Source organism: Lissotriton vulgaris, chromosome 7 (genome assembly GCF_964263255.1).
Source record: "Lissotriton vulgaris chromosome 7, aLisVul1.2, whole genome shotgun sequence".
Classification (NCBI taxonomy): Eukaryota; Metazoa; Chordata; class Amphibia; order Caudata; family Salamandridae; genus Lissotriton; species Lissotriton vulgaris.
In genome coordinates this window covers 863,434,361-863,506,449 of record NC_141695.1, presented here as the reverse complement: position 1 = coordinate 863,506,449, position 72,089 = coordinate 863,434,361, and the positions used below count along the sequence as shown (strand labels likewise).

The 72,089-nt window shown below is 47.0% G+C and overlaps 1 protein-coding gene and 1 pseudogene across 1 annotated transcript; both read right to left on the bottom strand.

Annotated features, from left to right (window-relative positions):
- Nucleotides 1-35,323: 35,323 nt before the first annotated feature.
- LOC147702580 (U2 spliceosomal RNA) lies at nucleotides 35,324-35,471 on the bottom strand (annotated as a pseudogene).
- A 7,245-nt stretch (nucleotides 35,472-42,716) lies between these two features.
- Nucleotides 42,717-57,985, bottom strand: HAND1 (heart and neural crest derivatives expressed 1). Its single transcript, XM_086931253.1, has 2 exons — nucleotides 57,114-57,985; nucleotides 42,717-44,583 (listed from the first exon to the last, which is right to left on the bottom strand). The coding sequence occupies exons 1-2, from the start codon at nucleotides 57,597-57,599 to the stop codon at nucleotides 44,485-44,487; spliced, it is 585 nt and encodes a 194-aa protein (XP_086787379.1). The 5' UTR covers nucleotides 57,600-57,985; the 3' UTR covers nucleotides 42,717-44,484.
- Between the last annotated feature and the right edge of the window lie 14,104 nt (nucleotides 57,986-72,089).

Sequence of the window (72,089 nt, the reverse complement as noted above, 5' to 3'; positions counted from 1 at the left end):
AGCGCAGCGGTTTCCCGGATGTGGTGGCGCTAGTTATGTTCCCTTTGGTAAAGACACGGTAAACTGCCATTACAGGTTAAAAAGCTAGGTCTTTAGACTCTTCTTAAATGTCAGGAGATCTGTGCTATTTCTCAGGTAAAACAGAAGTTCATTTTAGGCTTTTGCTGCTCACACTACAAAGCCTCTTCCACCCCAAGAGGTTTTTTTTTATAGGTGGTACTCTCACTTGCTTGGCTTCCATGGAACGCAGGGTTTTTAGGCCAGTACCATTGTATATGCTGTTTCAAATACTTTGGGCCTATGCCTTGAAGAGCCTTGAAGACTCTACAAAGGGTTTAATGCGCACCCGATTCCTAACCAGCAGCAAGTGAAGTTTTTTATTCTCCTGGGAGATGGACACAAATTTTGGTGTGCCCGAAAGCAACCTCGATGCCATGTTTTTGTTCATGAAGCGTTCCTGTAGGCTCAGATAGAGGCCATTACAGTAATCGAGCCTAGACAGTATGAGCGCCGTGACCACTGTATGCTGGCTGTCAGCCGGTAGAAAGGGGAGAATTTTCTTGATAATTCTAAGCACATGGAAGGTGGTAGATGACACTGCATTATTCTGATCACCAAAATTAAGCTTGTCATCAACCCTAATGCCTAAGTTTTTTACCTTCCTTGAAGGTTAGGAAGCTTTCTCATTGTTGTTGGCCACAGGTAAGGGGTCCAGAAATTGGCATCATTCCTGAAGAGGATGACTTCTGTCTTGTCTGAATTTAATTTTAGGCAGTTTTGTGTCATCCATCTCCCCACCGCTTCCATACAGTTGTGGAACTGATTACCTAGGTCAGTTCCCTGACCAGGCCTCAGTGCCACGACAATCTGTGTCATCGGTGTAGGAGGTCAGTTAAAACCAAAGGAGCTGGTCAGTGAGGCAAGGGATGAGACATACACATTAAAGAGTAGGGGGCTAAGTTAAGACTCCTGTGGCACTCCGCAAGGTAGGGTAAAAGGTTTAGAGTGAAATTTATCCAGTGAAACTATTTATGAACGCTCAGGAAAAAAAGGATTTTAGGAGTTTCCAAGCTTTACCTTGAACCCCGTGTGCCAGCAAACGGTCCCTCAGTAATTCATGATGGACCATATCAAAGGCTGCCGACAGTTCAAGCAGAACCAGGGTGGCCTTACCTCCCTTATCCGTGGCTTCCCTAATCTCTTCCGTAGATTTAATAAGTGCTGACTCTGTACTGTGACCTTCTCTAAAACAATATTGCATAGGGTCCAACACTTGGTTTTCACATAGGAAGCCACTGAGTAGTAGATTTATTGACTTCTCAATCATTTTCGCTGGTAGCGGAAGGCAGGATATTGGTCCAAAGTTATTTGGATCATTGAGATCAAGGCTCTGCTTCTTTAGCAAGGGTAGTACAGAAACACATTTCCACACTTTTGGGAAGTTCCCTGTTTCAAAAATTGCGTTAAAGAGGGAGGTGAGTGTAAGGGCTACAGGTGTCGGGTGCGTTTAATTACCGAGACCGGGCAGGGATCAAAGGGGGAGCCTGACCTCGTGGCCAAGAGGAGTTTCTTAGTATCCGTTAAGGATATGCTGGCAAATTTGTCAAAGACAAGGGGAGGGTCCTTAGTTGGCCTCTTTCTTTTCAGCAAAACCTCTGGCTCCGCGGAGGAGAGGTTAACTGCTGAAAAAAACCCAACCTTTTTCAAGAAAAACCTTACAATATACTTGCATGGTTCTTGATTTGCCTCAATTTTTGCTGGACGGGAGGAGGCCAGATTTGATACAGTTTTAAAGATTTCTTTTGCCAAATTCTTTGCTAGACTGATTTGATTTCTGAAAAAGGATTTCTTAGCATTAAATATCAGTAGCTTGTAAGAAGCAAGACTTTCATTATATATCTTTTCATCTGATTCCTCATATTTTCTTCTCCAATTCCGCTCCAAGGTTTTGAAGGTGAGTTTATTTCCTCTACTCTTCCGTATACCAGGGAGCTGTTGGGTGAGCTCTTTTGGGAATTCAGAGTTTAATTGGGGCTAGTTTGTTACATGCTGTCCCTACCCAGTCGGTGTAAAAGGTGGTCGCCTCATCTATTCCTGCACGTAGAGGACTAGCAGTTCCTATGAGCGCCACCTCTATGTCATTGCCCTCAATCCTATTCCATGCCCTGCTCTCAATCTGACTCTTAATACTTCCTCTGCCGACGGGACGGGTCAGTTCGAATATTACAGCTGCATGATCGGTCCATGATCGGTCCATGGTGAAGTGGACCTGGGGTCAGAGTGTGCTTCTGCGCCTCGCTGCTGGTCGCACGCACTCCTAGCGCTACTTGCTGCATTTTAACTAGCCCGTTTTTTCTATTTTATTTTATTATACTTTTGAGTCTCCCCGTTTTTACCCACCCTGTTCCTGCCCCTTACCTGCACCATAATTTCTGGAAGCCCCACCATTGCTTAGCGGGTCTGGTTCCGGGGAGGCTGTGGGCGGGGAGCGCCATCTTGGAGCAGGAAGGGATCTGTGGGCGCCATCTTTGAGCGCGTCCCTGCGCTCGTGCACTGCCTGAGCAGCCTACTTAAGGCGCGGTCAGTATGGGGGCAGCCTGGTGAAGTGGACCTGGGGTCAGAGTGTGCTTCTGCGCCTCGCTGCTGATCGCACGCACTCCTAGCGCTACTTGCTGCATTTTAACTAGCCCGTTTTTTCTATTTTATTATACTTTTGAGTCTCCCTGTTTTTACCCACCCTGTTCCTGCCCCTTACCTGCACCATAATTCCTGGAAGCCCCACCGCTGCTTAGCGGGTCCGGTTCCGGGGAGGCTGTGGGCGGGGAGCGCCATCTTGGAGCAGGAAGGGAACTGTGGGCGCCATCTTTGAGCGTCCCTGCGCTCGTGCACTGTCTGAGCAGCCTACTTAAAGGACATCTCATGGCGCGCAGCGGTGACGCGCAGCGGGAGCGTCCTCCCTGCGCCTGAGTCGTGCCAGAGTCCTGCCCGTCTGCGCTCGTCAGCATCTCGGAGGCGGTCGAGGTAGGCCCTCCGGTCTTCTCTTTTCCTTGCTCTATTTCTCGGGGTGTGGGTGCACTTTCCTGTCTTTATGCTCTCCTATTCTCCCACTGAGCTATTAGCTCTGCGAGGGCTTACTACTACCTGCCATCATGTCTTCCCTGGTGGTCGATCTCTCAGGAAGGGCTGTTCGGGCTGCGGTTGGTGCATGCCTAGTCGGGAGGGTATCTTGCTTGATTCCCCACCCCCATTCTTTGAGTGCCTTCTCCTTAACACCAGATCTCTCAGTAGACATTCCACTGACATCTGGAATCTGCTGTCAGACTCTAAAACATCGTGCCTGTTTCTTACTTAGACCTGGTTGGGTGAGTGCTCTGGTCCTGATCTGGCGACTGCTATCCCCTCGGACTATACCATCTTCAGAAGGGATAGAGTGAAAGGCAGGGGCGGGGGTGTGGCACTAATTGTGGATAAGTGCCTTTCTTGTACAACCTTTCCTGTCGATAATATTACGGGCTCTGAAGCCTTAGGTTTTATCCTTAGGTTAACTCCACGTCAAACTTGCGCCAGGATTCTTATTTATAGAGCACCGGGGCACGTAGGCTCCTTTTTCGATGAACTGCAGGCGGCGCTTTCGGTGCTCTGCCTGAGATCGGAGCACTGTATTCTATTGGGAGATCTTAATCTCCACATGTACAACCTAATGGACTCCGATACTATTAAGTTGCAGGACATTGCCTCCAATTTAGGGCTGTCTCCCTACATCACCACTCCCACCCATATCAAAGGCCATACCATTGACCAGATATTTTCGACTAGCCCAATTGATGTGTCCCCGCCGCTTCCAGTCTTGTGGTCAGACCACTTTTTAATTAAATTCTGTATTCCGTTTTCGGCCACGCCGGGGACAAGAGTGCCGAAAGAAGCCAGAAGGATGTCCCGGCCTTTCCATCAGGTTACGGCAGAAATGCTCTCTGATGCTCTCCGCCATCATCCCTGCCAGCTATCTGGTAACCTGGAACAAAATCTTGATTTGGTTCAGAAGTGGCTTACAACCATATTTGAGGAGTTAGCACCCGGTGAGCCAGCTAAGTCTGCGGGTAGGAACGCGTCGGCCCCTTGGTTTACTCCTCTTCTTGGTAAGATGCGCCAAGATTGCAAGAGGGCTGAAAGAGATTGGCGGCGCATGTATGACCCGGATGACAAAGTAAAATACAGGGATGCTATCCGTTTTTACCACAAACATATTGTGGATGGGAAAAAAGTTTACCTTGAGCGCAGAATCGAGGAAGCTGAAAATACAAGCAAAGAAATTTTCAGAATAGTAAAAGAGTTTATCTCTCCTTCTTCGAACACGCCTATCCATTCTCATACCGAAGCTTGGATTAGCCAGCTTAGTGACTTTTTTATTAATAAAATTAAATCCATTCAGGACTCTTTCCCAGATGCTGGCCTTATTCCAGCTGCCAGCCATCTGACCACTTTACCACCATCATTGGAAAAGAATGGCCCTCTTCTTTCTGTTTTTCCTCCTATCCCTCTTGCTACCTCCCTCGACCTCTTGTCTCGACTTCAGTCGGGCTCACCACTTGACCCTTGTCCAGCGAAATGCCTGGGGAGAGTAGCGCCTGCAGTTAACACCTTGCTTAATCCGCTGCTTAACTCCTCCCTGACTACGGGAGAGGTACCTCTGGCATGGAAGCATGCCTTGATACTGCCGCTGCTCAAGAAACCATCGTTAGATCCCCTTGTTCACGCCAACTACAGACCCATCTCCCTCCTCCCTTCTCTGGCTAAGGTGATTGAGAAGCATGTGCATCTCTCTATTTCCAGCTTCATCGAGAGTAATAATATCTTGCATGACTCTCAATCGGGTTTTCGTGCGAATTTCTTCACCGATACTGCTCTTCTAGAGGTCACTGATGCCATAAGAGAGATTCTGGACTCAGGGGGAAAAGCCATCTTGGTCATGTTGGATTTGTCGGCGGCTTTCGACACCGTTCCCCACGACGGTCTCCTCTTAAGACTCTGGGAGATCGGCTTTCGTGGGACGGTGTGGAATTGGTTTAAGTAATTTCTGACCGACCGCCGACAAATGGTCTGGGCACCTCCATTTTCCTCCGAAATGCCGCCGCTGGAGGTTGGGGTTTCCTCAAGGGTCTATCCTGAGCCTCACCCTCTTTAACATCTATATGGCCCCTCTGGCGGCAGTGGCGGAATCTTTTGGTGCCTGGATCATATCCTATGCTGATGACACCCAGCTCCTTTTTACGTGTAACAAGGGTGAGAGTTTCGACGGCGGCCTGATCAAGGAATGCCTCGGCGCTGTCTTTGACTGGTTTCAGAGGCAGAGTCTGAAATGCAACTCCGATAAATCGGAGCTGCTTTTTTTCGGAGGTCCGCCTGATCCCAGTTGGAAGACATGGTGGCCCCGGGATATGTTTCCGCCTGACGCTGTCTCGTCAAAAGCCAAAAATCTCAGTGTCCTGTGCGATGTTGAGCTTTCCTTCAGACCCCAGATTATTGGGTTGACTGTGAAATGTTTCGGCATCTTGAAAATGCTGCGGAAGTTTCTTCCACTACTGTCTCTGCAACATAAAAAAATCATTGTTCAGGCTCTGATAGGCTCGCGTCTTGATTACGCGAATGCCATTTACCTTGGCCTTCCTAAATATCTGCTGGCACGTCTGCAGATCGTGCAGAATTCCGCTGCCAGAGCCATTTTTGGCCTACAACGTAGGGCAAGGGCCTCGGAGTTGCTCAAGAGACTGCATTGGCTCCCAGTCTCTAAGAGAATTACCTTCAAGGTTTTGACCCTTGCCTTTAAGGCCCTTCACTCGATTGGCCCAAAGTATATCGGGAAGCGCCTGGCTTTCTATGCCCCCAGGAGGACTCTAAGATCAGCTTTGCTGGCCAAGGCCAACGTTCCTACTGTCAGACGTGCTCGCATTGGAGGTCGCTCCTTTCGACACTTGGCACCTCGCTGCTGGAATGAGCTCCCTGTTTCCTTAAGGAAAGCCAACAGTCTGTTCTCTTTTAGAAAGGAACTTAAGACATGGCTTTTCTCCCAGTAATACTTCTTTGGCTTGTGGTGGGGCGGTGTGTTGTGTACTCTTCTTCAGTTCTCTTTGCCAAAGCGCCGGGACACTCCATGGAGTAGCCGTGCGCTATAGAAAAGACATTATAACATAACATAACATAACATGTAAGGGGCAACACGCCCGTATAGGAGAGCTGTGGATGGTTTGAAAAGATAACATCCAAGGTGCCCTATTATGTGCCCTATTATGTGAGTGGGTCCTCTCACCTGTTGAATGTGGTCCCCACTCTTTATGTATGAGAGTCAATGTATCAGGTTCTATGAGTGCTTCCACATGATAGTTGAATTCGCCCAGGATTGTGAAGGAGTTTGTGCACATTACTTGTTCCAGCTAATTCCCATTAGAGGCTAGGAAGTTGCTTCTGGGCCCAGGGGGTCTGTATAGTAAAATACCCTTAAAATATGGTGATCAGAAAGAGAGAGGCTAAAGGAGAGTGCCTCACAGGCTGAGTTTGAGACTGCGCAAAAGCCTGCCTTTAGTGAGTTGTGATAGATTATAGCTATGCCCCCTCCTTTCCTAACTGGTCTGTTTAAGGTGTGACAGAAACCCAGGAGGTGGGGCCTTAATGTTAGGACCTGAGGCTTTGTCAGTCCACGTTTCTGTAATAAAGGCCATTTTGATATCTCTTCCCTCAATTAAGTCCGCGCACTCTATGCTGTGCTTCACTAGTGATCTGGCGTTAAACATCATGCATTTAATCGCTGTATTATTCGGCACCGTATCTTTCTGCTTTTGTGGGGTTATGAAGCTAACAGTTCGGTACATGTTAATGCCGCTATTTTTAGGGCTGGCGTTAGCCAAGACTCTTTGATTTCACTAAAATTATATGACTAATATTCCTGTAGGGAAGTACAGCCATTTTGGAAAGAAGGGGACCCCTATCTATAAAAAATGATACACTTGCTATACATAGGGAAACTAAACTGTTTGGTAAAGGTCCATAGTCAAGTGACAACATAAATATAATAAACTACAAATAATATAATAACCAACATATACTAACAGATGAACTCACCACTCACAAGATAATAGATGTTCTTTTGTATAAATGTATTTTATCCTAAGAATTAATGTTTTCATTTTTTTGATTTTTTCGGAATATATTCATTTTAAACAGATATATATTTTACATCAAATTCTTAATAGTGTATAAATATTAAAATCCATTGAAAGACAAACATAACAAAACACGTGATAATGCAATATGGCAAGATAGGTCACAACGCGCATTTCGGCTGGCTAGCCTTCTTCAGGTGGCCATATATTGCACTAAAAACAGTTGCAGGAAAAACTAAATGTCCTTTATGGGCTTGAGTGTAGGATAGATATCTTAGGGGATATTATTCCATCCACACGATAATAAATGACTGATTAAGGGTATATAATCCTTTGGAGGTATTTCTTCTTCATTCATAAAACTGATACTGAATAACAGGCTTTATATAGGTTCCGTTTTATGGCATATTCGCTGGATTGGATATTCAAAGGAAAGTCATAGAAAGCAGGGTCAGCTATGCACCAAAGGTAACCAGAGCGTATAGATCCTTCTGTGGATAAATGCCTGATAGGCTCATGAAGCTTGCTTCCGAGAGTCAGAAGTCTGAGGCAGTAATTGATTCTTGTAGTCATAGTTTCAAACGAAAAACGCAGGATATGGCTCTCGTAATCGTGGCGGTCGGCGTGGAAGTACAGCCAGCCCTCTTCAAACATTCGTCATTTATTGTCATTGACCTTTTTCTTTGGCCGCCTTAGTATTCAGATAGACAGTAGGTCAGTCCACTTCAGCAGTGGCTAACTTAACTCGGAGTAGTTTTCTGTCCTTTCTTTAGGAGCACATCCACACATGCGCCGTAGTTGCTTTGAGTGCTAGGTAATGTGTGCTTTGTGACCAAAAATATTATTCCTTTTAGCCGCAGTTCACTTGTCAGTTCGCTTTTTTCAATCTTAACCATTTGTTCTCACCATTGTTCCCTTTTCTACAAGCTGTTCTCTCCACATCCCCTTTTAATATTGAACATGTCACTTGCAAAGATTTTGTGATTGTTAGTGTCCAGTGATATCTGATGTTTTATCGTTGTTGGGTTTACAGACATGAAGACTCTTAATACAGACCAGAACGGCTTTACATCTTAATGCCTTTCTATGCTAATTCCTTTTATAAGGTGCTTCTATAGTGCTTTTTGGTGTCTTAATTACAAATCTGAATGAAAAACTATACCTCGTTAGAAGTGGAGGTGAGTGATACAGAAGAGACATGAATAGGGTGGAAGCCATCATTGTTTGAAAAGCCAAGTGTTCAAGAGCTTCTGGAAATGTGATAGGTTGGGATCAGCTCTAAAGAACACCAAATGTTTGCTTCAGCAGCGCAGAAGGGTCCGTACTCATGACTCGTGTGGTGGTTCAGGTACAGTGATTTTTTTAGGTCTTGCATAGGCAGTGCTTGCGCTCTCTCTTCGAGACATGGTCTAGTCAGGATTTGGGCATTAAGCTCCGCCGCTCATGTTTTTAATCTGCTGCTTTAACAGTCTTTTGCCAATTTTATTTTTTTCATTGGTTACTTTGGTAAGTAGTCCCTCCCATTTTACTTTTGGAACCACCCATAAGGACTGTCCCTGTTACATGTAAACATTTACTCAGCATGTTTTACATAGTTTGTTAGCACTCTTTTGTTAATGACTTGTTTCCTTTCCAATCGACTTCGACCCTGTTTTGAGTGGCTATGTGTATGTGTGCCATTGATCTTGTTTTTATGTAGGCAATGGTTTTCATGAGAAGGCATGCGGAAGCAGCATTTGCAATTCTATTTTTGTTTTCAATATGAAGCTCTTTCGAAAACCTTGCCTGCATTTCAGCTGGGGGCTTCTTATCTACAAGCTGCCTTTTCTTTGTGGCTCCTGTGCGACTTCTATAAGCCTCCCTTTTTGGAAAGGGGCGACCAATCGGTCCCCCCGAACGTATGGCCGAGTACCTCGAGCCCCCCGGGAAGCCATTTGTGGGCGGGAGGCGAGCCTCGGCTGGTATGCCCGAAGCGGCGTAGCCGGGGCGCGCTGTTTCCCGCCCTCGAGTGGGCTGGCCTAGACACTGACGCGGCTGGCCATGCCCTAAGGGCAGGCAGGGGCGGGTTTACGCCCGCCCTGAAGACGGATAAAAGGAGCAACAAGCCAAGAACGCATCCTCTTGTTCCTGTGCTCTGAAGCTGCACCCCCTCGCTGCACGTGAGCTCGAGACGGAACGAAGAGCCAATTTTGAACGTGGTAATCTTTCTTGTTTGTCTTACAGATATTCGGTCGGAGAATGCCTAAGAAAGTCGGAAAGCGAATGACTACCGACCAGATGCTGCGTGTTCTTATGAAGGAGGTGACCGACCTGAAGAAGCGAATGGCGGAGAAAGATGGAGAAGAGGGGCCGAAACGTCCGTTGGTTGGAGCAGCTCCGGGAGGAAAAGGCAAGAGGCCCAGAAGGGGAGCAGCTGGAGGGGACATCCCGGTTCCCTGTACCCCACTCGAAGAGCCAACTCCGGTGCCGGCAGAGGGGAATCCGATTCCCGTGGTGGTCACCCCCGTGTCCGGGGAGGATATGCCGCCCGAGCTGGCAGCACAATTAAAAAAAAACTTTCTTTGTGGCTCTTGTGCGACTTCTATAAGCCTCCCTTTTGGCACACGTCACAGGCAATGTACTACATATAAAATACAAATGGCATTATGTGCACACCGTTAAACTAACACGTACGCCGCACTTCAAATTTCAGCACGGTGCCCGCTTTTTTAAAGACTGTGTGAATGAGTTATAATAATTTTTTGTCCATTGTTGTGGTATACGTTTGTCTCCCAAATATTCTTTAGGTGTTTTCACATATATTCTTAAATATTTTGTACTGTGGTTGTGTTTGTTCTAAAAAACATTCTATCAAAAAGAAATAAATATTGATGAATTAACTCCAACACATGGTTAACAACTCATTGTTTGTTAGCTTGGTGGATATAGTATGGTTTGTAGTAGAACTCAGTATTGGCATCCTTGTTGTTGATTACGTAAACAGACTCTGCCTTACTGAAGGTGAGTCAAAGCCCTTGTTCGGTTTTTAAATGCAGCAGCTTTTGATAAGCCTATTTTTGCACAGGCCAAGTAAATGGATAGGTATCTAGAGCCACTGAGTGCTATTAAAGCTTCATTAACCACCTCCATGGTCTTTCTCAAGGCAAATTAATCTAATACTATAATCCCATTTAACATTGAATTGGCCTAATTGATCACCTGTCGCCTCAATACAATGTTTGAAATACAAAAAAAAACAAAGTTCCCAGTGAGATATTTCATGGCAATGAACAATTTTTTTGTTTACATTTTTTTTAATGCATCACAACAAAATTATTCATTTTTGTGTTTTCTATGGAAATGCGCACTGTGGCAGTGGCGATAACATACAAACTCAGCATCATAAAATGCAAAGCACAGAACAAGGGGGTAGGAGGGGGAGAGGGATATATGAGAACGATAGAGGAGGTTGTAGTGGGAATGGGGAGGGACGGCCTTGTGAGAGGGGGGTGGCATCAATGCTTGTATTGAGTGTCTTAACGAGTCGTCCTCCGTGGTATTCGACCCCTGGGGGATAGATCTTGTGCTTCCTTCATGGGAATGAACAATGCCATAATTAATAAATACATTAAGTGGCAGCAGTAGTAACAAAAAAAAATGAATGTATAAATAGACATGTAACCCACAAATGTTACAATATTGGATACATTCAACATAATGTATCACCATACACAAAAATTAGTAAAGGGGCTACAAATTCCAGCTAATTCTATTTAATACACAATACAAATTGATCAAAAAGCAGAAAGCAATACATATGTTTGCTGCAATTGATAATGTAAATGTGCCTATGCCAGTCACATATGGAAATAGGAATAAAACAGCATAGATGACCAATGTACATGATCATTGTATTTACTGCCCTTAAGTCATTATGGTACATCGTCTTGCCCATTCTTCGTTCAGCCAGGTGTATAAATGATCTATTAGATGTTCATCACTTGATTCAATGCCTATTTGACGCCCCATTGACTCATGTATAGATTATTAGTTTGGTTTTGGTGGTTATTCCTGTATATGATTATTTCACTTACTCCCCTTATATCACTATGCTCCATCATATAGCCCACTCCTCGTTCACTCAGGTTTTTATAAATGAGCTGTTATGTGTGCACTATATGATTCAATGCCTATTATACTCCCCATGTTTGACTCATTTTTTGATTTGTTACCTTTCCCTATAATTGTAAAGCGCCCTGATATCCTTAGGGATCAAGTTCGCGCTATATAAAACTTTATAAAAAAAAAAAAAAAATAGCGAACATATTTCAAGCACATCTATTATTTGCATTGATAGTTATGGCACGTAGAGAAATATGCACGAAATGGGTAGCACAGACAGCGCCATCACTAAGGGAATGGACTTTATACGTTAAAAATACCTGCAGGCTAGATTGTATCAAAGGCTCACTTAGACGGATTAAAATGTGGAAACCAATTTGGGACATATTTAATGGTGCATCATCGACTGAATCTGAGATACAGGACAAGCGGCATAGTAAAGTCCAATGATAAAGGCATATTAAACTTTGCTGGAGTTTGGGCAGATCGCATATACCCCCAGATATATAGTTCAATAAGGCCTTGGCTTCCTGGGCAGAGGTGAAGAGCCGGTCATCCCAGTTAGTATGCACCCAGTCCCAGTAATTTGTCGAATGCCATGTATGAGGCCAAAAAAAAAAGGCTTCATCATATCTGGTTTGCTTGGTTTTGCGACAAATCTTGTGGTTTGGCCTAAATCACTTGAAAAGGGAACATTTTGTTTGTTGACATAGACAAAGGCACACCTTTCCACCAACACAAAGTATCGAAGCAGATCAAAAAAACGACCAGAAGAAGCGCTTCTCCGGATCCGCGTTACAGCACGGAAAAGAAGAAACTGATGTCCGCGCACGAGAGGGGACATATATGGCTCCACTGACGTCAAAATTTCCAGCTTCAGACTGACGCCTGGGGAGAATTCAAAAGTTAACTAATCTGCGGCTAGACTGTGTCTCTATCAGATATTACGCTACTAAAGATAAGTAACTTTTTTTTTAGGGCCTGATTTAAATTTTGGCGGATGCGAGACATCTGCCAAAATGCAGCAGACATCCTGCTACCAGACATGCGTTCAACTTCTCTATTTAGTCAAGGTGAACTTTGGGTCTGGCAGCAGAGCCTCTGCTAGCTCCATTGGCAGAAACCTTTCTTACACAAGATGTTGATCAAGATGTTGATCAAGATAATAAAACTGTCCACCCAGTTTAGGGCGGATGTTCTAATCTGCCATTTTCCTCTTCACAATTGCGAAGAAAAGCCTGTTGGTCCTAACCTGAAAAAAAAACAGACCCCAAATGTTTGGAGGAAAATTAGGGACATTTCTTTTATATTTTTATACCACTTTGGAAGTTTGTTTCTGATAAAAAACTTTTGCTGAATGTTTGCGTTAAACACATCACTCCCTCAGCAAGGCTTTAGTGCCTTCTATGCAGCCTCCACATACTGGCAGCTCTACTGAAGGTGCACTGGTCTCAGCTTGCTTCATAGACATCTCCTAATATGTTGTACGGACTTTGGCCATGGCAAACTGTCCACCATATGTTATAGGAAGCCCATAGTATCTTCTAGAGTCTGAAAATTGGTGCTCACCGCCTACCTACCAGGGTGAAGCCTTTTCTTGTGTGTCCTGGGACACTGTTGTGTACCACTATTGTCAAAAGCCAACATCATGATTCCATTCTTATTAGATAGCCAAGTTACTTCCTTATGGCACCTGGAAATTTAGCAAAGCCGAGCAATTAAGACCTACTAGAGAAGTGGTGGAAATTAAAAACTCATACACAGCTAGACACAGTAAAAAACAAACAACTCAAATGCCCAACCAGTGTGAAAACTTCATAGAAAAATACCACTTCATTATTGAATTGGTAGTTCATATTCATCAGACACAGAATAAAACAAGCATTTGCAATGCAATAGTTCTCGCCTTTGGGACCCTATAAGGATTTAGTAATGCAGCATATTGTGCTGCCCTGGAGCTGTCAGGGTGCCGGATCGCTAATAAGCAATTGGTGGACTGTGATTTTGGGAAAATCGCTTAAAGTACAGGGAGCAATCTCAGAGGGGTGGTGGGTGAGGGGTGAAGAGGTAAGGAGAGACTGCACAGGGCAAGCAGGCTGCCACGAGCAGGAAACAAGACGCAATGGTGAAAATTAAAGCATTGTCCTTTGATTTTGGGTAAATCACTTAAAATACAAGCTGCAATCTTGGAGAGATGGTGGGTGTGGGGTGAAGATGTAAGGAGAGACGGCACAGGCAGATAACAAGACGTGATGGGGAAAATGAAACAGCAGTGAATCGGCATCAAATGCTATGATAGTCATGAAGTTAGAGCTTCTGACTTGGGGGTTCGAGTCTCGGCATCGGCTCAACATCCTGTGATTTTTGGCAAAGCACTTAAAATATAAGCATCTATCTCAGAGAGGTGGTGGGGCAGGGTGAAGGAAGAGACGGCACAGGGCGAGCAGGCTGCCACAAGCAGGAAACAAGGCGCAATAGTGAAAATGAAAGAGGACACATTGTTAAAGGTGAATGGCCTTCAAAGTAAAACAATAATTAAACCCACATGCTAATGCAGACCAAAACCAGGAGGTTTCGGTCTGCATTTGCATCTGCACTACTCAAATTACTTCATATTTATTCTATACTAATTTTCAACACTAATCCTTTATGAGTTCCGGAGTGGCGTGCTACTCGCCAGAAAAGCACTTCAACACCCATCAGGGGTAACAAGTGCTATATGAATGCAAATATTTCTCCCCCTTTTATCCCTCTGCTATCCTTCTCACTCCAAGTAACTGACTAATATCCACCACTGAAATTACTTCATATTTCACCATATTAATTCACCACTAATCCTTTATAGGCTTCCTGAATAGCGTGCATCAAGAAGTGCTATATAAATACAAACCTTTGTCCTCCTCTAACCTTCTGCTATCATTCCAAATCCAAATAACTGACTAACCTATCCACAACTTAAAATGTATTTGCATGTTTCACTATACTAATTCAACACTAATCCTCTATGGGTCCCGGAGTAGCGTGCTACTCGCTGAAAAAAGCGCTTTGACGCCTCGTCAGGGGTACTAAGCGCTATATAAATGCAATTACAATACAATGCAATACAAGTGGGCACAACCTGAGGCAATCAAGAAAAAAAATAGTGCGCACAGCGGGACCTACCTAAAAAAACTTAAGACTACATGTAACAGAGGTAGTCTCCTGGGAGGGTTTTAAACACAAAAAGGTTGGACTAGTCAGGCATGCTGACTAACCAAAAGCATGCATTTATGAAGGGTGAGTCAAGCCACAGTCTAGATTACGTCATGCTTCTCAGAGCAGCGCATGCGCTGTCCCGACTCGCCCTAAACACAACTGGTTCTTTCCTTTAGTAGCAACTCTTACTGTGGCTGGGGTACCCTCTGACATATCGCCCTTCGGACATGTCTTGTTGAAATGTGGAGGCCCTCCGCCGGTCTTGCAGACTGAAATCATTACGCTTGTGTGAAGAAAATCGGCAGTCATAGTGGCAAACTATACAGAGTTCTAATATGCCAACACACACACGTACTTTAGAAACTGTAAACAGAGTGTACTTCGGCGACTATACTGCATTTAAAGCAGATGGATTGGTCGCCACACCATCCAGGGTGCAGCAAAAAGCTGTGCCCTGACTTCTAATTAAACAGCCACGAACAAGGCAGTCAACCATGGTCCATGACCAAAGTCAATAGGTCTCACCTATCACAAGTTATTTGCTTTGTCAATGATTTTAGCCTTGTTTTACAGCAGCATGCTTATTGTGCAGCCTGGCTAAAAATAATGTTTAACAAGCATTTACAATGCAATGGTTTTGCCTTTGTTAAAGTTAGAGCTATTGGCATTGCTCTTGACACTCTGAAGCTCCACTCTGCACTCTGAAGCTCCACTCTGCACTCTGAAGCTCCACTCTGCACTCTGAAGCTCCACTCTGCACTCTGAAGCTCCACTCTGCACTCTGAAGCTCCACTCTGCACTCTGAAGCTCCACTCTGCACTCTGAAGCTCCACTCTGAATCTCCACTCTGAATCTGCACTCTGAAGCTCCACTCTGCACTCTGAAGCTCCACTCTGCACTCTGAAGCTCCACTCTGAATCTGCACTCTGAATCTGCACTCTGAAGCTCCACTCTGCACTCTGAATCTCCACTCTGAAGCTCCACTCTGCACTCTGAAGCTCCACTCTGCACTCTGAAGCTCCACTCTGCACTCTGAAGCTCCACTCTGCACTCTGAAGCTCCACTCTGCACTCTGAAGCTCCACTCTGCACTCTGAAGCTCCACTCTGAAGCTCCACTCTGAAGCTCCACTCTGAAGCTCCACTCTCCACTCTGAAGCTCCACTCTGAAGCTCCACTCTCCACTCTGGAGCTCCACTCTGGAGCTCCACTCTGAAGCTCCACTCTGAAGCTCCACTCTGAAGCTCCACTCTGAAGCTCCACTCTGAAGCTCCACTCTGAAGCTCCACTCTGAAGCTCCACTCTGAAGCTCCACTCTGAAGCTCCACTCTGAAGCTCCACTCTGCACTCTGAAGCTCCACTCTGCACTCTGAAGCTCCACTCTGCACTCTGAAGCTCCACTCTGCACTCTGAAGCTCCACTCTGCACTCTGAAGCTCCACTCTGCACTCTGAAGCTCCACTCTGAATCTGCACTCTGAAGCTCCACTCTGCACTCTGAAGCTCCACTCTGCACTCTGAAGCTCCACTCTGAAGCTCCACTCTGAAGCTCCACTCTGCACTCTGAAGCTCCACTCTGAATCTGCACTCTGAAGCTCCACTCTGCACTCTGAAGCTCCACTCTGCACTCTGAAGCTCCACTCTGCACTCTGAAGCTCCACTCTGCACTCTGAAGCTCCACTCTGCACTCTGAAGCTCCACTCTGCACTCTGAAGCTCCACTCTGCACTCTGAAGCTCCACTCTGAAGCTCCACTCTGAAGCTCCACTCTGAAGCTCCACTCTGAATCTTCACTCTGAAGCTCCACTTTCCACTCTGAATCTCTACTCTGAATCTCCACTCTCCACTCTGAAGCTCCACTCTGAAGCTCCACTCTGAAGCTCCACTCTGAAGCTCCACTCTGAAGCTCCACTCTGAAGCTCCACTCTGAAGCTCCACTCTGAAGCTCCACTCTGAAGCTCCACTCTGAAGCTCCACTCTGAATCTGCAGCTCCACTCTGCACTCTGAAGCTCCACTCTGAATCTGAAGTTCCACTCTGCACTCTGAAGCTCCACTCTGCACTCTGAAGCTCCACTCTGCACTCTGAAGCTCCACTCTGCACTCTGAAGCTCCACTCTGAATCTGCACTCTGAAGCTCCACTCTGCACTCTGAAGCTCCACTCTGAATCTGCACTCTGAAGCTCCACTCTGCACTCTGAAGCTCCACTCTGAAGCTCCACTCTGAAGCTCCACTCTGAAGCTCCACTCTGAAGCTCCACTCTGAAGCTCCACTCTGAAGCTCCACTCTGAAGCTCCACTCTGAAGCTCCACTCTGAAGCTGCACTCTGAAGCTGCACTCTGAAGCTGCACTCTGAAGCTGCACTCTGAAGCTGCACTCTGAAGCTGCACTCTGAAGCTGCACTCTGAAGCTGCACTCTGAAGCTGCACTCTGAAGCTGCACTCTGAAGCTGCACTCTGAATCTGCAGCTCCACTCTGCACTCTGAAGCTCCACTCTGCACTCTGAAGCTCCACTCTGCACTCTGAAGCTCCACTCTGAATCTGAAGCTCCACTCTGAATCTGAAGCTCCACTCTGAATCTGCACTCTGAAGCTCCACTCTGAATCTGAAGCTCCACTCTGAATCTGCACTCTGAAGCTCCACTCTGCACTCTGAAGCTCCACTCTGAATCTGCACTCTGAAGCTCCACTCTGCACTCTGAAGCTCCACTCTGAATCTGCACTCTGAAGCTCCACTCTGCACTCTGAAGCTCCACTCTGAATCTGCACTCTGAAGCTCCACTCTGCACTCTGAAGCTCCACTCTGAAGCTCCACTCTGAAGCTCCACTCTGAAGCTCCACTCTGAAGCTCCACTCTGAAGCTCCACTCTGAAGCTCCACTCTGAAGCTCCACTCTGAAGCTCCACTCTGAAGCTCCACTCTGAAGCTCCACTCTGAAGCTCCACTCTGAAGCTCCACTCTGAAGCTCCACTCTGAAGCTCCACTCTGAAGCTCCACTCTGAAGCTCCACTCTGAAGCTCCACTCTGAAGCTCCACTCTGAAGCTCCACTCTGAAGCTCCACTCTGCACTCTGAAGCTCCACTCTGCACTCTGAAGCTCCACTCTGCACTCTGAAGCTCCACTCTGCACTCTGAAGCTCCACTCTGCACTCTGAAGCTCCACTCTGCACTCTGAAGCTCCACTCTGCACTCTGAAGCTCCACTCTGAAGCTCCACTCTGCACTCTGAAGCTCCACTCTGAAGCTCCACTCTGCACTCTGAAGCTCCACTCTGAAGCTCCACTCTGCACTCTGAAGCTCCACTCTGAATCTCCACTCTGAATCTGCACTCTGAATCTGCACTCTGAATCTGCACTCTGAATCTGCACTCTGAATCTGCACTCTGAATCTGCACTCTGAATCTGCACTCTGAATCTGCACTCTGAATCTGCACTCTGAAGCTCCATTCTGAATCTGCACTCTGAAGCTCCATTCTGCACTCTGAAGCTCCATTCTGCACTCTGAAGCTCCACTCTGCACTCTGAAGCTCCACTCTGCACTCTGAAGCTCCACTCTGCACTCTGAAGCTCCACTCTGCACTCTGAAGCTCCACTCTGCACTCTGAAGCTCCACTCTGCACTCTGAAGCTCCACTCTGCACTCTGAAGCTGCACTCTGCACTCTGAAGCTCCACTCTGAAGCTCCACTCTGAAGCTCCACTCTGAAGCTCCACTCTGAAGCTCCACTCTGAAGCTCCACTCTGAAGCTCCACTCTGAAGCTCCACTCTGCACTCTGAAGCTCCACTCTGCACTCTGAAGCTCCACTCTGCACTCTGAAGCTCCACTCTGCACTCTGAAGCTCCACTCTGCACTCTGAAGCTCCACTCTGCACTCTGAAGCTCCACTCTGCACTCTGAAGCTCCACTCTGCACTCTGAAGCTCCACTCTGAATCTGCACTCTGAAGTTCCACTCTGCACTCTGAAGCTCCACTCTGCACTCTGAAGCTCCACTCTGCACTCTGAAGCTCCACTCTGAATCTCCACTCTGAATCTGCACTCTGAAGCTCCACTCTGAAGCTCCACTCTGCACTCTGAAGCTCCACTCTGCACTCTGAAGCTCCACTCTGAATCTGCACTCTGAAGCTCCACTCTGAATCTGCACTCTGAAGCTCCACTCTGCACTCTGAATCTCCACTCTGCACTCTGAAGCTTCACTCTGAAGCTCCACTCTGCACTCTGAAGCTCCACTCTGCACTCTGAAGCTCCACTCTGCACTCTGAAGCTCCACTCTGCACTCTGAAGCTCCACTCTGAAGCTCCACTCTGAAGCTCCACTCTCCACTCTGAAGCTCCACTCTCCACTCTGAAGCTCCACTCTGAAGCTCCACTCTCCACTCTGGAGCTCCACTCTGGAGCTCCACTCTGGAGCTCCACTCTGGAGCTCCACTCTGGAGCTCCACTCTGAAGCTCCACTCTGAAGCTCCACTCTGAAGCTCCACTCTGAAGCTCCACTCTGAAGCTCCACTCTGAAGCTCCACTCTGAAGCTCCACTCTGAAGCTCCACTCTGAAGCTCCACTCTGAAGCTCCACTCTGAAGCTCCACTCTGAAGCTCCACTCTGCACTCTAAAGCTCCACTCTGCACTCTGAAGCTCCACTCTGCACTCTGAAGCTCCACTCTGCACTCTGAAGCTCCACTCTGCACTCTGAAGCTCCACTCTGCACTCTGAAGCTCCACTCTGAATCTGCACTCTGAAGCTCCACTCTGCACTCTGAAGCTCCACTCTGCACTCTGAAGCTCCACTCTGAAGCTCCACTCTGAAGCTCCACTCTGAAGCTCCACTCTGAAGCTCCACTCTGCACTCTGAAGCTCCACTCTGAATCTGCACTCTGAAGCTCCACTCTGCACTCTGAAGCTCCACTCTGCACTCTGAAGCTCCACTCTGCACTCTGAAGCTCCACTCTGCACTCTGAAGCTCCACTCTGCACTCTGAAGCTCCACTCTGCACTCTGAAGCTCCACTCTGCACTCTGAAGCTCCACTCTGCACTCTGAAGCTCCACTCTGCACTCTGAAGCTCCACTCTGCACTCTGAAGCTCCACTCTGAAGCTCCACTCTGAATCTCCACTCTGAAGCTCCACTCTGAATCTTCACTCTGAAGCTCCACTTTCCACTCTGAATCTCTACTCTGAATCTCCACTCTCCACTCTGAAGCTCCACTCTGAAGCTCCACTCTGAAGCTCCACTCTGAAGCTCCACTCTGAAGCTCCACTCTGAAGCTCCACTCTGAAGCTCCACTCTGAAGCTCCACTCTGAATCTGCACTCTGAAGCTCCACTCTGAATCTGCAGCTCCACTCTGCACTCTGAAGCTCCACTCTGAATCTGAAGTTCCACTCTGCACTCTGAAGCTCCACTCTGCACTCTGAAGCTCCACTCTGCACTCTGAAGCTCCACTCTGCACTCTGAAGCTCCACTCTGAATCTGCACTCTGAAGCTCCACTCTGCACTCTGAAGCTCCACTCTGAATCTGCACTCTGAAGCTCCACTCTGCACTCTGAAGCTCCACTCTGAAGCTCCACTCTGAAGCTCCACTCTGAAGCTCCACTCTGAAGCTCCACTCTGAAGCTCCACTCTGAAGCTCCACTCTGAAGCTCCACTCTGAAGCTCCACTCTGAAGCTCCACTCTGAAGCTCCACTCTGAAGCTCCACTCTGAAGCTCCACTCTGAAGCTCCACTCTGAAGCTCCACTCTGAAGCTCCACTCTGAAGCTCCACTCTGAAGCTCCACTCTGAAGCTCCACTCTGAAGCTGCACTCTGAAGCTGCACTCTGAAGCTGCACTCTGAAGCTGCACTCTGAAGCTGCACTCTGAATCTGCACTCTGAATCTGCACTCTGAATCTGCAGCTCCACTCTGCACTCTGAAGCTCCACTCTGCACTCTGAAGCTCCACTCTGCACTCTGAAGCTCCACTCTGCACTCTGAAGCCCCACTCTGAATCTGAAGCTCCACTCTGAATCTGCACTCTGAAGCTCCACTCTGAATCTGAAGCTCCACTCTGAATCTGCACTCTGAAGCTCCACTCTGCACTCTGAAGCTCCACTCTGAATCTGCACTCTGAAGCTCCACTCTGCACTCTGAAGCTCCACTCTGAATCTGCACTCTGAAGCTCCACTCTGCACTCTGAAGCTCCACTCTGAATCTGCACTCTGAAGCTCCACTCTGCACTCTGAAGCTCCACTCTGCACTCTGAAGCTCCACTCTGAATCTGCACTCTGAAGCTCCACTCTGAAGCTCCACTCTGCACTCTGAAGCTCCACTCTGAAGCTCCACTCTGAAGCTCCACTCTGAAGCTCCACTCTGAAGCTCCACTCTGAAGCTCCACTCTGCACTCTGAAGCTCCACTCTGCACTCTGAAGCTCCACTCTGAAGCTCCACTCTGAAGCTCCACTCTGCACTCTGAAGCTCCACTCTGCACTCTGAAGCTCCACTCTGCACTCTGAAGCTCCACTCTGAAGCTCCACTCTGCACTCTGAAGCTCCACTCTGAAGCTCCACTCTGCACTCTGAAGCTCCACTCTGAAGCTCCACTCTGCACTCTGAAGCTCCACTCTGAATCTGCACTCTGAATCTGCACTCTGAATCTGCACTCTGAAGCTCCATTCTGAATCTGCACTCTGAAGCTCCATTCTGCACTCTGAAGCTCCATTCTGCACTCTGAAGCTCCATTCTGCACTCTGAAGCTCCATTCTGCACTCTGAAGCTCCACTCTGCACTCTGAAGCTCCACTCTGCACTCTGAAGCTCCACTCTGCACTCTGAAGCTCCACTCTGCACTCTGAAGCTCCACTCTGAATCTCCACTCTGAAGCTCCACTCTGAAGCTCCACTCTGAAGCTCCACTCTGAAGCTCCACTCTGAAGCTCCACTCTGAAGCTCCACTCTGAAGCTCCACTCTGAATCTCCACTCTGAATCTCCACTCTGAATCTCCACTCTGAATCTCCACTCTGAAGCTCCACTCTGAAACTCCACTCTGAAGCTCCACTCTGAAGCTCCACTCTGAAGCTCCACTCTGCACTCTGAAGCTCCACTCTGAATCTGCACTCTGAAGCTCCACTCTGCACTCTGAAGCTCCACTCTGAAGCTCCACTCTGAAGCTCCACTCTGAAGCTCCACTCTGAAGCTCCACTCTGAAGCTCCACTCTGAAGCTCCACTCTGAAGCTCCACTCTGAAGCTCCACTCTGAAGCTCCACTCTGAAGCTCCACTCTGAAGCTCCACTCTGAAGCTCCACTCTGAAGCTCCACTCTGAAGCTCCACTCTGAAGCTGCACTCTGAAGCTGCACTCTGAAGCTCCACTCTGAAGCTCCACTCTGAAGCTCCACTCTGAAGCTCCACTCTGAAGCTCCACTCTGAAGCTCCACTCTGAAGCTCCACTCTGAAGCTCCACTCTGAAGCTCCACTCTGAAGCTCCACTCTGAAGCTCCACTCTGAAGCTCCACTCTGAAGCTGCACTCTGAAGCTGCACTCTGAAGCTCCACTCTGAAGCTCCACTCTGAAGCTCCACTCTGAAGCTCCACTCTGAAGCTCCACTCTGAAGCTCCACTCTGAAGCTCCACTCTGAAGCTCCACTCTGAAGCTCCACTCTGAAGCTCCACTCTGAAGCTCCACTCTGAAGCTCCACTCTGAAGCTCCACTCTGAAGCTCCACTCTGAAGCTCCACTCTGAAGCTCCACTCTGAAGCTCCACTCTGCACTCTGACGCTCCACTCTGAATCTGCACTCTGAAGCTCCACTCTGCACTCTGAAGCTGCACTCTGAAGCTCCACTCTGCACTCTGAAGCTGCACTCTGAATCTCCACTCTGCACTCTGAAGCTCCACTCTGCACTCTGAAGCTTCACTCTGAAGCTCCACTCTGCACTCTGAAGCTTCACTCTGCACTCTGAAGCTCCACTCTGCACTCTGAAGCTCCACTCTGCACTCTGAAGCTCCACTCTGCACTCTGAAGCTCCACTCTGCACTCTGAAGCTCCACTCTGCACTCTGAAGCTCCACTCTGCACTCTGAAGCTCCACTCTGCACTCTGAAGCTCCACTCTGCACTCTGAAGCTCCACTCTGCACTCTGAAGCTCCACTCTGAAGCTCCACTCTGAAGCTCCACTCTCCACTCTGAAGCTCCACTCTGAAGCTCCACTCTGAAGCTCCACTCTGAAGCTCCACTCTGAAGCTCCACTCTGAAGCTCCACTCTGAAGCTCCACTCTGAAGCTCCACTCTGAATCTGCACTCTGAAGCTGCACTGTGCACTCTGAAGCTGCACTGTGCACTCTGAAGCTGCACTGTGCACTCTGAAGCTGCACTGTGCACTCTGAAGCTGCACTGTGCACTCTGAAGCTCCACTCTGCACTCTGAAGCTCCACTCTGCACTCTGAAGCTCCACTCTGCACTCTGAAGCTCCACTCTGCACTCTGAAGCTCCACTCTGCACTCTGAAGCTCCACTCTGCACTCTGAAGCTCCACTCTGCACTCTGAAGCTCCACTCTGAAGCTCCACTCTGAAGCTCCACTCTGAAGCTCCACTCTGAAGCTCCACTCTGAAGCTCCACTCTGAAGCTCCACTCTGAAGCTCCACTCTGAAGCTCCACTCTGAAGCTCCACTCTGAAGCTCCACTCTGAAGCTCCACTCTGAAGCTCCACTCTGAAGCTCCACTCTGAAGCTCCACTCTGAAGCTCCACTCTGAAGCTGCACTCTGAAGCTGCACTCTGAAGCTGCACTCTGAAGCTGCACTCTGAAGCTGCACTCTGAAGCTGCACTCTGAAGCTGCACTCTGAAGCTGCACTCTGAAGCTGCACTCTGAAGCTGCACTCTGAAGCTCCACTCTGAAGCTCCACTCTGAAGCTCCACTCTGAAGCTCCACTCTGAAGCTCCACTCTGAAGCTCCACTCTGAAGCTCCACTCTGCACTCTGAAGCTCCACTCTGAAGCTCCACTCTGCACTCTGAAGCTCCACTCTGAAGCTCCACTCTGCACTCTGAAGCTCCACTCTGAAGCTCCACTCTGAAGCTCCACTCTGAAGCTCCACTCTGAAGCTCCACTCTGAAGCTCCACTCTGAAGCTCCACTCTGAAGCTCCACTCTGAAGCTCCACTCTGAAGCTCCACTCTGAAGCTCCACTCTGAAGCTCCACTCTGAAGCTCTACTCTGAATCTCCACTCTCCACTCTGAAGCTCCACTCTGAAGCTCCACTCTGAAGCTGCACTCTGAAGCTCCACTCTGAAGCTCCACTCTGAAGCTCCACTCTGAAGCTCCACTCTGAAGCTCCACTCTGAAGCTCCACTCTGAAGCTCCACTCTGAAGCTCCACTCTGAAGCTCCACTCTGAAGCTCCACTCTGAAGCTCCACTCTGAAGCTCCACTCTGAAGCTCCACTCTGAAGCTCCACTCTGAAGCTCCACTCTGCACTCTGAAGCTCCACTCTGCACTCTGAAGCTCCACTCTGCACTCTGAAGCTCCACTCTGCACTCTGAAGCTCCACTCTGAATCTCCACTCTGAATCTGCACTCTGAAGCTCCACTCTGCACTCTGAAGCTCCATTCTGAATCTGCACTCTGAAGCTCCACTCTGCACTCTGAAGCTCCACTCTGCACTCTGAAGCTCCACTCTGAATCTCCACTCTGCACTCTGACGCTCCACTCTGAATCTGCACTCTGAAGCTCCACTCTGCACTCTGAAGCTCCACTCTGCACTCTGAAGCTCCACTCTGAATCTGCACTCTGAAGCTCCACTCTGCACTCTGAAGCTCCACTCTGCACTCTGAAGCTCCACTCTGAATCTGCACTCTGAAGCTCCACTCTGCACTCTGAAGCTCCACTCTGAATCTGCACTCTGAAGCTCCACTCTGCACTCTGAAGCTCCACTCTGAATCTGCACTCTGAAGCTCCACTCTGCACTCTGAAGCTCCACTCTGAATCTGCACTCTGAAGCTCCACTCTGCACTCTGAAGCTCCACTCTGAAGCTCCACTCTGCACTCTGAAGCTCCACTCTGAAGCTCCACTCTCCACTCTGAAGCTCCACTCTGAAGCTCCACTCTGAAGCTCCACTCTGAAGCTCCACTCTGAAGCTCCACTCTGAAGCTCCACTCTGCACTCTGAAGCTCCACTCTGAAGCTCCACTCTGCACTCTGAAGCTCCACTCTGAAGCTCCACTCTGCACTCTGAAGCTCCACTCTGAAGCTCCACTCTGAAGCTCCACTCTGAAGCTCCACTCTGAAGCTCCACTCTGAAGCTCCACTCTGAAGCTCCACTCTGAAGCTCCACTCTGAAGCTCCACTCTGCACTCTGAAGCTCCACTCTGAAGCTCCACTCTGAAGCTCCACTCTGAAGCTCCACTCTGAAGCTCCACTCTGAAGCTCCACTCTGAAGCTCCACTCTGAAGCTCCACTCTGAAGCTCCACTCTGAAGCTCCACTCTGAAGCTCCACTCTGAAGCTCCACTCTGCACTCTGAAGCTCCACTCTGCACTCTGAAGCTCCACTCTGCACTCTGAAGCTCCACTCTGCACTCTGAAGCTCCACTCTGCACTCTGAAGCTCCACTCTGAATCTGAAGCTCCACTCTGCACTCTGAAGCTCCACTCTGCACTCTGAAGCTCCACTCTGCACTCTGAAGCTCCACTCTGCACTCTGAAGCTCCACTCTGCACTCTGAAGCTCCACTCTGCACTCTGAAGCTCCACTCTGAATCTCCACTCTGAAGCTCCACTCTGAATCTCCACTCTGAAGCTCCACTCTGAAGCTCCACTCTGAAGCTCCACGCTCCACTCTGAAGCTCCACTCTGAAGCTCCACTCTGCACTCTGAAGCTCCACTCTGAAGCTCCACTCTGAAGCTCCACTCTGAAGCTCCACTCTGAAGCTCCACTCTGAAGCTCCACTCTGAAGCTCCACTCTGAAGCTCCACTCTGAAGCTCCACTCTGAAGCTCCACTCTGAAGCTCCACTCTGAAGCTCCACTCTGAAGCTCCACTCTGAAGCTCCACTCTGCACTCTGAAGCTCCACTCTGCAGCTCCACTCTGCACTCTGAAGCTCCACTCTGCAGCTCCACTCTGCACTCTGAAGCTCCACTCTGAAGCTCCACTCTGCACTCTGAAGCTCCACTCTCAAGCTGCACTCTCAAGCTGCACTCTCAAGCTCCACTCTCAAGCTCCACTCTCAAGCTGCACTCTCAAGCTGCACTCTCAAGCTGCACTCTCAAGCTGCACTCTCAAGCTCCACTCTCAAGCTCCACTCTCAAGCTCCACTCTCAAGCTCCACTCTCAAGCTCCACTCTCAAGCTCCACGCTCCACTCTGAAGCTCCACTTTGCACTCTGAAGCTCCACTCTGAAGCTCCACTCTGAAGCTCCACTCTGAAGCTCCACTCTGAAGCTCCACGCTCCACTCTGAAGCTCCACTCTGAAGCTCCACTCTGAAGCTCCACTCTGAAGCTCCACTCTGAAGCTCCACTCTGAAGCTCCACTCTGAAGCTCCACTCTGAAGCTCCACTCTGAAGCTCCACTCTGAAGCTCCACTCTGAAGCTCCACTCTGCTCTCTGAAGCTCCACTCTGAAGCTCCACGCTCCACTCTGAAGCTCCACTCTGCAGCTCCACTCTGCAGCTCCACTCTGCAGCTCCACTCTGCAGCTCCACTCTGCAGCTCCACTCTGCAGCTCCACTCTGCAGCTCCACTCTGCAGCTCCACTCTGCAGCTCCACTCTGCAGCTCCACTCTGAAGCTCCACTCTGAAGCTCCACTCTGAAGCTCCACTCTGAAGCTCCACTCTGAAGCTCCACTCTGCACTCTGAAGTTCCACTCTGAAGCTCCACTCTGAAGCTCCACGCTCCACTCTGAAGCTCCACTCTGAAGCTCCACTCTGAAGCTCCACGCTCCACTCTGAAGCTCCACTCTGAAGCTCCACGCTCCACTCTGAAGCTCCACTCTGAAGCTCCACTCTGAAGCTCCACTCTGAATCTGCATTCTGAAGCTCCACTCTGAAGCTCCACTCTGAAGCTCCACTCTGAAGCTCCACTCTGAAGCTCCACTCTGAAGCTCCACTCTGAAGCTCCACTCTGAAGCTCCACTCTGAAGCTCCACTCTGAAGCTCCACTCTGAAGCTCCACTTTGAAGCTCCACTCTGCACTCTGAAGCTCCACTCGAAGCTCCACTCTGAAGCTCCACTCTGAAGCTCCACTCTGAAGCTCCACTCTGAAGCTCCACTCTGAAGCTCCACTCTGAAGCTCCACTCTGCACTCTGAAGCTCCGCTCTGAAGCTCCGCTCTGAAGCTCCGCTCTGAAGCTCCGCTCTGAAGCTCCGCTCTGAAGCTCCGCTCTGGAGCTCCGCTCTGGAGCTCCGCTCTGGAGCTCCGCTCTGGAGCTCCGCTCTGGAGCTCCACTCTGGAGCTCCACTCTGGAGCTCCACTCTGGAGCTCCACTCTGGAGCTCCACTCTGAAGCTCCACTCTGAAGCTCCACTCTGAAGCTCCACTCTGAAGCTCCACTCTGAAGCTCCACTCTGCACTCTGAAGCTCCGCTCTGAAGCTCCACTCTGAAGCTCCACTCTGCACTCTGAAGCTCCACTCTGAAGCTCCACTCTGCACTCTGAAGCTCCACTCTGAAGCTCCACTCTGCACTCTGAAGCTCCACTCTGAAGCTCCACTCTGCACTCTGAAGCTCCACTCTGCACTCTGAAGCTCCACTCTGAAGCTCCACTCTGCACTCTGAAGCTCCACTCTGAAGCTCCACTCTGCACTCTGAAGCTCCACTCTGAAGCTCCACTCTGCACTCTGAAGCTCCACTCTGAAGCTCCACTCTGCACTCTGAAGCTCCACTCTGCACTCTGAAGCTCCACTCTGAAGCTCCACTCTGAAGCTCCACTCTGAAGCTCCACTCTGAAGCTCCACTCTGAAGCTCCACTCTGAAGCTCCACTCTGAAGCTCCACTCTGAAGCTCCACTCTGAAGCTCCACTCTGAAGCTCCACTCTGAAGCTCCACTCTGAAGCTCCACTCTGAAGCTCCACTCTGAAGCTCCACTCTGAAGCTCCACTCTGAAGCTCCACTCTGAAGCTCCACTCCGAAGCTCCACTCCGAAGCTCCACTCCGAAGCTGCACTCTGAAGCTGCACTCTGAAGCTGCACTCTGAAGCTGCACTCTGAAGCTGCACTCTGAAGCTGCACTCTGAAGCTGCACTCTGAAGCTGCACTCTGAAGCTCCACTCTGAAGCTCCACTCTGAAGCTCCACTCTGAAGCTGCACTCTGAAGCTCCACTCTGAAGCTCCACTCTGAAGCTCCACTCTGAAGCTCCACTCTGAAGCTCCACTCTGCACTCTGAAGCTCCACTCTGAAGCTCCACTCTGCACTCTGAAGCTCCACTCTGAAGCTCCACTCTGCACTCTGAAGCTCCACTCTGAAGCTCCACTCTGCACTCTGAAGCTCCACTCTGAAGCTCCACTCTGAAGCTCCACTCTGAAGCTCCACTCTGAAGCTCCACTCTGAAGCTCCACTCTGAAGCTCCACTCTGAAGCTCCACTCTGAAGCTCCACTCTGAAGCTCCACTCTGAAGCTCCACTCTGAAGCTCTACTCTGAATCTCCACTCTCCACTCTGAAGCTCCACTCTGAAGCTCCACTCTGAAGCTCCACTCTGAAGCTCCACTCTGAAGCTCCACTCTGAAGCTCCACTCTGAAGCTCCACTCTGAAGCTCCACTCTGAAGCTGCACTCTGAAGCTGCACTCTGAAGCTGCACTCTGAAGCTGCACTCTGAAGCTGCACTCTGAATCTGAAGCTCCACTCTGAATCTGAAGCTCCACTCTGCACTCTGAAGCTCCACTCTGCACTCTGAAGCTCCACTCTGCACTCTGAAGCTCCACTCTGCACTCTGAAGCTCCACTCTGCACTCTGAAGCTCCACTCTGCACTCTGAAGCTCCACTCTGCACTCTGAAGCTCCACTCTGCACTCTGAAGCTCCACTCTGAATCTGCAGTCTGCACTCTGAAGCTCCACTCTGCACTCTGAAGCTCCACTCTGAAGCTCCACTCTGCACTCTGAAGCTCCACTCTGAAGCTCCACTCTGCACTCTGAAGCTCCACTCTGCACTCTGAAGCTCCACTCTGAAGCTCCACTCTGCACTCTGAAGCTCCACTCTGAAGCTCCACTCTGCACTCTGAAGCTCCACTCTGCACTCTGAAGCTCCACTCTGAAGCTCCACTCTGCACTCTGAAGCTCCACTCTGAAGCTCCACTCTGAAGCTCCACTCTGAAGCTCCACTCTGAAGCTCCACTCTGAAGCTCCACTCTGAAGCTCCACTCTGAAGCTCCACTCTGAAGCTCCACTCTGAATCTCCACTCTCCACTCTGAAGCTCCACTCTGAAGCTCCACTCTGAAGCTCCACTCTGCACTCTGAAGCTCCACTCTGAAGCTCCACTCTGAAGCTCCACTCTGAAGCTCCACTCTGAAGCTCCACTCTGAAGCTCCACTCTGAAGCTCCACTCTGAATCTGCATTCTGAAGCTCCACTCTGAATCTGCATTCTGAAGCTCCACTCTGAAGCTCCACTCTGAAGCTCCACTCTGAAGCTCCACTCTGAAGCTCCACTCTGAAGCTCCACTCTGAAGCTCCACTCTGAAGCTCCACTCTGAAGCTCCACTCTGCACTCTGAAGCTCCACTCTGAAGCTCCACTCTGAAGCTCCACTCTGCACTCTGAAGCTCCACTCTGAAGCTCCACTTTGAAGCTCCACTCTGAAGCTCCACTCTGAAGCTCCACTCTGAAGCTCCACTCTGAAGCTCCACTCTGAAGCTCCACTCTGAAGCTCCACTCTGAAGCTCCACTCTGCACTCTGAAGCTCCACTCTGAAGCTCCACTCTGCACTCTGAAGCTCCACTCTGAAGCTCCGCTCTGAAGCTCCGCTCTGAAGCTCCGCTCTGAAGCTCCGCTCTGAAGCTCCGCTCTGGAGCTCCGCTCTGAAGCTCCGCTCTGAAGCTCCGCTCTGGAGCTCCGCTCTGGAGCTCCACTCTGGAGCTCCACTCTGGAGCTCCACTCTGGAGCTCCACTCTGGAGCTCCACTCTGAAGCTCCACTCTGAAGCTCCACTCTGAAGCTCCACTCTGGAGCTCCACTCTGGAGCTCCACTCTGAAGCTCCACTCTGAAGCTCCACTCTGAAGCTCCACTCTGAAGCTCCACTCTGAAGCTCCACTCTGAAGCTCCACTCTGAAGCTCCACTCTGAAGCTCCACTCTGAAGCTCCACTCTGCACTCTGAAGCTCCACTCTGAAGCTCCACTCTGCACTCTGAAGCTCCACTCTGAAGCTCCACTCTGCACTCTGAAGCTCCACTCTGAAGCTCCACTCTGCACTCTGAAGCTCCACTCTGAAGCTCCACTCTGCACTCTGAAGCTCCACTCTGCACTCTGAAGCTCCACTCTGCACTCTGAAGCTCCACTCTGAAGCTCCACTCTGCACTCTGAAGCTCCACTCTGAAGCTCCACTCTGCACTCTGAAGCTCCACTCTGAAGCTCCACTCTACACTCTGAAGTTCCACTCTGAAGCTCCACTCTGAAGCTCCACTCTGCACTCTGAAGCTCCACTCTGCACTCTGAAGCTCCACTCTGAAGCTCCACTCTGAAGCTCCACTCTGAAGCTCCACTCTGAAGCTCCACTCTGAAGCTCCACTCTGAAGCTCCACTCTGAAGCTCCACTCTGAAGCTCCACTCTGAAGCTCCACTCTGAAGCTCCACTCTGGAGCTCCACTCTGGAGCTCCACTCTGGAGCTCCACTCTGGAGCTCCACTCTGGAGCTCCACTCTGGAGCTCCACTCTGAAGCTCCACTCTGAAGCTCCACTCTGAAGCTCCACTCTGAAGCTCCACTCTGAAGCTCCACTCTGAAGCTCCACTCTGGAGCTCCACTCTGGAGCTCCACTCTGGAGCTCCACTCTGGAGCTCCACTCTGGAGCTCCACTCTGGAGCTCCACTCTGGAGCTCCACTCTGAAGCTCCACTCTGAAGCTCCACTCTGAAGCTCCACTCTGAAGCTCCACTCTGAAGCTCCACTCTGAAGCTCCACTCTGAAGCTCCACTCTGAAGCTCCACTCTGAAGCTCCACTCTGAAGCTCCACTCTGCACTCTGAAGCTCCACTCTGAAGCTCCACTCTGCACTCTGAATCTGCACTCTGAAGCTCCACTCTGAAGCTCCACTCTGATGCGAAAAAAAGTATTTCACAGTGCAGAGTAACAGTCCTAAAATCCTGGCTGAACATAACAGTCTGCAGTTTCAAACGTTACATTTGTGTTAGCTGCATTACGTCATAATTTATTGTCAAAGGCGAAATTCTGATTTAAATGGTGTATTCTGCAAACCGGACCCCGTTGTCTCCACTGCCCAGTGATATGATCAAATGCTTTCAGATGTTAAATCTACAGAAAGTTAAGCACTCCATTGATAGGATTCTCGTAGAATGGCCTGTCATTAATATGGCCTCCAGGTTCGGAAGCATTCTTGAACTGCAGCAGGTATTAATGAGCGGGAGGGCGGGAGGGGGCGGGAAAGGGGGAGGAGAGACGCAGAAGACGGCCGGAGCAGGAAGGCGGGTGCCGGCAATGCCGGAACAGATTCAGGGGCGTTCCCGGCTTTCGCCTGACGTCGCGTGACGTCGGCAAAAGCCAAAGAATCTCGGGAACGCCCCCGTGTCTCCTCCGGCATTGACGGACAGGCCCGTCTTCCAATGGCTAGTCTCCATTTATGGAGCTAGCCAATGAAAGACGGAGGCCGTTCCTGTCTCCCATATAGATCTCAAGAGGTTTTTGCCTGCGCAAAAAAGATGCGCAGAGCGCATCTTTAGCGCGAGGCAAAACTTAAAAAGCACTGTGAGATGACTAGTGCTAATTCACTTTTTAAACATAGAGGATAGCGCTGGAGGGCTAGAAAACACGGAGGAAGGAAGAGAGGGAAGGATGTGGGTGGGTGAGCGAACAGACGAGAGACAATGGGGAAACAAATGGACAAGCAAGCGAGCGAGAGGGTTTGGAGAAGCACATGGCCAATGGAGGGTGTGAAGGTTTGGGGCAGCAAGCTAACAGCAGCAGGAGGGGAGGAGGAGTGTGACAGCAAGCTAACTAAAGTGACCGGGCAGAAGGCATGGGAGAGCAAGATGACTAGGGAGAGCAGGAAGGGCTGGAGCAGCAAGCTGACAATGGAGGGTGGGAAAAACGCCTTGTCATCAAGCTAACAATGGAAAGCAGTGGGAGGAGCTGGGGCAGCAAGCTGAAAACAGAGGGCAGACAAGAGAGGATAAGGATGCTAGCAGACAGAGAAGGTCGAGCATGAGGGGCTAGGGCAGCACATGGACAATGGAGGGCAAGCAAATGGATGAGGGGGTTGGTGGAGAATCAAGAACTGCAACTGAGGGAATGTGAGAAATAAGATTATGGAGAAGGGAGAAATACACAAGGTAGACCAATGAAAAATGTTTCAGTATTGTGTTCCATGCTCCAGGGGAAGGACAAACAGAAGAAGGGATAGAAAATGTGCAGAAGCTGATATGTCTCATAACCGACCTGAGACCTAAAAATCATTGCAACCTTTGTCCCTACATTGTACTGTGGTGAAACTGAGACATGGGTATGGGGCTCAGTGTGCCCTAAAGGTTGCGGGACTTAGTGGCTCTCCTGTTGGGTGGCTAGTATACTTCATGCCAGATTTGCACTTGATTTGCTTCTCGACTAAGTTTTTGTTACACTGAACCTGTTGTTTGTGGACCTTCTACAAAAGCAGTGGATTGGAGTTACAATTCTTCCTGCTATGGTATACCTGCTAAGAAGTGTCTAACTTCTGCTGCAGCAGCTTTTGCTGCAGTATGTAATTGGTGCATACTATGTAAAAAAGTTCAATAAAGCTATTATAACTTTTTTATTGTTTTTTCACAAGGGCATTAATTTGTAGATCAAAACATATATAATAATTAATCACTATGCATTGGCAAGACACTCTCAGCCAGTGTCAAATAACTATTTTTTGTGATCGACTGGAAAAACCTTTTATTGCACAATAGAGATGGAAGATCTTTTAAATGAGACCTTTTCTTTTTTGGGCACCAACTTCACTTGTGCAGCATGTAAACACTGTATCAAGATTGGGATGCTATTGCCTATGTTTAAAAGGACTGTCCTGGGCTTGGCACTCAACAGTTCAGGACTCTTAATGTTGGAATTGCTTGTTTAACCTGCCTGACCCAGTTATGGATGATAGAACTACAATGGGTGTGGCTCTGATCAGTAAGGCTGAGCCCATCAATAACCAAAACAAAACCAAATGCCAATACTGATACTTATTGAAATACCTTTTCGAAGCACAGAAAGCTACTCATCTAAATGTGCCGTGTTTAATCAATAAACTTTATTTCCTTCAAAATGCCTTTCTTTTTCTCTTTCCACAATTTTACTAAAGAAAGAACACCGCCACAAATGAAAACATTAAACAAGCAAAAACGTCATCAACAATTTCATCTATATACAATTCTCTCATACAAAGTAACACAGCCATTCAAACATCTTTATACATTCAAACCACAACACTTCATTCATACTGCACACTACACCATCAAGCTCAGACTCACAGGATCCCTTTAAGTCCTAAACACACATTGTTTCTTTTTATAGGACAGGAACCTAACATCAAAAACAATGCAATGAGGTATACCCAGGCTTGGTTATATGCAACTTATTAATGCACAATAATGAAAAACTTGACCACTTCTTTGGTATTGTATAACCAGCCCTGATTGCCTTAATAAAGCATTTGTTTGATAATACAAAGGACAAAAGAGGTCGATGAGTTTCGAACCCCCCAAGTAATGGGGTTCTCCTCAGGACCACCGAAAGCTAAAAAAAGAAAGAAAAACAACAGTGTGTTTGTATTTCCATACTCATGAGCATTACACCTTCAAGCGACAAGCTACTTCAGATCTTACCTATTTTGTAGATCCAAACATGATCAATAAAGTTTCAAATAAAGATCTGAAAGAAATCACAGAGACCAACACTGAACACATAAATTAAACTAATGTCATGGAAATTGCACTTATTTCAGCAACAAGGGAGTCGAATCAAGCAAGGTCTTACCAGTAGAAGGAAGAAGTGAGGTGCGAACACGGGGCGGGCTTTGTTGTGCGCCTCAAATATCTGTAAAAATAACATATAGGCTTGAGGTTGTAATTTAAGTTTTCCTTAAGACCGAGATGTCCCTACATATGATTGTAAAGGCATACCTGAATCCTCGTCGAATATCTCAATTGAACAAGTGCCAATTGTGCGCTGGAGGCCACCGTGTAAATTTGTCGAAAGTTCAAAAATGGAACAGAAATGTTTCCGGAATCCATTCCGATAGTTTGAAATGCAATAATTGGGCTAACATAAAACGCGTATCAAGAATGTACTCTTCATGGAGGACAATATGTTTATACAAAGTGAATTAAACAAAACAGCCCGATTTTGATGTATAAGGATTGCGTTGTATATAACGACTATGTCCTAATTAGGCTTAGCGGCGAGTGAGTTATTTCTAAAAAAGTCGCAGAAGTCTTACGTTTTTAAAGCGGCTCCGGAGTCAAGTTACCAGCGCCTCTATCTCAATACGTTGTTGCTTCCGACACGCACCCGCAGCGTTTGCTTAAAAAATGCTGTTTCTGTTGAACGAAAGAACGAAAGATTACGTTCCGTCCTGCAGTTTTTAGGCGACACAAACGCCGTTATGTATAAAAGTATACCTGCATAAAGCGCTTAGTTATCCTCCTGGGGGCATAAGGATTTGGGCTGTCGTTCCCGCCTCGATGACTCGCAACACCCATAAGCTCACCCGGAAGTATTTGAAGATGAACAGTTTGAACACGGGCTTGTGGGAATTCACTAAGGCCCCGAAAAGCATTCTGGTATCACAAGTTTGTTTTAGTAATGTTGTAAATGGCAGTGTCAAAAAAGCCCAACAATATTGTAATTCGAGCAGTTACAGGTTGAAAATTTCCGAAATTTCATTTAGCCCAGAATATGCTGTGTTGAACTTAATGATTAACAGTGCCTCACGTTGAGATAAGATTAACTCGGAATTCCCTCCTCTTTGGTCCCTCTCGATTTTAGAAATGACCGTCCACCGAAGATATTGTTCTGAAGGAGCTTCCTTAATCCAATGGTTCACTAATAGAGCAGTGATTACCTTTTTCCTGATCCGTGATTTGTGCTGAATGATGCGTTGTCGCACCTCCTGATTGGTCTTCCCTATGTACAGCAAAGTGCAGGGGCACAGGACGCCATATATGACATTTTTTGTTTTGCAATTCGTAAACGAATCATGTTTCCATTGGATTCCGTTATGGCTAAATAAAGAGCCTTCTATTGTCTGATCACAGCAACTGCAAGTGCCACATCTATGGTGTCCTGTAATGGGGGCAAGACCTACCATTTGTCGCACTGATGGCACTTGCAGAGTTTTGAAAGCTGCTCTCACAATATGATTGGACAAACTTTTTTCCCTTTTAAACGCAAAAAAGTGGCACATTAGAGAAGGCTGGATCAAGATTTTGAATCAAGTGCCAGTTTTGGTTGACAGTTCTTTTGAGGAGATTAGAATTGGGACAAAAAAGTTATCACAAAGACTTGACGTTCTGTTGTCTTTTTTGTCTTTTTGTAGTAATGTTTCCCGTAGTGTCCATCTCGCTCTCTTCATCGTGGACTTTAATAGTTTTTTAGGGTAACCACGCTCACTCAATTTCTCACTCACATTTCTGGCATGTACATCATACTCATCTTGAAATTTGCAATTACGCCGAATTCTCAAAAATTGGCCCTATGGTAGATTCTCTTTTAGACTCCTTGGGTGGTTGCTTGTAAATAGGAGGGCTTTATTCCTATCTGTAGGTTTTTCAAAAAGGGTTGTCACGAGTCCTCCATCAGATGGATAGACTTCCACATCTAAGAAAGCCATCCTGTGTGGTGATTTATCCATTAAACTGATAAGAACAGATACTACACTTGATCTTAGCCAAAAGGCAGAGAAGCGATTGTGGCGATTTATCCATACTGAATTTTATATCAGGTGATCTTTGGTTGAGCCATTCAAAAAATTGCTGTAATTTATCAGTATTACCTGACCACACCATAAAAATATCACGATGTATAGCATCCATGATTTGGTGATCTGTCTGAAAGGATTGTTGTTGTGTACAAATTTCTCTTCATACAATGACATAAAGAGTACTGCCAATTCTGGGGCAAAAGAGCACCCCATCGCCACTCCTTATGATTGGTGAAAGAAATCTTTGCCAAACGTAAAATAGTTCCTTTTTAAAGCAAAAGTAGCCAGTTTCAGAATAAATTCTGTGGGAACACTTAATGGTTTAGCTCTCTTCTCCAACAAGTATTCCAATACAGCTGCCGCCTCATCCTGCATGATTTGGGTATATAATGATGTAACATCTAGTGTTACCATTATATCTCTGTTTATTTCAAAATCCATGTTGTCCAATTTGTTTATAAAATCAGTAGTGTCCTGGAGGTAAGATTGTACACTCTCCATGAAAGGTTTTAGAAAGAAGTCTATATACTTTGATATAGGTTCTATCAATGAGTCACACCCAGACACAATCGGTCTGCCTGGTGGACAGCTAACACTTTTGTGTACTTTAGGAAGTACATAAAAGACTGGGATCCTTGGAAATTTATTCTGGAGACAACTATATTCCTATTTACTTAGAAAGCCTTCTTCGAATCCCGATTTCAAAATGGAAAAGAGTTCACCCTGGAGTTCAAACGTCGGATCCTTCAAGATGGGTTTATAACAGGTTTGATCATTGAGTTGTTTTAAAACCTCACTTGAGAATTCAGGGGTACCCCAAACCACAATTGAGCCCCCTTTATCCACCTGTTTTATTATAACTGAAGGGTCATCTTTAAGAGATCTAATAGCTTCTCGTTCAGGTTTTGAGATGTTATGTTTTAGATATTTAGATTTTGACTCCATATTTTAAATTGCAGACAGAATAGTCTTCTCAAAAGTCTTAATCTCCTGTGGAATTTTGTTAAATTCGATTTTTTACGTAGTACTGTGACTTCCAAAGCGGCTGGACTGTCAGATCCAGCAAAAAACATTTTCAGCCGGATTTTGCGACAGAACTCAATTGCTTCTGTCTTCATTTTGATGAAATCTGTTTGTCTTGTCAGAACAAATGATAAACATTTTTTTAGAAGGTTTTCCTCTGCAGTAGAGAGAACCCGTCCAGATAGATTGAAAATAGGGGAAGTACTCAATTCTTGTAGTGTTGTCGGCGGGTTATCATTTCCCACGGCTGATTGTTGAATCTGGTACGCCCCCTGGGTTTGAGTTGGCCTCTCCCTAAAAAAGACGACTGTCCAGGTTGTTGTTTGGCATTCCATCTTTTATTTGGATTGGGACGTCCTTCGTTACTGTCAGTTTCGCCTTCAGATGATGACGAAGTGTCCGAAAAAGATATAAACTGATTTCTGGATCTTCCTTAGAAATCCGATAAATATCTGCGTGATTCTGCTCTGGTATAAAAATCCACTTGTAAATATGGATAGACTGCATCCAATGAGAAATTTTTTCTGTCTTCTTCAAATTTATTCTCTTTTTGGTTAATAGTTTAATCCTTAAACTCCAGGATTTCTTTGTCCACTTTTTCTAGTAATGTTTTTGAATCAGTGACTAATTGATTGTTCTTAATTTCAGTTTCCAGCGTCGTGATTTCATCCAATTGTTGCTGTGAAATTCTTAAAGCTGTTTCTACAGTAAGGACCATCAGGTGAAAATGATGGATATGTTGCGAATCTGTAATCCTCCAGGGATCGTCCCATTTAGATGAATAGCTTTCTGTGCTTCGAAAAGGTATCAGTATTGGCATTTGGTTTTGACCCAGTTATGGTGCATTATGTATAATGTTCTTTCTTTCTACAGTTTACATCCTCAGATTGCTTGGTCTCTCAGAAAGCCATCTCCCACTATACTCCCACAATCCTGCATGAAAAATGGACCTTGACTTGGTCCCTCTTCATTCCTTTCCTTTATTTTTTCAGAGTGACCCTCTTACCTTTCATCCTCTGCATACCTTCTATTTCGGAGTATAGCCTTCTCTCAGTCTCAAGTCTGTCTGTCTTAATCTCTTTTATTGTAATTCTGCAATTAGCTGATACCTCATTTCATAGATCTCAACCTCTCCTCTTTAAAACCCTATCCCACTAGTCTAATTTTACCTAATCTCCACCAGCCTATCTAACTCACCAGTCATTCACCTGACACCACATAGCCCCACTAATGATCACACCTAACCGATATTAATATAATCTATCACAAAGTTACTGGAGTAAATTCATGCCATTTTATCTTGAGTGCACATGACCAAGCACAATAGTCCCTGGATTAACCGCTAATCTTGCGTTCTGGAGTAGCATACTACTTGCCTTAAAGCGCTTCAATGCCTCATCTTGGATAGTAATCATTATATAAATGCATTTACAGTTGCAAGTGTAACTTTTTGCGGAAGGGGATGCAGGATGGCATTGCTGCGATCAAAAGTTTTGGACTTTCATCCGTATACTCCTAGGCTGTGTATGTAGCAAATGTCAAAATGGGTGCTGATTTGCTGTGTCTTGTATTGGAATATCATGGAATTGCCAGTATCGGTTTACAAGCACAGGGCATGGTCAGAATGAAAGCCCTCCACTCTTAGTTCGAAATCTATTTCTTGTAACAAATTAAAAAGGAATTTTCAGAAATAAAGAAAATTAAAACCCCTTATATAACCACACATGAGCAACATATCTACAATTGTGGACGCTTTAAATTGTAAGCCTGTTCTTCTCAGCTAATTAAATCTTTTGATGTTTAAAGGCACAATTAAACAATTTCAACTGGACACTCAGTCTGCCAGTTTGACAGAGGTCACTACACTGGAGGAATATTGTCTGCCATTTTTAGGGTAGAGCCTGAAAGTGCATGTGCTTAGCGCATACATCTCACTTGCGAGACCCTGCTGTATACAGAAAGGGCTTGGAGCCCGCCCCATGGCTTTACCATTTGTTGGATTCACATCACTCTACTTTACAGCCTCCGTAATTGGCCGGTGAGGGGAAAACCTCATTTCTGATCCTTGCTGTGAAGCAGGGACCAAGTACAGATGGATTCAAGTTCATCTGTTCCCGCCCTCTGCTCTCGAGGAGATTGAGGTACTATTTCTTCTCCCTCCTCCTGCCTGCTGCTGCCTCCATAGCGCTTGTATTTATTTACTTATTATATGTGATGTCGGCCTCCCTGCTCATCCAGACGACTGCTTGGTCAATAACAAGCGAGCAGGTTATCATATGTGTGAACTGCCACTGAAAAGATTTTAAACTCTCTAAGCAGATATTTGAGTCTCCCGAGTGCGGACACTTAACAATGGGGCGGATTCAGACACGTAACAATAAGAGGCATAGAGTAACTAGTTAATAATGGTAAGAAAAAACACCTGCAATGGAGAAAAAAAAAAGCTTTCTACGTGCTTTTTTGCAGCTGCGCCCAAGGAGGCTGCTGCTTTTCTTGTCGTGTGAACAGCTGCTCCTCTTGCTGCAGTGGAACATATATTTTTTTATGTAACCATGCAGTGTTCTGTACCAATCTGAGTGTGTTCGAGACATTTACAAATCAGCATCACTTTTGGAGTAGGATTTCCACAAACGTAATGTCTGGTCGTTTACCAAATCATTCTATTCTAAGAGGTGTAAATTGTCTCTGATTTAATTAGAGTAATACAGTTCAATCATTGTTCTGCTGTCTGTGAGCGCAATCTGGACACCCGTTGTAGGGGTACCAGAGCGGGACATCAATGGTGATAGATATGAAGCTAGGTCCAAGAGCGTTTCATCTGGTCTGGTTTTGTTTTTTACTCTGCATTCTGGTACTTGTAACATGGCTGACGAGCGTTCGAGTCTTCTATAGCCCCTTTTCAGAAGGGAAATAGCCCTAGCTGCTAAGTGCTCATTGTCCTGTGACTCATTCACCCAGTAGTAGCACTTTAGGCAGTGGGACTTTTATTCTGGGACTTGTAGGTTTATCTTTTCAGGCAGAAGGTGTATTTTAATTTTGTTTATTTGTACGGCCCACACATTTCCTCTAAATTGTATTAAAGCATCCAGCTTTATTGGGCTAGTGAACAATGGTTAAATCCGCCAACTCAGGGGCGTGAAAATCTCAGCACACTGCTGGCACAAAGCCTGGATTAGCTTCAGGTGTTACATGTGCGATGTGGGACCACATAGCAAAAAGGTCTAACCCCCCCCCTATTCCTTGTGCATCAGTCTGCCTCTAAACTGTGGCAACCAAATGAGTAGACTGAGAGGAAAGACAGGAAGAGTGGCGAGTGGGGTGAGAAAAATTTGGAAAGGACGAGTGGGTGTGTAAGAACAGGGCTACTTGAATTACGCGATTTTGTAGCCGCTGCATTTTCTGCATATTTGAGGATCTGCCAGAATTTTTATATTGCTGGTGCTAGAGCAGGTTATCTACGCCCTTCATGTTACATACCCTCTCTCCGACCAGCCATGAGAATTGGAAATGCTATGACACGGCCAGCACTTTTTAAAAAGCCTTCAGTCATGCTGCTTTGCAACATGGCTAACACATTGACAAATCCAATAGTTCGAATAGGTGAGACCTATAGACTTTGACAATGCTTGTTTAGGTTGAGCCTACCAGACAGAACAAGTGGTCTGGTTGCAAAAGACATGTAAGCCTACCAAGAAACTACAGTGGCTTAAAGTCTGCCCGTTGATTATCATTGGATGGCTTTACTGTCACTCATATTTGTTTGGTGCCTTGTCCATCTTGTGTGTGTCCCTTCCTTCCTCTTTACTTGTGTTACACAAAATTCGCCTTATCAGTGCACTGGCCACGGTTTATTTAAATGCATTTCTCTAAAAATGCCCCTCTCGTTATAAAGTATTCTCAAATACATTTGCTAATTATTTGAAAATGTGACACTCTTCTCATGAACTTGAGACAAATATTTCTGCTGCAATCCTCATGTGCCAGAAGAAGAATATATAGTTTCTTTTTTCCCCCTTGCCTAAATTATTTTGTAGCATAATCTCATCAAGACTCCACTTTATAAACGGGTCTGACAGTGGGAAGAACTCGCCTATGTTAGTGGAACACTCCTTGGAAGGGTCTCTCTGTCCTCGGTCCTGGACCCATTTGCACCCCAAAAGACTTCCAAAGGAACCCACTGACCTTCTCTGCAAAGCGCTCCACTCATCCTCTTCCCCCTCCTGTCCATATGTGCTGGCGGTAGTATGTACCCTTGGAATGGGCACATGTTTACAGGCCAGAATATCCACTTAGTGCCTTGCTCTCTCTGTTTCTATTTTGATGTGAATTATCATTTAAGTCATTCTGTACCCCTCGATTGATATTAAATTGTAGTCCTTCTATTTTTGTGAAATGTCCTGGTTTTTAAAATCTCGTCACCCCATCTAGTAGGCAAGACCTATTGGCTTTGCCAATGCTGTTTTCGTTTTTCTTAGGCATTCTATGAAAGTGGATACATTTTCCAGCTCTTTCCATTGTGTGCTTCTCTCCACCAGGGCTTCAAGTTGCTCTCTCGTCCATGCCCTCCCTCCCCCCGCACTGCCCCTCACACTCCATATTGCTCTCTCTCATGTGCTTTTCTCCCCTGAACTCGGTGTTGCTTTTACCTGTGTGCATCTCCTTTCATCCCTATTTGTTAATTCAAAGGTGTATCTCGCCCAAACCTCCTTGTTGCTGTGTCCCTCTTGTGCTTTTTAAGTCGAAGCCTACGCTTAAAACATTTGGGAACATTCTGAAAGCTTCCCTGGAAACTTTTAGTTTGCGTTTTGCAACTCACAGTAGCTGGCTTTCTATTTCCTTGCTTTATTTGTTTTAGGCTGTCCAGCTTGAGTTAGTTCTTCCCGTGGAGCAACACCCGCTTACTGTATTCTTAGACAAGTGCTCGCTTTATGTAAGCAGGCCTATACATTTTGTTCTTATCTTGTTACATTTGTTGTGCATTCATATAAAGAGGTCAAATGTCAGACTCTAGCGTGCAAGGGAGCTTGGTGTTTACTTTTCTTTCTCTGGCTTCAAAGTGGGAGGGTTTATCTTACAATCTGGGATGTGAAAGGAAAGGCTTTTATCTAGCACAGAACAAAATGTCTATGAATTAACTGTGCAAACATTGCAACATATATCAGAAGGAGGAATGGACAAATGAAGCCTATTTTTTTGCAATTTAATACAATCAAAACAAATCACTATATTAAGTCAGTGATTCAGACCCCCTGGGGTCCACCCAGAGGGTCTGTGACTGTTTAGAAAATTAAATAATATGATAAGAGTATCAAATGTATGTAAACAAAAAAGCAAACAAGTCAAATTGTGAATGTTCAATAAATGTAACGGAATTTGAAAGTGGCGACTAAAACTACATTGGTATCCTCAGACTTATTTGTGGGAGCAGTGCAGGTGCATCAAACAGAATATAGTATGGATGATACGTGGCCTCAACTGAACTTAGAAAAGCTGCAACATTCCCTTTAAAATGTAAGTTTTTTTTATATTTGTTTGTGAATTAAATAAAATATGTCTTCATTTGTATATTTCTATGCTAAAAACTTGTTTCTGTATTTTTTGTGCATTGTTTTCTAGTTCAAGTCACCAAAATGTATTTTTTTGAGCGGGGGATCTCTCGCTTTCAGTATTGATTCAATGTGGGTCCCCAGAATGCAATAATGATTCTGTAGGTGTCCCCAGATTCCAGTTATGATTAAGTGGGGGTCCACATGAATCAACTAATTTAATGCATCTGAGAAAGAGTGTTTATGGAGACTTGGTCACTGTTAAAGGGTGCTAGTGAGAGAATCTGTGGTGGAGGTGGTCAAGGGGGGGGGGGGGCACCAACTAACATAGTTGCACTGGGCTCCACCAGTGCAAAAGCCTACCCTGAGTGGGTACTGCTGAAAATGACATGGCAGCCAGCTAATGTAGGCCTCGCGCACAGCATTCTCGGATGCAGAACTAATGGAGTCTCCTAGTCAGGAACGCTGCTTTCTCGCACTCTTGAGATATGTGTGTGTGGGGCGACAAAGTAGAGCGGGTGGGGGTCTGCCACTTATAGCAGCTGCCCTGCTTCCACCTGACCCTGAGTCGGCGCCTTAGGCCGTGTTCCTTGTTGCAACACACAAAGTCTGAAACCGAGAAACAAAAACCAAGTAGCTTATAAACACAGACCGATCAGCAGATATGTTTCTATAAAACTTTATTTTCTGTCAAAAAACCAATAAATATTTGGCTTTGCAATCTTTGATCTGATAGGAAAGTGGTCATACATTTGAGGTAGAGGAGAAAAAAACTTGATACAGTAATTTCGGACATTTAGGTAGTTAAATATATATATTTTTACAACATAGAAAAACAACACTTTTTAATATGTACAAAAATAAAAGTTTTCTGCTCCATGGGCAGGGAAGTGCAGAACAATCAACAGAAATAACACTGTTAGGACACAGGAACCAGACTCACAGCACAGCACGTTGGTGGGACGGGGGCACTGAGAGAGAGGGACCGGTAGGTAGTTAGGTAGTACAGGAGGAGGTGTGCCCCAGTCACCCTACCCCATGCACCCCAGCTTTGGTTCCCCCTCATTCCAAGGTTTCCGGGTCAGGGCTTTACCACGTGCATTCGCTTTTGCAAAAGAAAAAAAAGAAAAGAGAAAATGAATGGAGCTGGCAGATTCCACTTCACTCCACCATCTCCCGCCCCGTTCCCTGCCACCAAGCGCCCTCCTTTTCTCTTTCTTTTGGGTGAAACATAAAGGAAGGGGCAGAGTTTGTCAGGCAAACACTAGGGGTTTCAAAGGTACCAAACTGGTCAGGTGTGATATACGGGGAGCTAAGCATGCATAGAGGTGCCTTTGGGGGGGCCACGGGGAAGAGCGCCTGCCTACCCAACCGGGAAGGCGCTTCATCTGTGCGTTTTTGCAACTCATCTGCACAGTACTTTGCAGGATCCCGGGAAAGGAATGGCTGAGTTTTAAAGCAAAATATTCCGATTCTGGGAGATTTTGATAAACACAAAAATAACTAGCGTGTTAACTTTTTATTTCATGGTAAAATTCCGCAGGGCGTGCAGAGCTTTGAAAGGCTCGACAGTTGCCCATGGAAGGGAAGGGGTGAATGTGTCAGTGGGCAGAGCCCTGGCAGTATCCGGTACCCAGGTGACATGTGGAGCTGGCACGGTGTGCCCAGGCAGGATCCCTCGTGGCCTGTGCCATAGGAACTCGAGTGGTCCCTCTGAGAGGCGCCTAATGATGTGTGTTTCTGCTCTGAGGGCCGCGACCTGGTAATTCCGGCCTGGCCGGATTGTCTTATTAAGGCCAGACAGTGGAGCCCTGGGGCAGCCCGATCTCCCCCGAGTCTTCTGTGTGCGGTGGAGTCCAGAGGCCGCTCCTGCTCCCCACTGGTAGGGATTCACATTGTGGGAAGGACTGTGTAACTGGGGTCTGTCTCACTCGTTCTGCCTTTTCCCTCACCGGCATATGGCGTACGCCTACGGTAATAACCAGTGGTTCCGATTGGTTTGAGCTGATCATTTTACACCTGTTGTCGCCCCTCGCGCACTCCCCTTGTTGTTGGGCCCTGGGGACACTGCTCTCGTCTCTCGGGACTCTGTGGCCACCCTCTCTCTCCAGGTTCAAAGACGTGTACTCCAGGGGTGACAAAGCTCTCTCGAGAGGTGCAGTCTGCCGCTTAGAACTTTGTTGTGAGAGACTCGGCGCTGCCCGGCTGGGGTCCGTGGGGCCTTGTTTCCCACGCAGGACATGATGATGGGCAGTAGACATACTCCCGTGGCCCGTTCTTGGCCATCCTCTCTCCCCTGTTTCACATTTCTTGCACTCCCCGCCTGTGAGTCCTGGGGCATTGCACACTCAGTGGTCAGTGAAAGGAAGTCCCGGCCTGGACACGGAGTCTGCTCTCCTCGCACACTCAGTCCTTGGTCAGTGCGCGGCCGCTAGGGGTTCAGCTCCAGGGCCCACACCTGCTGGGGCCAGCCCGTCCGCCCCTTCATCTTCTTCTCTCCTGGGCCCAGCGTGGCCGGGAACACTTCCCCCTGTGGTGGAGAGAGAACCAACGTGAGCAGAGGCGTGGATATGTGAGAGGCCAAAGAGAGAGAGAAAGGGAGAGAGAGAGACATAAAGAGAGAGAGAAAGAGAGAGGCCCAGAGAGAGAGAGAGGTCCACCGAGAGAGAGAAAGGGAGAGAGAGAGAGAGAGAGAGAGGCCCACCGACAAAGAGGCTCACCGAGCGAGAGAGAAAGAGAGAGACCCACCTAGAGACTAAAGGGTAGAGAGAAAGGGAGAGAGAGAGAGGCCCACCGAGAGAGAGAGAGAGAGAGGCCCACCGAGAGAGAGAGAGAGAAAGGGAGAGAGAGAGAGAGAAAGGGAGAGAGAGAGAGGCCCACCGACAAAGAGGCTCACCGACAAAGAGGCTCACCGAGCGAGAGAGAAAGAGGGAGAGAGAGAGACCCACCTAGAGACCAAAAGGGAGAGAGAAAGGGAGAGAGAAAGGGAGAGAGAGAGAGAAAGGGAGAGAGAGAGAGGGATAGAGAGAGACCCAGCGAGAGAGAGAGGCCCACCGAGAGAGAGAAAGAGAGGGATAGAGAGAGACCCAGCGAGAGAGAGAGAGGCTCACCGAGAGAGAGAAAGGGGGAGAGAGGCCCACCGAGAGAGGAAGAGAGGGAGTGAGTGGGTCAGATCACACGGAATAGGCCCGTATAGCACACTCTAGAGTGCACATTCAGAAGATAGTTGGACTGCACACTCCGGAGCGGCGCACACGGGGAGCGACGGGAAACAAGGCTTGCAAAACAGCAGGAAGGAGCCCACAATATGAGAGAGAGACGGGGAATAAAAGAAGAAAACTGGAACAACAGAACGAGTTGAGAACAAGGGATTCGTGCAGAAGTGACATCAGCAGTGTGTGCGCAACCGCGCACCCCTTCCCTCAGGCAGCGTCCGCCGAGGGCCCGACCACACTCGAGGCATGGCGGCGCAGCTACACGCGGGCCAGTGTGTGTCTGCGAGGGGAGGGGGGGGGGGGGGGGGAGGCTCGTGGACAGAGCGCGTGGACATCTCTGGGCACACGACGGGGTATGCGCTGCCCAGTGTGTGTGTGTGAGTAAGGGTGGGGGCTAGCTACAGCACAGAATGTGTGCATGGACAACTCTGGGCCTGGGTACACGACTTGTTACACGCAGTACAATGTGTGCGCGTGTGTGTGTGGGGGGTGGGGGGCGGGGGGGGTGGGGGGGGGGTCGTGAGCCACAGCAAAGATTGGGTGCAGCGTTGGTGTGTGTAACTATCAACACGTTCAGTTTTTCGATTCCCCGTAAACTATTTATATTTAAAGCTTCATAAAACTGGCATCTTTCTCATGGTATTTGTCAAACTAATGATGCGACAACAATCTCGTCTCTCTCTCCTACACTTATAACTTTAACATTGAATGTCAGGAAGCGAAAAAAACAAATATGGCGTAGTCGTTGATAGGGCTTGCAATTTATGGTTTTGCGTTCCATTAAAACATGTTTTTTTAAGTTTCATTTATAACTCAAGCCCTTTTGGGCAAATCTATACAGAATGCAAAAAGTTTTAATTTTTAATTAAAATCAGTTTGGGGAATTTTTATTCACGGACATTGCAACACTTAACTTGAGATAAGGTCTTGACCCAATTTTCGTTTTATGTACATTAGTTCAACTTGCATAGACGTTTTTCCATAACACAACTATTGTAAACAAATGTATATTTGCAGTAGAGTGTGCGAGCCGACTGTTGAACAACAAGCAATATCTGAGCTGTCCATCTGATTGGGTGCAAAGAGCTACATATGTTTGTCCATCTAGACCAGAAGCTACGTCCACAATGTATGCGGGGTCGTGCTGAGGACTCTAGGAAAACACACAAGCTCGGGGGTGTAGGTACATGCAAGAGTGTGAAACTGTCCTGTAAAATGTGCCACTCTGTACATCAACTGTCCTTTAAAACGTGCCACTCTGTACATCAACTGTCCTTTAAAACGTGCCACTCTGTACATCCACGTGTCGGCCGCCGTTGTGAACTATATTGCTCACTTTTAGACGCGCGTTCCTACATGTGCAATCCAGAACCCATGATGTGGTCCGCCGACATTTCTTTTATTATTTCGATAAAGAGGTTTCTGGGAGTGGTGTCTGGGCCCGGCCCGGGCGTGGGCAGAGGATCCGTGCACTTCTGCTCACTCACAGGACACATCAGATGCCCCGCGCCAGCGGTGCCCATTGCTAGCCCTTTGCCCTGTGTCCTGCCCTCCGGACAAGGCGGGCTGTAGCGCTCGCGGCCATTCTCTGCCAGGAATACGTCCGTGGGTAGTGGCTGAAGCACGCAGTATTAAAGGACAATTTTAGTGAAGATGTGTTCTGTGACGTCTCTTTAAAAATAATAATAATATTAACATATGTTATATAAGTAGAAACCTCCTGAAAAAACGGTGGTTGATGGGACGTTAACATAATGATTCAAAACCAAAAAGCCCCAGCAATGTGGCTGTTGTGTTTATCTGTGCGAGTTTAACTGTGAGTGCACTGCTTGTGAATAGAAGAGCATCGCAGATGACATTGAAAATGGCGGCTTTGATAACATAACGGACATTAGATTATCAGTGATTTAAACAAACATACAGCCCATGCCGGGCTTGCACAGGGCAGAGCCAACGACGAGAGCTTGTGTGTGCCGCCTACTTCCGTTCATGCACAAGTGTAGAGAATGTACAATCATTGGCCAGAGGCTTGAAGGGCACGGTGACAGGCGATGCCCTTGTGTGTAGTGTTCACTAGCATGGTGCCAGGCCATGCCATCTGTGTCATATACTTCTGTGCATAGTGTTAGCTTGCATGGTGACAGATCATGCCCTGCATGCCATATATACCTTTGTGCATAGTGTTAGCTTGCATGGTGACAGGCCATGCCCTGCGTGCCATATATACCTTTGTGCATAGTGTTAGCTTGCATGGTGACAGATCATGCCCTGCGTGCCATATATACCTCTGTGCATAGTGCTAGCTTGCATGGTGACAGGCCATGCCCTGCGTGCCATATATACCTCTGTGCATAGTGTTAGCTTGCATGGTGACAGATCATGCCCTGCGTGCCATATATACCTCTGTGCATAGTGTTAGCTTGCATGGTGACAGGCCATGCCCTGCGTGCCATATATACCTCTGTGCATAGTGTTAGCTTGCATGGTGACAGATCATGCCCTGCGTGCCATATATACCTCTGTGCATAGTGTTAGCTTGCATGGTGACAGGCCATGCCCCGTGTGTCATATATACCTCTGTGCACAGTGCTAGCTTGCATGGGCACAGACCATGCCCCATGTGTCATATACCTCTGTGCACAGTGTTAGCTTGCATGGCGACAGGCCATGCCCTGTACATCAAATGCCTCTATGTGTGGTATTCATTGGCATGTTGACAGGCTGTTCTTATGTGTCCACTCCATATATGTGTGCCCTATGCCCCTGGATGTGATGCCCTCTATGTCTGTATGGAGCAGGCATGACATGCCTTTCTGTGTTTCATCAGGGCATGACCACAGGTCACTCCTTGTTTTTCTTTTGATGCTGATGATGTAAATTGTGATGCCATGAGAAGTGAATGTGGTGGTAGTATAATGGTTGTGTATTTCACCTCAACTGGAGAATTTCTATGAGTTGGAGGTGTTTCTGGATATTACCGCTGTGCCGGTCACTAGGCACTAGAGAATGCAAATTTGCCCTAAGGATACTAAGAACTGATCTTAGTAAGCTATTAACTTTCTGGATTAACACGTTATCTACTGGCTATGTGGAAAGCTAGGGCAAAGATTTCCATGGTAACTGGAAATCCATCCCTGATTGATGTAGTAAAGTGATATACCGCACTTCCAATCTCAGTTTTGGAACCTAATATTTGACCCTACTATTGCCTTCCCACATCCTTCAGGGTGCCTACTAACCAGAAGTCTTTTTAATTATATCTAATCTGTTGTTTTATAAACCGTATAATTTATTTTAACTATATTTATATGGTTAACTATTTATGTTTTATATTGGAAAATGTTTTTATGCGCTTTGATGGCTTTTTGAGCCACAATAAAGCAGAACTGAATTGAATTGAAGGTATCTGATCTAGCACTGAGAAGGTACTGTTGGTGGAATCCTAGTGCTCTGAGAAAGAAGTGAAGGAAGACCATTCTGGGAAGCTATCAGACACTACCCTGATGCTTCTGGGTAAAGCTGGCACTGCTGACTATAAACATTGAGGTAGTCCAACAGGGCGCTCACCCTGTTGAAGCCCTGCTTGTTCTTGCTGACACTGCCCGGCTGACACCTCTCTGAGCACTACCCCTTCTCCTATGCAGGCATGGCTGCTGCTCCAGCGTCTCTGGACAGTGGGTGGACATTGAAGATAACAGCAAGCCTGGGTCTCAGCATTCTGGCTGAAAATGTCCAGCCACAGTGATGTGGCACAGGCTGGTACTACCCTGCCTCTCTGGGCCATCGGTCAGGATTTTGTGCAAAAACATAGCCATTTTAAAGCAGCAAATTTTCTGAATGTCTCCAAAGATATCTGCATATTTTTGCAGTAGAAAGTTAATCAACATTTTTTTTTCCATCAAGGAATTGTCCTGCGCTGTGTAATTGGTTAGTGCCCGCTTCTTTATTAGCTGAGCAAACTGGTAATGAGGCATTGTCAGATTTGCGATGGAAGGCGGGGTCTTCACCTTGTCTCTTGACAAGGTAATATATATATATACATATATATATATATATATATGTATGGTTGCCAGAGATATAAATTCCTCCGAATTTTGGTCACTAATAAACTTTGTGCCTATTTGATACATCTCCACAAAACTTTGCAGACCTATTCCTTTTAATACATTGGTGGATGATGCAAATTTAGCAGAGATTCGTCAAGGAGGAGCAAAGAAAAAAAAAGGGGGTGCCCAACATGCATTTTGACACCAATGCATTTTCTATAGACGTTTGAGTCACATGTAGCGCAAAAATGGCTGAACCGATATTAATTAAATTTGGCAGGAATTAAGATTATGATATGTAGATGATCATGTTGTGTTGTACAGGTAAGTAGGTGGAGCATGAATAGGAATTTACTTAAGTGATATCTGTTGTCGTAGAAATTTCACTGTATTTCACAAAAGTACTGTGGTACCTAGTAATTATAAGTCATTATGTGATTGGCTAATGACTGGCTTTACCAAAGTTATTTTATATATATTTAATGAAAAAAATTATGTTAAAGATAAGTTATAGTTAGCAAAACTTTTTTTATTCTTTCTATACAAACCCAACTTAAACTATACAAACTTTAGAAATTTAAATTTCAAAATTATTCACCACTTTCAATTTACTACGAATTAGGTACCTTCTTATGCAATCCTGTCACCTCACTCGCCACACTACATTACATTACATGCACTGTTCTCAGAAATGATGTCTTTTGAGATGCATGTGTTATGAATCCTATAATTTTGCATGATGTAAGTCATGTACTATGCAAGCGTATAAAAAACGAAGGGAGAAGTTATACTAAATGCAGTGTGGCGAGAGGTGTGCGACTTCAAGTAAACTGAAGGTGGTGCGTAGCTCTAACTTTTTAATTTCTAAAGTTTGTATAATTTAACCCCTTGCGTGCTGATGATGGCCCCCGTCCGTCATGCAGCATGGTGCTCGTGTGCTGAGGATGGCTGGGGCCGCCATAAACCCTCCCACTCTTTAAAAGCGCTGCACAGGCGCAGAATCGCGGCCGCACGCAAGGGGTTAAGATTTGGTTGTATAGAAAAAAATAAGTGACGTTTTCCTAACTTTTAAGTAATCTTTAACCTTTGTTTTTAATTATATATATCTCTCTCTAGGTATATATATATATATATATATATATATATATATATATATATATATATATATATATATATGCGCAGCCACGGCCCGTGTAGGGCGTGCCACTGGGCAGTGACGTGGGGCGGGGGAGGGGTAGGGTGGGGGTTGTAAAATGCGGGGAAGCGGACAATTTCAGGTAAGTACCGGGAAAAAAACGAATTTTGTTGCGTGCGCTGCGTATGTTTTTTTTCTTCGGTACTTACCTGAAATCGCCCGTTTCCTGCATTTTACAACCCCCCCACCCTGCCCCTCCCCCGCCCCACGTCACCGCCCGGTGGCACGCCCTACACGGGCTGTGACTGTATATATGTGTGTGTGTGTTTAACTAGGACAGTTGAGAATGCCTCAACTGAACTAGACAGGAGGGAGTCTCCTGTGCTGTGAAGCTGAGGGAGGGGCAAACAAGTAAACAAGAAACAAGCCTCCTTGCTGAGGTGCCTGCTGCCTGAAATAAATGTATATGTGGCTAATCTGCTTGGAAGTCGGTATTGGCTTTAATTGATTGAGTCACTTGATGCTCCTTGATGACAAAGTTTTATTTGGGGAGAAATTGCAAGGATGTTAACATTTGAGCTGTGGAGTGCATGCTTTTAATGGACAGTTATAAAATATGCTGGCACTAGATACATTTTGTGTATTACCATAATCTATACTTTGGAAGCACTTTTTAAAATCTTAAACCTAAATGTTTTTACACATTTGTGACAACCTATATTAAACGGTCTGTAAAGCAAATGTATAATAATACCATATATTCACAGTGCTTTCAGTCAAAGTCTGGGACCTCGTAGCACTAAAAATACTCAAAACACTATCTTCCACTGCAGCAACCAGGATCTCATTCTGGGGCTCTCTGGTTACACTCACAGATATCTGCAGTGATCTCATTAACCCACAGAGGTTCAGTTACGTAAAATAGGGCACTTCCCAGTGCTTAGCATGCTTTTACTTTTAATTTAAGGTGCACGTTATTAGATAAGCAGTTACCTAAAGGCTAACAAAAGAGGTAGAGAGTACTTTGTTCTTTTTAGCCACTCATTTGACCGCGTCCCCACGCTCACTGATCTCAACACTGGCACTCGGGATCACACTACCTATACTTTTTGTAATGCACTTCGAGCAGTTGGTGGAGGGCGCGAGTCAGATATTATGCTGCAATAGTTTGAACCCCATACCGTCTTTCTCGTTATTCTGTGAATGTGACGTCATCTCTTTCAGACACATATTGCGCCCCCTGCCTAGTCTCCGTTATGTTGTCTCAAGTGAAAGCCCTGTTGGAGCTAGTGCCAGGGTATATGACGGCATGGCGTGGCATGGCGGGCATGGCATGGAAACCGCAGGCCTCCCGTCAAAGGCGGCCATTTCATATTTGTCAAACTGCTATTGTGGAATAAAGAGCTTGAAGCTCAAAGAGCGAATGAAGATATAAAGACGTCATTGGTAAAGACATGCAATTATATATCTATCTATTTACCTCCAGAATAGACGTACGCCGTTGAGGTATATATCTATCTTTTTATTTACCTGTATATTATTAATCTATTTATTTACCTCCTGTATGGACGTACGCCATTGCGGTATATACCTATCTTTTTATGTACCTGTATATTATCTATTTATTTGCCTTTAATATGCGTACGCCACTGAGGTATATATCTATTAATTTATTTACTTACCTCCATTATGCGTGTATGCCCTTGAGGTATATTATCTATTTATTATTAACCGCCAGAATGGACGTAAGCCATTGAGGTATATACCTATCTTTTTATGTACCTGTATATTATCTATTTATTTGCCTTTAATATGCGTACGCCACTGAGGTATATATCTATTAATTTATTTACTTACCTCCATTATGCGTGTATGCCCTTGAGGTATATTATCTATTTATTATTAACCGCCAGAATGGACGTAAGCCATTGAGGTATATATCTATCTTTTTATTTACCTGTATAATATCTATTAGTTTACCTCCAGAATGCGCGTACGCCATTGAGGCATATTATCTATCTATTTATTTACTTCCAGAACGGGCGTACGCCAGCGAGGTATATATCTATTAATTTATTCACCTCCAGAATGCGCGTACGCCATTGAGGTATATATCTATCTTGTTATTTACCTGTATATACCTTTAAATACCTTTTTATTTACTTACTATTGAGGTATATTATCTATCTATCTATATAGTTACCTCCAGAATGGGTGTACTCCACCGAGGTCTATTATCTATCTATGTATATACTTCCAGAATGGGTGTATGCCAGTGAGGTATATATCTATTTATTCACCTCCAGAATGCGCCTACTCCATTGAGGTATATTATTTATCTATTTTTTACCTCCAGAATGAACGTACGCCATTGAGGTATATATCTATCTTTTTATTTACCTGTATAATATCTTATCTATTTATTTACCTCCAGAATGGGTGAACGCCATTGAGGTGTATTATCTATCTATATAGTTACTGCCAGAATGGGCTAACGCCATTGAGGTATATATCTCTATATTTATTTCAAGCATGCGCGTACACCACTGAGGTATTTATCTATCTATTTATTTACCTCCAGCATGGGCCTACGCCATTGATGTATATATATCTATTTATCTCCAGAATGCGCGTGCGCCATTGAGGTATATAGCTATCTATTTATTTACCTCCAGAATGGGCGTACGCCATTGAGGTATATATCTATTTATTTACCTGCAGAATGAGGGTAGGCCATTGAGATATATATCTATATATGTACCTCCACCATGGGTGTATAATCTATATATTTACCTCCACCGTTGGTGTATACCATTGAGGTATAAATCTATCTGTATGTTTACCTCGCGAATGGGTGTATGCCATTCAGGTATTCAGTTGGCATAATGCACAGCTAGGTTGAGGAGGTTTGTAGTTGTTTACGGAGCTCATGATTTTTCTTCAAAGGAAGTGCTTGCATATCTTTGCCAGCTGTTTAAAAAACATGTTTCTTTTTTTAGACCAAAACATATGTCAAATGCTGGACTGTGTGGGTGATTGGCTATATTAAAAATTTCAGAAGCTAAATTTCTCATTTAAAAATGTAGAATTTTGGAAACTATCATGTGCACTGGTAAAAAACACACATTGTGTCCATAGAAGGGAGACATTGCTAAAGCTATTCTCTAGTAGGTGCAGCAGAGAGTGGGATCGAGTTGTAATTGGGATGTACAGATTGTGTTTATCTCTGGATAGAATGGTGATTAACTGATGGACAGTAGAGAGATGGCAGCGGCTGTCATTCATGATGAAACCTATGTTTCACAGGGACTGAGAAGTCTTGTCCATATTTACGGATCACTAGGACCTATAGGCTTATACCACTGCATTTTGTTAAATAAAAGCACCGTGTATGTGGGTATGCAGCTGTGTGGACATACATATATATTTATGTACATAATGTGTGTGTGTGTGTATATATATATATATATATCAACGTTTGTAGACATCCGTGCAACATCGGATGTATGCATAATGCATTCTTATCAATGGTCAGTTGGATGTATGCATAATGCATTCTTATCAATGGTCAGTTGCACGGATGTCTACAAACGTGGACTGTATATTAGCACCATACTCTATAGGTCCACGTTCGATGAGACTGCCACTCTATTTCTGTAAACATGCATGCACCTTTCCATTGTTTGATGAAGAGGGTGCGATGCCAGCTCATACGTGCTTTCGTTACAGAAGTATTTGAATTGAATTTCTTTGTGTCAGTTACTTTTGAGAGTTCAAAGGCGTAGTGTGCATACTTAGCTGCTGCGCTGTGCATGACGGGTGCCTCTATTACACGTTTTACATAAGGGGCACACTGTTTGCAAAGATGTATTTAATGTTTACTAGTGCGGCTTCAGCCGCTGGATTATATTTAGGGACTTTATATTACAGGGGGTTTGTGTGTTCTATTTGCAACCTGCCTGCCTTATTACAGTCTCTGATATCCAAATGCAGTTATAACTAGGCAGATCATTGGCTAAACTCTAAACCTAGCCTTTAGTTTTTACATGGTCGCTGGACCACACAGCAGTCTGCCCCAGGTCACACGGTTTTGTGAGATCTCTAACTGTACAATGCGAGAATAGTAGCCACTGGGCTCCCTTTCCTCACTCGGCGCAGTCCTTGAACTGCGCCATAATTGCCGTTGATTGTGCACACTTTAACTCACTACAAATGCTGAAACGCAGTCTCCGTTTGAAGATATATCCGTATATTTTGCGTCGCGGCCATCTCATGGCGCATTCGTTTTGTTATGGCGGCTCTCTTTATTTTTCAAGTACAGCAGTCTGGGCGTTACTCACGGCCCTGTCGTCCCTGGTGGTCGCATACACGGCCTCGCTGTTTCCTGCGACCTTCGTTCTCTACAGCTCACCTCGCGGTTCCTTCGGAGCGCTAGGCGCTGTGGTATTGCACTTTACCTTGCTGGTTCTGGGAAGGATACGGTGTTTGCAGATTATTAGAGGACCGGCCTGGGGAGGACCCGGGGTCGCTCTGCAGTGGGGGATTCACACAAACTCTTCCTGTGCGGGGCTCCTGCAGACGGCGGCCACAGGCCCGCACGGCCGTGCAAATAAAACTGCTTCTCCGCGGCTGACACAAGCCAGAGCACTGCAAATTGATGGCCCTGCTTTTCTCGAGAGACAGACCCGGAAAATGTAGTTGAGTCTGATGGATATTGGGCTCCATCTACACGAAGCTGCAAGAAACGTCGAGGTCGGAGAAGGTCTGTACAGATCAGATGTCCAGTGCACAGCTTCAATTGAGGGTAGGTACCTGCGGGAATGCAGCGAGTTACAATGCGAAACTAAACTACAAGACAGTATGTGCGGGGAGAAACACGCTCTAAAGTAACGCGCTGCAGAGTTCTACGAGTGTGCATCGGTGGAAACCCTTTCAGAGAAAAAAAATGTCTTAAGAAGTGGGTATACGAATCGTATTGATTTGTGTGATGATTTGTACAATTATAAATAAATAAGTCCTGAAGTTTCCAATTCTTCAGTTAAATAAACAAAAACACCTTTCGGAAATACGCCTTATTTCGCATGGACAATTTGGCGAAAATGTCGGAAAGAAACGAACTGAAAAGTGAGCAGGCCCGTCCCTTGCGGTCTGAGCGCATGCCAGGAAACTAGATTTCTGTTCGAAAGCCCTCATTACCGGCCCCTGCTATCTGGCGGCCGCGTTTAATGGGCTGCGCGGGATTCTTTCCGAAGCGCCGTGTGTTCTGGCGCACATGTTTTGTTACAAATTAGGAAAGGATCGTAACACATAAAATCAGACTTTTTAAAGTCTAATGATGCGGTGCAAAGCACAGACCACGGCGCTAGTAAAAGGGGGGATTCTGCGCGCCCGTTAATTGTGGAGTTTCCAACAGAATTCGTGTAATTCCAAAATGTACAATTGTAGATTTAAGACCCGCTATTCGGAAACATAATTTGCCTTTTTTAGATTTTCTAAATGGGGTGACGTAGCCCCTGGAGCAGCAGAAGCAGCCTCGCTGAAGGGGGTGGGGGCAGGGGTGTATAAGTGAATTATCTATTTCTGGGAAGGCCTCTAATCGGGTTGCGGCCCCGGCCGGCTCCAGATGCCCCTCTGGTTGCGGACGGGCCATTGATAATATCAGTGATTATGAGAGAACTGACTATTAAAAATGTCTTCCTCGCCCAGTGACGGGTGCAGGTCGCCCCGGGGGCCGAGGCGCCCCAGCACTTTAATGAGCAGAAATTAACTTACGTAACCTAATACATTAACCCGCGGTCCCATAACATGGAAAACTGCTGCCAAGCATCCCCGAGAACAAAAGTAAAAGGAATATACATCGAGATCTTTTTTTTATAAAGGCTATTTTCCAACTGAGTAAACAGTTGTGTCTATTTTGAATATAAGGTGTGCGGCTTGTCGGAGAGTGAGTAGGTGTTTGAATCAACCGTTTTCAGGCCACTCTGCAATGTAGTGACTTTAAAAATAAAAGCACTTAGTATACACCCTTGCATTTTATTACTAAATGGATTAATTAATGCTAGTTGCTCTGCTTCGTGAACTTTGCCATGCTCTTTAGATATTTTACAATATAGGGGGTTTATTACAATGAGTTCCGATGTTTTTATCTGATTTTGGAGAACTTGTATTCGGGTTACACGCCCTTATCGTTTCTCCCCTCAGGTACCTACCCCCTTCCTTGTCCATACCTCTCTTCCCCAGGGCTGGCGTCATTGCTGTATTCCTGGCTCCTACAGCCCCCCCCCAAAAAACAAGGTCCTTACCACTCTCTCCTTTCCTTCCCCCATCCCCTGGTTCATACAGGCCCCTCGCCAGATCCTTGCCGTCTCCCCTCCAACTGTCTCCCCCTTATTCCTGTTCAATACGGGGTTTTGCTGTCAGTCCCCGCATCTTCGCTCCCCCACCCCCTGTTTCATAGAGGTCTCCCCTTCCCCTGGTCCATACAGGTCTCCTAATGTCCGTACCGACTCCCCCTCTTCTTCTCTCAGCCCCCCCATCTTCCTAAAGTGTCTCCCCGGGTCCTCACGCCCCCTTCTTTCCTCTCACCCCTAGTTTATTAAATATAGGTGTCTCACAGCCTCTTCTACCCCCCTCCTGTTCATAACGGTCTCTCCCGGGTCCTTACCGGCTCCCCCCTCCTCTTCTTGTCGCCCTTCTTGAGCTCGGCCTTGAAGGCCTCGGCCTCCTCCGGCTGGCTGTCCCGGGCCAGCACCTCCATCAGGTACCCGATGTAGCTGGTCGCCAGGCGCAGGGTCTTGATCTTGGAGAGCTTGGTGTCGGCGGGCACGTTGGGGATGCAGTCCCGGAGCTCCGCGAAGGCGCTGTTGATGCTCTCCGTCCTCCGACGCTCCTTCTTCGGGGGGCCGGGCCCGCCCTTCCGCCGGCCCAGCCTCCCTGCCAGGGTCTCCAGACGGCCGGGCCCTTGGACGGGCCCCGGGACCGCGTACTCCGGGCTGAAGGGCGGCGGATTCGCGAACTCGGGAGACATGTCCGCGGAGTTGAGCAACCAGCCCTGGAAGTAGGGCCGGTCCTGGGGGCACCTGGGGGGGAAGAGAAAGGGGTCGTGCATCATGTGGGGGTGCGGCTGGTGGTACCCTCCGACTAGGTTCATGGCCTTTTTGTCAGCCACAGGTCGCCTGAGATGATGATTCTGTCCCCTCTTGTCCAAATACCTGTTAGAGGCACCTTCGGGCACCCCCTGGCACCCCTTAACTGTGAGCGAAAGTGCCCGCAGTCCGCTGCTTCTTCAGCCTCCACGGGGAGCCTTCCCACTCCTCGCAGCCTCCTGGGCGTCCCGATGCCCCTTCGCCTCCTCACAGAGCCCTCGGACACCTCACGGAGGTCTGCGCCTTGAAGCCAGGAGCGCCTTGAAGCAGGAGCCAGCGCAACCCGAGCTCACAGAGGCGTCAGAACGATGAAGTGTGAGGGTGAAGCGGGGAGGATGAGAGGGCGCCTCCTCTGCTCGGCTCAACCTCTGGGGCTCTGGGGAAAGTCTTTAACTCTTCAGGGCCCGGCTCCCGCCTTATATAGCCCGGCTGCAGGCCTGTCAGGCTTCAGCCCCAGCCAATGGAGAGAGGGAGCCATGACAGGGAAGAGGTCGGCTGGGGAGGGTCACCCCCACCCCTCCGAACTGTTTACTTTGCTCTCCTGAAGGCTGCTACCCTCCGATAGCGGCACACCTCTGTGGGCCCGTGTCACCGAAGAGGGCACGTGCCCGATAGGACTGTAGGAAAGGGGGCGTTTTTTGTGTGTAGAGGAGGTGAGGGGGTTCTCCGGCACAGGTGCGGGTTGCTTTTTGGGGTACCACCTATTGGCGCGGACGGGGATTGTTACATTGTATTTTCTATTAGTCTGCATAGCGCTTAACAGTGTTATGATGTGGCACTGTTACTTACATCTCGCGTAACCTACCACAATAACAAAAGCAACGAAAGAAAATCCATAAAAATGATGCATTTTGTGGTTTCGGTGCTTATGCGCAGAACGGATCCGCCATGGACAAGTGGTTTCTGTTTATTTCTTTGACTTGCTTGAAGAACACTTCGATGTATATGTCTGGTGGCCCCATGTAAACAGCGAGCAGAGCGCTGTGTATACAGTTTACAGCAATGTCTGAATAACTCTGCACTTGCTGGTCCGCCTCGCTTCTCCCTGAAGAGCCTCTTCACTGCGGACCTCGACTGGCCCACGCCACCAGGGCTTCCCCTGGTCACTGGGACCGACACCCCTGGCAGCGCCGCACTCTCAAGGCTTCCTGGCGTGGCCTTCGCGTTTACCTGGGCCGGCTTTGCGACTAGCACGTGGCTCAGTGCTTTGGGGTCTTTGTGGCTGAAGTGTTTGTGCTTCCACTGCGTGTCCACGAGCCTCGGGGACGACATTTGTTTTATTTTCAGCCTCTTGTATATTTTTACAACCCTGAATTAAACAGAGTTCCCAAGCAGGATGATGAGCTCAAGGGCAGTGTCTAAGAGAACAATATTTGCCATAAATCATGACCCTGGGTCGTAATCGCTGCAATGTTTGTTGAAAACCATACACTTTCCATACATCATTTCTCTGGTGTGCACTAACAAATTCTTTACACTCCCATTTAATAATGTCAGACATTTCCCCAGGTCTAACGTTTGCAATGGCGGCCTGGCAGAATAGAACTGACCTGCCTGTCCTCCTTCACACCGCCCAGGATGCTGGGAAGTGGGTCTGAGATGGAAAGGCTGCCCCCAAACGCAGTGTTGGAGCAGCAAAGGCCTTGTAGATGGGGATGGTATAAAGGTTGTTTAAGAAGCTGCATTATTAATTGGGGTGGGTGACTACCTACCTCAAGGAATTACCACAACTCTTGTCAGACTCTACCGTCAAAGCCATTAAATTAACCTTAGCTCAACCCTATATAAATACAATTTAAGCCCTATGGTGGTTATGGCACAGAGTAGCCGGCCTCAACTTGGGGCAATGTGTAGAGTAATTATGCAATACCAAAACAGTAATAAAATCAAAATACAAAACAGTAAAAATACTAAACCAAGTTAGAAAAATTGAGTAAAACTGAATAAAGAAAATGTCACTAAAATGACAAAAAATCAATATGGGGAACATGAGATATGAATCTAATTTCTTACAGTGATCCTCTTGTTTAGCAGAAAGTGTCTCTTGAAGTGGAGAGTGTTCACTATGCAGAATCGCAGTCTCCTGGAAGCTGCCCCCCTTGTACCTTGGTTACAATCACTCCCTTCCACCTTGGGGAGGGATCTATGGAGGAATTAAAGACACTCTGGAAGGTTCCCCTGCTCTTCATAACCTAGCTCGAGCAACTCACCAAAGAAGCAGGCCCACTATGCAAGTGTTGCGGTGAGGATGAAGAACTTGGTCACTAGAGAATCTTGAGGTTGTGGTTACTTGGAGCCCAAAGATCTTGGTGGAAGGTAACCATCAAGCCTTTCATACTGCAAGCGACGCGGTGCACAGGGAATCCGTTTCTGCGGCTCCGACAAGGGATACTGGCCTCAAACTTGGTGAAAGGACAGGTCAGGCCTTGAGGGATGTGAAGAACCACCACCTGTGTTGCTGAGCCTTTTGGAGTCTGTGGGAGCCCAGAATCAGCAGACCGGTCAGCTTAGTTGCTGTGCCTGCAGATGTAGGTAAGTTACTTTTTCATTTCAAACAAGATTCCTGTAGGTGTCTTTGAATACCCACAGGCCTTGGAAGGTTTCTGTACGGTGCACAGACACAGACGTTGCTGCATAAGAGCAGGGCGAGGAGATCAGAAGCAGCAGGCGTCTTCCCGGTTGTAGCCTGGATGCCCATAGCGAAGTCCAGCGTGCCCAGATGGTCGAAGAAGAAGTGGTGTCTGAAATGAATCTTGTCCCATGTCGGATCTAGGAACCCACTCATTGATAAGCCCCTAAGTACCCTAAGGAAATGGATGGGATGATTCAGGGGTCCCTCCCTAAGGAGGGTCGGGGCAAAGGGGAGGTTACTCCCCTGTCCTTTGTCCAGTTTCGCACCAGAGCGGGAGCTAAGTTCTCCCTGAACTGGTTTGGACTGGACTAAGCATGGAGGGAACAAAATGTGCCCTGCATGCAGCCTATGTGGCGCTGGCAAGCACCCGCACCCTGCAGCAATACACTAAACCTTGTCTGGGAGGTGGTTACACCTCCTGTGACAGGAAACCTTTTGTTCTGCCTTCCCCTGCCTGAGCTTGGCTCAGCAGCAGGAGGACAGAAACGTGTCTCTGGCCGGCAGCAGCCCTAGCTTGCTGTTCGGGTCTGGAAGACTGGTACCGGGAGCGCTGAGGGCCCCCCAAAGCATGGAATCATACCTCCCACTCTGTTTACGGTGTGGGATATGATTCCAACTGCATGGAATCATACCTCTCACACCGTTTCCAGTGTGAGGGGTATGGTTCCAACATGTTTGAAACCAAACATGATAGGATTTGTTACAGCCAGTTTCAAGACGGTCATCCCGTAATGACACAGTGCCCCTCTATTTGTCATATGGCTGTCTCACAAACCGGGACAATGGACTCCATGGAATGTAGAGGTGTCCTGCTCATTCAGGGGCACCCTCACACTTAGAATCAAGCACCCTGCCTTCAGCATTGTTAAGCCTGCTTTTGGGGAGACTTATACGTTTTAAGTGCAGTGACCTTAGATATAGGTAAACCTACATCTTTCGTAAGTGGTGTTAGCTCCACCTTACACAGGCTGCAATGGCAGGCCTGTAGGTACAAATTGAGAGGCCTCCCGTGGGTGGCATAATACATGCTTCAGCCCATGGGGTACCTCTGGTGTACCTATGCCCTTGGTAACTTAGTACCCTATACTAGGGACTGACAAGGTTGCACCAGTGTCCAATCTGGGATGTACCTAAGTACTCACCAAACCAATTTAGGGGAGAAAACACAGAGACTGGGGTCCTGATTAGCAGGATCCCAGTATGACTAGTAAGAAACAGCATTATGTCGAGCAAAAAGTGGGGGTAACCTTAAAAGTAGATCCTAACCATAAAAGTAGATCCTATATATATGTAGTTCCTATATATATGTATATATATATATATATATATATATATATAGATATACACACACACGTACATACACCCACACACACACACACATATATCTATATCTATGTATATGTGTATACATGTAAATATATGTGTATATATATGTGTAGGTATATGTGTGTATATATATATATATATATATATATTATATATATATATATATATATATGTATATATATATATATATATAAATATATATGTGTGTGTGTTTAGAGACAGAGAGAGATTTATTTTCACTGAAAAAACAAATGTTAAAGTAACGTTATAGTTAGGTGAATTTTTCAGTGACAACATTAACGTTTTGAACTAAAAAGAAACCCAGAAATGAACCAGTTATAATTAGCAGAGCTAACTATAACCACAACGCACTGCTTATGACTTCACATATTACATTACTCATGACATGTTCTATGACATCCCTGATGACATCACCCAAGCTTCATATATATTACCTACTGGTGGTCACCAGTAGGTAGTTATAGTTAGGACCTTGTTTTTATTCAAAAAGCGTTTTTTCTTTTGCCAATATCTTTGACGCCGTTGACGAATCTTCCCAAAATTTTCAGAACTAATGGCTCACTCAGGTCAGTTCCTGTCTTGAAATTTTTGGGTTGACTTGTCAAGTGGGGGCCGAGGAAAAAAGGAGGGGGTCACAAAACGTGTTTTCTGCATGTTAATTACCATAGGAACTTTAGACAGCTACAGCTCGAACTGCTGAATGGAATTACACTAACTTTGGGAAAAAGGTAGCTATTGGTTCACAAAGCACCTTTAAAAAAAAAATGGTGTAAACCCGTTCAGTAGTTGCTGAGAAATTAAAAAAAATATATATATATCTGAGCACCGAGGAGAGTTTGAGAACCTCCTGAGCACAAGTTCAATTCTTATTGGCTGTCAGCACTCCAAACCGTGGGTACTGCCACCTCCCTGGGGTGTTTACATTTTTTGTGCTGGGGACCTCACAGGCCCCCAAGCCCCAGGGACTGCCATCTCCCTGGGGCATTTACATTTTTGTGCATGGGGTCTTCGCAGGCCTCCCAAGCCCCGGGGAGCACCACCTCCCCGGGGCTATATGCTTTGAATGCATGGGGGCCAGCCCCTGGGGACCACCACCTCACCTGGGCTGTGCATCTGTAGGGAGGGAGGCCACAGGGCCCCCTCCTGGAGCGTAGATGGCCCTGGAGACCACCACCTCCCAGGGCCAGCTCCGGCAATGTCCTGGGGTGCCCACCCCTGGGACATTGCCATTTGCTATGGCAGGGCGGGAGCATGGCTCTTGCCTTGCCATAGCAAACACTGCTTTGCTTCTTGGAAGCGTGTGCAGGAAACCTGCAGCGTCATATGTTACAGCATGGTGGCAGGTCCTTTGCAAAGCTGGAATGGTCATGTGCTACTTATTGCACAATGTGGGTGTTAAACTGGTACTAATGATGCACAAACCTCTCTTCTTTCTGTGCCTCTCTTGCCTCTTTCTGCATTTATCTTGCTTCTTTCTGTACCTTTTTTCCTCTTCACTTTCCTCTTGCTGCTCTTCTCTTACCCCTTTCTGTACCTCACTTGCCTCTTTCAGCACCTCTGTTGCTTTTTTTCTGCAGATCTCTTGCCTCTTTCTGCACCTCACTTGCCTCTTTTTGCACTTCTCTTGCTTCTTTCTACACATCTCTTGCCTCTTTCTGCACCTCATTATCTTCCTTCTGCAACCCTCTAGCCTCTTTCTGCACTTCTCTTTTCTCTTTCTGCACTTCTCAAGCCTCTTTTGCACTCCTCTATTCTCTTTCTGCACCTCAAGTACCTCTTTCTGCACTTCTCTTGCCTCTTTCTGTACCCTTCTTGCCTCTTTGTGCACCTCTTCTACCTCTTTCTGACCCCTCATGCCTCTTTCTGCACATCTATTGGTTCTTTCTGCACTGCTCTTGCTTCTATCTGTACCTCTTTTGCAAATTTCTGTATCCCTCTTACCTCTTTCTGTACCCCTGTTCCCTTTTTCTGCACCTTTTTGCCTGTTTTACCTCTCTTGCATCTTTCCGCACGTCTTTTGTTTCTTTCTGTACTTCTCCTGCCTCTTTCTGCCCTCTCCCCTCTTTCTACACCTCTGTTGCATCTTTCTGCACCCTTCCTGCCTGTTTCTGCACCTCTCTTGCCTCTTTGTGTACCTCTCCTTCCTCTTTCTGCACCTCTCTTGCATTTTTCTGCAGTTCTCTTGCCTCTTTTGCTTCTTTCGGCACTCTCTTGCTGCGCTTCTCTTACCCCTTTCTGTACCTCATTTGCCTCTTTCAGCACCTCTGTCGCTCTTTTTCTGCACCTCACTTGCCTCTTTCTGCACTTCTCTTGCCTCTTTCTACACGTCTCTTGCCTCTTTCTGCACCTCATTCTCTTCCTTCTGCAACCCTCTAGCCTCTTTCTGCACCTCAAGTACCTCTTTCTGCACTTCTCTTGCCTCTTTCTACTCTTCCTTCTTTCTGCACACCTCTTGCCTCTTTCTGTACCCTTCTTGCCTCTTTGTGCACCTCTTCTACCTCTTTCTGCACCCCTCCTGCCTCTTTCTGCACCTCTGTTGGTTCTTTCTGCGCCGCTCTTGCCTCTATCTGCACCTCTTTTGCAAATGTCTGTATCCCTCTTACCACCTTTTTGCCTGTTCCTGAACCTCTCTTGCATCTTTCTGCACGTCTTGTGCTTCTTTCTGTACTTCTCCTGCCTCTTTCTGCCCTCTCCCCTCTTTCTGAACCTCTGTTGCCTCTTTCTGCACCCCTCTTGCCTCTTTGTGCACCTCTCCTTCCTCTTTCTGCACCTCTCTTGCCTTTTTATGCAGTTCTATTGCCTCTTTCTGTACCTCTTTTGCTTCTTTCTGCACTTCTCTTGCCTCTTTCAGTACCACTCTTGCATCTTTCTGCCTCTTTCAGTTGCACTTAGGTGCTGCATCGAGAAAACATGCACTAAGAGTCGATGCATAGATTTTCGCACCAGTTTGCACATCCAAGGGCCCAGGAACTGGCTTTGGCAACACTTGGAAAGTCCGGGCTCGCAGCAAAAGAGCCCATGCATTTGTAGGGGAAGTCTTTGATTGCTTGAGACTTCTTAACAGGAGACAAGTATGCATAAACCCTTGGAGAACCTTGGAAGCATTATTCAGAAAGCAAAGCCCAGTCCTTTCACTCCCAGGACAGAACCAGCAAGCAGCTGGCCAGAGGACCAATTCTTATACCTCTTTCTGCCTTTAAAGTAGGCAAACATCAAAGGAAAGTCTTTGTAGTGCTTAAGATCCTGCCCTTGCTCCAGACACACTACGGGGCGGTGGAGACAGCTTTGTGTGAGAACAGGTACAGCCATATTCAGAAGTCTGTGACAACTCCTCCCACCACAGTTGCTAAGGAAGTCCCATCAGTCTAATGATGGCCCATCACGATATGCCTCAGCTTCCTTTGTGGGAGTGTCTAGAGTGAGCCCAACTGTCATCCTGACACAGACATGGATTCAACAGACAGAGGCACAGAATAGTTAGGCAAGAAAATGCCCACTTTCTGAAAGTGCAAAAGAAACAAGTGAATGCTAGGCAATGCAAACATTTACCCCAGTCACAAGGATCTGGGTTTAATCCATCATTCTTTTGCTCATCACACCACCCCAGTTTGGACCCAGTCATATGCAAATCAGACTTGACCCTGTTCCTTGTGGGAACAGTCCATCCCGAACTGCCAAGCCAGGTCCTCCCTGGACCGGAAACAAGCATCCTGGGACCGGTTTCAGGGCATCACCTTTCATCAGCCAGGCTAGCTTGAATCCAGTGGTGTAGTGAGCACGGGACCCACATCTGGGCATACCCTTCCCACTTAGGGCGACATATGTAAAAGAAAAAATTGATGGACGGAATGCTGGGCAATGCAAACATCCACCCCCAGACACAAGGATCTGGGTTTAATCCATCATTCTTTTGCTCACCACACCACCCCAGTTTGGACCCAGCCATATGCAAATCAGTCTTGACTCTGTTCCTTGTGGGAACAGTCCAGCCCGAACTGCCAAGCCAGGTCCTCCCTGGACCAGAAACAAGCATCCTGAGACCGGTTTCAGGGCATCACCCTTCATCAGCCAGGCGAGCTTGAATCCAGTGGTGTAGTGAGCACAGGACCCACGTCTGGGCATACCCTTCCCACTTAGGGCAACATATACAAAAGAAACAATTGATGGACGGAATGCTGAGCAATGCAAACATTCACCCCCAGTCACAAGGATCTGGGTTTAATCCTTTTTTTTTGCTCACCACACCACCCCAGTTTGGACCCAGCCATATGCAAATCAGTCTTCACTCTGTTCCTTGTGGGAACAGTCCAGCACGAACTGCCAAGCTAGGTCCTTCCTGGACCAAAAACAAGCAACCTTGTTTCAAACATGCAGTTTTAAAAAAAATAATCTTTTTATTGTTAAACAAAGGTTGAAAGACAAGCATCGGGTGACCATACATATCCAGTACAATAATTACTTATACATTACCAACCATCACAATGTGTATTTCGGATTTTCTAAATGATCATGGAGATTCCAGCACAACAGCTTCAGCTTGCACAGTAGGAGGGACACAAATATTGCCTCTGTAATTATTCCAGGCACCCCAGATTTTCCCCCACTTCTTAGGGCTACACCCTAGCCACATACACCAATCTCTCCCTAAACATATTCCAGTCAAGGTCTTCCATCCGTTTCCCAATTTGATGCGCCTGAACAGCACCTCATAGTTGCGCAATGTTTGGTTTGGCAATCATACATGCCAGTGTCACCCATTGTTTCCCATGTGTTGTGAGGTCCAAGGGCTCCCAGACATTCAAAATACAACGCAGAGTCTCCATTTGCACCTCCACACCCATCACCTCCCGGAATTCCTCATGGATCCTAACCCAATATTGCTGTATCTCCGAACAGTGCCACAGTACATGCATAAACGTTCCAGTCTCTCCACATCCTCTCCTACACCTCCCGTCTTCAGCCAAGCCCATTCGTACCAATCTGGGCCCCGTCACGTAGGATCTGTGCAGAATTTTCAATTGCACAAGTCGCAAACCTCATTGGGATAGCCACTATTTTGGGGAAGACACAGCATCTCTCCAATCCTCATCATCAATAACTAAACCGTCTGCACACCATTGCTCTCTGAGCACTGCCAACGGATCCTCCATATGATTAATCAGTATTCTGTAGATCAGTGATATGGTTTTAATGGGGAGGTGACCATCCAGAACTCGATCCTCCATTGGGGAAGCCTTAGGAGGCGTAGTGCCCAGGGGAATGTTTGCTAATAGGGCATGTCTCAACAGAAGGTACCTAAATCTCTCACTCTCACTTAGCTGGTAACTGTTTTGCAGTGCCTCAAATGTCAGGATCCCATCTTTCCCTCACACATCTTTGAACCGTGAAATCTCGATGAGGTCTCACCGGTCAAACCCCTTTGTTCTCCACAGGTTACCTAAGTCTTCAGAGCTCCACATAGAAGTGGCCTGTGTGATCTTATCAAACCACTTGATATGTCTATTAGCCACGTGCCACACCCGAACGGCGTGTGCAGTCGGGTCAATGAGGGGTATTTTACCCAGTTTGGAATAGAGGGCTCTCATATAGTTGTGTCCAGGCATCTGGCCCGGTCCATTGCATATGTGAGAAATAACAATCCCAGGCATACACTGAGGAAATACACAATAGATACAACAAACAAACTAGTTCAGTTAGAAAAATTATTATTTTTAATTTGATAAAAAAGGGATAAAAAGTAAGTGCATTAATCACAATTGATAAAAAATACAGATGTATTCACACAACAGATTAAAAAGAGGTTAGATGGCATCCGGTCGACGCGTTTCGACATATACAATATGTCTTCATCAGGACTTTAACCATCAAAAAATTCATGAAAGTGGTCTTTGGATATTCAAAGTGTGGGTTCCAGACAGGTGGATGAACTGCACCATAAGACTTTAGAAATGTAGTATTAAAATCCTAAAAGGTTAAATAGGCGCTGCTTGTTGATAGGACCTTCCTTTCTTGTGACGAGAAAAATGGAAGGCCAGGGGCGTTAGTATTGGGCCGTTGGAAGCGTGATGGCTCCTTAACAGGGGTGAATTATACGCGGTGCCAGCGTGCAAATCCTCGTTCAACAGGAGCTTCGGATTAAAAGCATGATGATTTAGAGCCCAATTGATATGGCCTCGTTCGTCAAACGTTAAGAAAAAGTCGATGATTTAGAGCCGACTTGCTGCCGGTTCGGCTTAGATTCAGACGCATGGAAATCTTTCCTATGCAAGTCAAGTCAAGTCAAGTCAAAAAGGCTTTATTTCGACATATAACAATATCTTAAAAAGCATACATACAATAAAAAATAATACTTTTCAGTACATTTAAAATAAACTGTAACTTTCTGCTATCAGAAAATGGATCTATAGGTTTTAAAATGAACATTTAAAACAGACCATGTTAAAAAGTGTGATTAAACAATTTGCCTAAGTCTTTTTGACCGGATTCGCCATGCCCACCCAAGGTACTTCGAGGTGGCACATGCGTAAAAAGTACGAGTGTCCGAATAGAGGATCCTTAAGGCCACGTTGCAATGTCTAGTGCCCAGAGTACGACACATGGGCTTGAGCCATTTTGACCGTGGAACTGTATATGCAGGACACTCAAATAAAAAGTGGGGGACAGATTCTCTGCGCTGTGGGCAGAAGGGACACCACGGAGCAGTCTGGTATGGGATTTTCCAGTGACAAGTAAATTCCATTACAGGGAGAAGACCAGTTCTGAATTTAAAGTACAGGGACCTTTCCCAAGGGGCTGAGATGGTGTCCAGATACAGTTCTCTATAGGGGGTATCTTTGGACTCCATAAAGTTTCTAGTCGACTTGCATATCGAGGTGGAGGAATTCCTTCTGTTTGTTATCCAATTCCAATAAAGTTGTTTTATTGTGGATTTGGGGGGGGCTGACTGTTGATGCCAAGCTTCTTCCAGCCCCAGATTGGTCAGTAAGGCTTTAATATCCGTTAGCCACTTTATTTTCGCCCACCCTGCCGAACTTAGTATCTCCCGTAGACCGTCCGCATAACTTGAGAGTTCAGGAACTCTCCAGATGCGAGCCCACAGGAGCAAAGGGCGTAACTTCGCTAGGTCTTCTATAGCCCGACAGCCCATGTCCAATTGCAGAGGCAAGATGGGGACAGACGGGCCAAGGGACATCAGGCTTCTCAAGAAGGAATTCTCAGCTCGAGTAAGGTCTTTCAAGTTCGACATTCCCCATAATTCCGCCCCATACAAGGCAGCACTTACTCCTCTGGCCGCGTAAATGTCCAATACTGCAGCTATGGGTTTAGTTGAGGCTGCTCTCTGCTCTTTTAGCAGGGTCCCGGTTATTCTTTTTAGGTTAAGCAACATTTTGAGCAGATGCTGGTCCCATTTCATGGAATCCACCAACCTGATGCCCAGATAATCGAAGGTTTTAGTCCTGTCCAATGCCACGGAGCCCAATGTTGGCGGAGGGCCCAGTTTTTGCGGAGGGTTCAAAATAAGGTACTTTGTTTTGTCTGTATTTATACAGAGTCCTCTTTGTTTACAAAAATCGTCAAAGCCAGAGAGAAGCTGTTGTAGGCCCATTGGCGATTTTGACAGGAGCAAAGTATCGTCCGCAAAAAGCAGGGTGGGGATGGAGCGACCTGCCAGACGAGGGGCATCTGCTGGAATCCTTGACAAGTGGTCCACCACCCCATTAACATAGAGCGAGAAGAGTGTTGGGGCGAGAACACACCCTTGCCGCACTCCTCTGTTCACATCTATTCTTCGGGTTTTTTGGCCATTGGGACCCCAGCGAATTTGGGCGTAGTTGTTTTCATGAAACTTCATGACCAGGTGGAGCAGGTAAGGTGGCAGGCCAAGATCATTAAGAACCTTCCATAGATTATTTCTGGGGACCAAATCGAAGGCCGTCCGGAGGTCGATGAAGGCCAGATATAATGTACCCTTCCCAATTGTGACGACCTTCCAGTGGATCATAAGAAGCCTTAGCGATTGTTCAATTGTTCCAGTACCAGCACGGAACCCTGCCTGAAAATCCGAAAGGATCCCGTTCTCATCTGCCCATTGCTGTATTCTTGTTAAAAGAACCTTGCCTGCGACTTTTTGTGAGCAGTCGATCAGGCTGATTGGCCTGTAGTTCCCTGGGTCATCTCTCGAGCCTTTTTTGTGAAGGGGAACCACTTCAGCGGCCATCCAAGAGGCAGGCAGAGGTGCGCCTTCCAAAGCAGCATTCAAAACCGAGGAGATCAGTGTGCTCCAATGATCTATGTCAGCTCGGAGTAAGTCACCCGGAAGACCATCGGGGCCAGCCGCCTTGCGTGGAACCAGAGATTTTATTGCACTTTCTGCTTCTATCTTAGTAAACAGACTTTCCTCGAATCTTTCCATCACTCTAAGGGGCTGTGGTAAAACGAAATCCAACGCTTCAACTGCGGTTGCCGTATACAATTTCGAGAAATGTGTAAACCATAAGTCCTCGGTTATATTACAGGTGATAACTGTGTCAAGGGGTCTGTTCTTCTTGTGAACTAAATCCCAGAAAGCTTTTGCGTTTTTTCCGCTGCTGGCAGCTCGGAGATCCTGCCAGAACTTGTCTTCCCAGTCTCTCTTTGCTGTTTTGAGCTCAGATTTATAGCCCTTCCGTTCAGCGGATATTAGGGTGGCATTTCCACTTTTCACCGCCAGTATCAGGGCTCTCTTCTTGGCACGACACTCCTTCGTGTACCATCCCGACTTGCCTTGTTGATTATTGCGATTAGGGTTCCCTTTTTTTGCTTTGGCCTTGAAAAGGTCCCCAATTGAGAGTGAGACCTCACAGAACAATGCTGTAATCTGATTGGGGCAAATGGGCTGACTTTTTAAAATGGCACAGGCTGTGGAAGTAACAGTTCTGATACATGCCATTTTCTCCTCATCTATTGCCACTTTGTCCCATTTCAAGCGTCTTAAGCAGTTTGTTGGGACCACTCCTCCCAGTGGCCCTGTTGCAAGAGCATCATGGTTTCCACTTCCAGGGAGGTTCTCTTTCCACCAGGTTGATAGGGTCAAAGAAAGGGCGTTATGGTCACTGTCCAGGGAGGGTAGGACTACCATATCCTTCATGTGAGCCCACAAAGAAAAATTTAGAAGGATATAATCGATCCGGGAAGAATGGCCGACCCTGTTATATGTATGAGCCCCCACTAGGTCTGATGGTGTCCTCCCATTGGCTGCCCTTAGGCCGTGCTCTAAAGTGAGGGAATTTAGTTGGATGACTCTGGGGGTCCAACTATTTATAATGGGCAAGTCGAGTGACGGGACACCTCTCCTAGAGTCTTCATCATTTAGATCCAGGGATTCATCGGGTAACAAAGGCTCGAAAGTGCAATTGAAGTCCCCCATGACCAAAATTAGGGAATCGCTACAGCACTCACCCAGGGCTGCCTCCAGGTCCAAGAGCGTTGGTGACAAAGCTCTCCCGGAGGCCCCACGTGTATAGATATTAATAATCTCCAGTTTTTCTGCTCTCCTCGGGCAAGTTACAGTGAGGTGCATCAAATCTGGGGTTTTTTGGGGGTGATGGTGTACCCTCCATCCCAAAGTAATGTTTATCCAAACCAAGAGACCTCCGAAGGGGCGACCTCTTCCCGAGGCTGGGATTTCTGCCGGGACAAAAAAGGTGGCATTACCTACTCGGTGCCTTGGCTCTACGCACCATGTCTCTTGAAATGCGCAAACTGAGTGGGGTTCAACGAGCGCCACCCAGTCTGGGACATCTAGCTTACTGCTTAAGCCTGCCACATTCCAACTAATGATTTTCAAGGGGGCATGATGCTGGGATTCATTATGACCGCTTATCTCACCCTGAGGACCCGAAATTTGAGGACTATCCACTAGTTCGAGTTTATCTGTCCCATCACATGAAGAAATGGGTAGGATTGGGATAGGCGAGGGATGGGGCGCAACAATGTTGGTCAGCGGTACCTCCCCTACCAGAGAAGTTGTGTTAGCCCTTTGGGGGGAGACATTTGTTACCTCTAAGGTGTTAAGTCACCAGCCCCAACCCTGTGAGGTGGTTGGTTCGGAGGGGGTCCATGCCCTTGCTCTAGGATCCAAGGTTGGGTAATGAGGGAACCATACACCTCTACCCCCATCTTGAAAGAAATTATTATTATTATTAAGCCCCATTAAGGGGGGGGGGTGATAAAAATACCCCAAATCCCTAGTTTGTATGTCGCAAAAGTTGTGCTGCGACTGTTGGCTACAAATCATGCCAGCAGCTCTGGGATCATTGAAATTAATCAACACACAGTCCCCGGTAATAGCCTTACGTCTGTTACCGATCCAACCCACCCGTCGGACGAAAGCTATTCTGCCATCGATGTGCCCTGGGAGGGGTCTATTAGCTTTTAGCCAGGAGAGTGTCTTGTGTTTGAGTTCAGAATAGGACTCACAAGAGCCCTCTTCAAGCTCAGGTACCCCTGTTAAGATAACCACATAGGGCTTGCAGCC

Bases quoted from the DNA above. Each gene is read 5' to 3' on its own strand.
- HAND1 (XM_086931253.1), bottom strand. From the start codon at position 57,599: ATGAACCTAGTCGGAGGGTACCACCAGCCGCACCCCCACATGATGCAC. The intron at 44,584-57,113 runs GTAAGGACCCGG...TCTCCACCACAG, and splicing joins AGAAGAGGAGGGGGGAGCCG to GGGGAAGTGTTCCCGGCCAC.